The 72,089-nt window shown below is 41.3% G+C and overlaps 1 protein-coding gene and 1 non-coding gene across 7 annotated transcripts; both read right to left on the bottom strand.

Moving 5' to 3' along the window:
* Window positions 1-18,499: 18,499 nt before the first annotated feature.
* LOC121307881 (probable endonuclease 4) lies at window positions 18,500-35,440 on the bottom strand. Of its 6 annotated transcripts, none has more exons than XM_041240194.1 (10): window positions 35,257-35,433; window positions 27,582-27,751; window positions 27,242-27,412; window positions 26,337-26,519; window positions 25,994-26,203; window positions 21,400-21,582; window positions 21,167-21,298; window positions 20,835-20,939; window positions 19,983-20,112; window positions 18,500-19,513 (listed from the first exon to the last, which is right to left on the bottom strand). In XM_041240194.1, the coding sequence occupies exons 2-10, from the start codon at window positions 27,736-27,738 to the stop codon at window positions 19,459-19,461; spliced, it is 1,326 nt and encodes a 441-aa protein (XP_041096128.1). In that variant the 5' UTR covers window positions 27,739-27,751; window positions 35,257-35,433; the 3' UTR covers window positions 18,500-19,458. The 6 variants fall into 6 exon arrangements, with proteins under 6 accessions (XP_041096128.1, XP_041096127.1, XP_041096130.1 ...); XM_041240193.1 differs by lacking the exon at window positions 35,257-35,433 and adding an exon at window positions 33,717-33,797 and having other exon boundaries at window positions 27,575-27,751; XM_041240196.1 differs by lacking the exon at window positions 35,257-35,433 and adding an exon at window positions 33,717-33,789.
* A 31,159-nt stretch (window positions 35,441-66,599) lies between these two features.
* trnal-caa lies at window positions 66,600-66,710 on the bottom strand. Its single transcript has 2 exons — window positions 66,673-66,710; window positions 66,600-66,645 (listed from the first exon to the last, which is right to left on the bottom strand). It is a non-coding gene; the product is annotated as a tRNA-Leu (tRNA).
* Between the last annotated feature and the right edge of the window lie 5,379 nt (window positions 66,711-72,089).

Here is a 72,089-nt window from a genome sequence, read left to right on the forward strand (position 1 = left end):
TATATTTGATATACCTTATCAGTAGGATCATAGATGTTGTTGGATAAATAGGGAAAAAGTCGAGGTGGGATCAGTATATTCGATATATTTATTTGAAAGTAGATGTAGGGAAAGTAAGATTGGATATATTTAATCACGCAAGTGCGAATTTATATCGGGAGAAGTATTCATCCACACCCTTATCATGGGCATATAGAACCTATATTATAAATACCCTACACCCTTATCATTCATCAACCTATATAAATACCCTCTTTCATCTACACCCTTATCATTCATTCATCACCTATATAAATACCCTCTTTCATCTACACCCTTATCATTCATCAACCTATATAAATACCCTCTTTCATCTACACCCTTATCATTCATCAACCTATATAAATACCCTCTTTCATCTACACCCTTATCACAACCTATATAAATACCCTCTTTCATCAACATATATAAATACCCTCTTTCATCTACACCTACACCCTTATCATTCATCCACCTATATAAATACCCTCTTTCATCTACCCCCTTATCATTCAAATCAAGCTAAATACCCTATTTCATCTACACCCTTATCATTCACCAACATATATAAATACCCTCTTCAATCTACACATTTATCATTCATCAACCTATATTTGGTTCTCACCATAAAATACCCCTTCATAGAAAGTAAACCATTAAATAGATACACCACATTGTCATTCATCAACCTATATACGTTGTGGTCATTCATCAACCTATATAAATACCCTCTTTCATCTACACCCTTATCATTCACCAACCTATATAAATACCCTCTTTCATCTACACCCTTATCATTCACCAACCTATATAAATACCCTCTTTCATCTACACCCTTATCATTCATCAACCTATATAAATACCCTCTTTCATCTACACCCTTATCATTCATCAACCTATATAAATACCCTCTTTCATCTACACACTTATCATTCATCAACCTATATAAATACCCTCTTTCATCTACACCCTTATCATTCATCAACCTATATAAATACCCTCATCTACACCCTTATCATTCTATATAAATACCCTCTTTCATCTACACCCTTATCATTCATCAACCTATATAAATACCCTCTTTCATCTACACCCTTATCATTCATCAACCTATATAAATACCCTCTTTCATCTACACCCTTATCATTCATCAACCTATATAAATACCCTCTTTCATCTACACCCTTATCATTCATCAACCTATATAAATACCCTCTTTCATCTACACCCTTATCATTCATCAACCTATATAAATACCCTCTTTCATCAAGCTATATAAATACCCTCTTTCATCTACACCCTTATCATTCACCAACCTATATAAATACCCTCTTTCATCTACACCCTTATCATTCATCAACCTATATAAATACCCTCTTTCATCTACACCCTTATCATTCATCAACCTATATAAATACCCTCTTTCATCTACACCCTTATCATTCATCAACCTATATAAATACCCTTTCATTACACTCTTATCATTCAAGCTATATAAATACCCTCTTTCATCTACACCCTTATCATTCATCAACCTATATAAATACCCTCTTTCATCTACACCCTTATCATTCATCAAGCTATATAAATACCCTCTTTCATCTACACCCTTATCATTCACCAACCTATATAAATACCCTCTTTCATCTACACCCTTATCATTCAAAGCTATATAAATACCCTCTTTCATCTACACCCTTATCATTCATCAACCTATATAAATACCCTCTTTCATCTACACCCTTATCATTCATCAACCTATATAAATACCCTCTTTCATCTACACCCTTATCATTCATTAAGCTATATCAATACCCTTTTTCATCTACACCCTTATCATTCATCAACCCTCATTCATCAAGATTTATAAATACCCTCTTTCATCTACACCCTTATCATTCATCAACCTATATAAATACCCTCTTTCATCTACACCCTTATCATTCATCAACCTATATAAATACCCTCTTTCATCTACACCCTTATCATTCATCAAACTATATAAATACCCTCTTTCATCTACACCCTTATCATTCATCAACCTATATAAATACCCTCTTTCATCTACACCCTTATCATTCATCAACCTATATAAATACCCTCTTTCATCAAGCTATATAAATACCCTCTTTCATCTACACCCTTATCATTCATCAACCTATATAAATACCCTCTTTCATCTACACCCTTATCATTCATCAACCTATATAAATACCCTCTTTCATCTACACCCTTATCATTCATCAACCTATATACATACACCCTCATTTCATTCATCAAGCTATATAAATACCCTCTTTCATCTACACCCTTATCATTCATCAACCTATATAAATACCCTCTTTCATCTACACCCTTATCATTCATCAACCTATATAAATACCCTCTTTCATCTACACCCTTATCATTCATCAACCTATATAAATACCCTCTTTCATCTACACCCTTATCATTCACCAACATATATAACTCAGTAGTTGGCTATTAGTTCTGGGCCCAATACGCTCTTGCACTATACACCCTATTTCAAAGTCTATACCCGTATATTCCATCAAGCTGTTTAGGATAACAGTACCCTCTTTCATTAGATACTCCCAGGTATCAATCAGCAACATATATAGTATATATTCGATCTGGGAGAAAGTAGGATGTTAGTAGTCTTCATATTTATGGGGAAAGTAGCTGAGAATCGTAAGTAGTTGATATAGTTTATAAATACAATAATTTATGGGCTCGATGTTGGGGATAGTAAGTGGTTTGATATATTCTGGGAGAAAGTCGAAGTTCGTAGTGGGAAACTTATTAAAATTACTCTGTTGGGGCTCGTAAGGGATTCCTATTGGGAGAAAGTCATGTGGGCCATATAGTATGTTTCATTAGTTTTACTCTAACTCATATATTTAATTTATTATAGTTTTACCAGTGCAGCGGTGGCTAACGAGCTCCAATGGGCAAGGACATGAGCCAAATTCAAATAAGAGCTTAATACTTTCCAGGCATGTTTGGCAATTCAATAAATATTAATTTCATTCCATTGGTGGCTGTCTCCTTTCTGAAATATATTACACATGAAACTGACTGACACTGACATCAATAACACCAAGAAATATGACTGCATGTGTACCTGTGTTCAACGACAGAGCTGCTCTAAGAAGAGAATAATGCTGAACACTTTCAGCAGTGCTGCTCTTTGTACTGTAAATTGAACCAGCATTGCTAAACACACCCCACTTTATAGTGTAATAGAGCTATAAACACTGAAACAAACATACAAGATGTACTCTGACTGTATAGTCAGTTTGTGACAATATCAAACACAAAGTCACACTTCTGAACTGCGTCTTAAACATGGACTGCCTCATATGGGTTTAAATATACATCACAGCAGCTTTGCAGGAGAAAAACATCATGAGAATAAAAACACAAAGGTATTTCATGAAATAAAAAGGATCTCATTTACACTTCACCACAATCCCACAACCAGTTTCACCTGTGCATCAGCAGCCTGTTTGTGTAATACAGTTAGAACTAGTGATGTGATTCTCAGCACTGTCTGTGTATCACAGTTAGAACTAGTCATGTGATTATCAGCAGCCTGTCTGTGTATCACAGTTAGAACTAGTGATGTGATTATCAGCAGCCTGTCTGTGTATTCTCAAAGACCTGCATCAAACACAGAGGTCTATTCTCAAAGATCTGCTCCAAGGGAAGTATTGTCCTTTTGATTCTGCAACGGTTCAGCTTGACAGTCTCATTCCTTTTCTCATAACTATATCCCACTATTTGCCGTCTCATATCTGGCTGTGGGCAGGGCTTAATAGTTGGTTTATCATAAATAATTGCATTTATTTTTTGGTGTTGAGTTGTTAGCAAAAAGCAAACAGCCAGGGCCAATCTTCCTTGAAGGCAACGTCCCACTCCCCAAAATGCTGTCCTTAAAAATCTAGTGCTGTTATAACAGCAGTGATGGTGGTATAGTGGGAACGTCAGCACTTTGTAAACCCATAGTCTTGGGTTTGAACCAAACCATTATCTTTGTTATTCATGGATTTAACAGGTTTAACACAGGCAATGTGTGCTTTATGAACTAAAAATGATCAATCTGAAATAACGATTTGGATAATGAAAGCATTGACTCTCTATAAAGACTGTTTCTGTATTTGAGTGTGCATTACACCACTGTACCAGGACTACCTACCCCTGCAACCTGCAGGATTGTGACTCTCCAGGACCGGGGTTACCTACCCCTGCAACCTGCAGGATTGTGACTCTCCAGGACCGGGGTTACCTACCCCTGCAACCTGCAGGATTGTGGCTCTCCAGGACCGGGGTTACCTACCCCTGCAACCTGCAGGATTGTGGCTCTCCAGGACCGGGGTTACCTACCCCTGCAACCTGCAGGATTGTGACTCTCCAGGACCGGGGTTACCTACCCCTGCAACCTGCAGGAATGTGACTCTCCAGGACCAGGGTTACCTACCCCTGCATCCTGCAGGATTGTGGCTTTCCAGGACCAGGGTTACCTACCCCTGCATCCTGCAGGATTGTTACTCTCCAGGACCGGGGTTACCTACCCCTGCATCCTGCAGGATTGTGGCTTTCCAGGACCAGGGTTACCTACCCCTGCATCCTGCAGGATTGTTACTCTCCAGGACCGCGGTTACCTACCCCTGCAACCTGCAGGATTGTGACTCTCCAGGACCGGGGTTACCTACCCCTGCAACCTGCAGGATTGTGGCTCTCCAGGACCGGGGTTACCTACCCCTGCATCCTGCAGGATTGTGGCTCTCCAGGACCAGGGTTACCTACCCCTGCATCCTGCAGGATTGTGGCTCTCCAGGACCAGGGTTACCTACCCCTGCAACCTGCAGGACTGTGGCTCTCCAGGACCGGGGTTACCTACCCCTGCAACCTGCAGGACTGTGGCTCTCCAGGACCGGGGTTACCTACCCCTGCAACCTGCAGGTTACCTACCCCTGCTGTAGAACATCTCAGTGCGGTCTGATTGGGTTTAATCCAAACAAACTGCATGTTGTTAACCTTATCCAGCAGCAAAACTGACAATGATCATTTTAATATAACAGATTCTATGAACAACTGAAATGATCCATTTCTAAAGACACAGAAGAGTTTCATTTTGATCAGCTAAGCAGGTTGATTTGTTAAATAAGAAATCTGAAAAAAAAAAAAAAAACTAGCTGAATATCATTCAACCCTCAAGGACCAGAGAGAATTCCCCTGCATAACCCACCCTGCCCCCCTGTGTCTGCTGCTCTGCTCTCAATTACAATTCAACTTAATTGAACTAATAATTTGCTTAATTAAGCTTTTTAAAATTGAGCTTATAAAAAGTTGGGAGATTTCAAGTTTATATTATTTCTTGGTAGATGCCCTTATCACATTATTTTTTACATACAAATACTCATTTATACTGTAAGGTTAAAATTGTCCATTATAAAAGCTAATGAGTTTACTAACTTATTTTGTACTTACTTTGGTGTTTGGCATTTCTTAACATACAGTGCCTTGCAAAAGTATTCAGAGCCCTGACCAATTCTCTCATATTACTGAATTACAAACTACTACAGACAGGAGTACTGTCTCATTATATTATAAGAAAATAATGAGAGCTTAGTTATAAAAATAGTCTCATATATATGTGACAAGCTGGGGGGGTGCAGCTGCACTATATGCAGTTCTGTCCAGGGTTTTCTATTCAGTGTTATAGATCTACACTGTGCTGGGGGCAGCTGCACTATATGCAGTTCTGTCCAGGGTTTTCTATTCAGTGTTATAGATCTACACTGTGCTGGGGGCAGCTGCACTATATGCAGTTCTGTCCAGGGTTTTCTATTCAGTGTTATAGATCTACACTGTGCTGGGGGTAGCTGCACTATATGCAGTTCTGTCCAGGGTTTTCTATTCAGTGTTATAGATCTACACTGTGCTGGGTGCAGCTGCACTATATGCAGTTCTGTCCAGGGTTTTCTATTCAGTGTTATAGATCTACACTGTGCTGGGGGCAGCTGCACTATATGCAGTTCTGTCCAGGGTTTTCTATTCAGTGTTATAGATCTACACTGTGCTGGGGGCAGCTGCACTATATGCAGTTCTGTCCAGGGTTTTCTATTCAGTGTTATAGATCTACACTGTGCTGGGTGCAGCTGCACTATATGCAGTTCTGTCCAGGGTTTTCTATTCAGTGTTATAGATCTACACTGTGCTGGGGGCAGCTGCACTATATGCAGTTCTGTCCAGGGTTTTCTATTCAGTGTTATAGATCTACACTGTGCTGGGGGCAGCTGCACTATATGCAGTTCTGTCCAGGGTTTTCTATTCAGTGTTATAGATCTACACTGTGCTGGGTGCAGCTGCACTATATGCAGTTCTGTCCAGGGTTTTCTATTCAGTGTTATAGATCTACACTGTGCTGGGGGCAGCTGCACTATATGCAGTTCTGTCCAGGGTTTTCTATTCAGTGTTATAGATCTACACTGTGCTGGGTGCAGCTGCACTATATGCAGTTCTGTCCAGGGTTTTCTATTCAGTGTTATAGATCTACACAGTGCTGGGTTGGTAGCTGCACTATATGCAGTTCTGTCCAGGGGGAGTCTCCCTGCCTCAGCCACTCCCTCACCAGACAGACTCCTCCCAGCTCATCGCCGTGGGTAACGCCGGTCACAACCACTCTGCTGAGAGGCCGGGAGGGATAGGCAGTGGAACTTCCATCTAGGAGAAGAGGGGTGTGCGAAAATGAAAAAAAAACACATCAGGTAAATTTAATCAAACAAAAAGTCAACAACTATTATATGTAACAAAAATAAAAATACAGACACCAGATCTGAGGTCAATTCATACACGCACTCATACAATACCCATAACTGATCAATGCACCATGCAGCAGTTCCATACATACTGTAGCACCACCATGGGAATCAATACATGCATACATTCCCCACAGCTGCTTTCACGTTTTTTTGGACTGTGGGAGGAAACTGCACCAGTGCAAAAAGGGGGAGTCTCCCTGCCTCAGCCACTCCCTCACCAGACAGACTCCTCCCAGCTCATCGCCGTGGGTAACGCCGGTCACAACCACTCTGCTGTGAGCAGCTCCTCAGCTGGAACAAAACCCAGCAGAGGTACAGACAGACAAACAGACAGGAGGGTCCCCAGGACCAGGACGGGGAAACACTGTGCCAGATATACAGAAAGATGTCAGTGTGACAGGCTGACCGAACTTTGTCCTAGTGACCTCTGACCCCCAAAATAAAGTTTTGAGCTTAAAAGCTAACTCGTTATACCAGCAGAGAGATTGTTATCATTTCCCATTTGTGCCGAATATTGTATTAAAAATGCACTGCACAGTTTACAGTCATACTAAAGCACAGGGAAGCATTGTGAAGCACAGAGAGAGGGACAGTGGTAAAGCACAGGGAAGCATTGTGAAGCACAGAGAGAGGGACAGTGGTAAAGTAAAGCACAGGGAAGCATTGTGAAGCACAGAGAGAGGGACAGTAGTAAAGCAAAGCACAGGGAAGCATTGTGAAGCACAGAGAGAGGCAGTGGTAAAGTAAAGCACAGGGAAGCATTGTGAAGCACAGAGAGAGGGGCAGTGGTAAAGTAAAGCACAGGGAAGCATTGTGAAGCACAGAGAGAGGGACAGTAGTAAAGCAAAGCACAGGGAAGCATTGTGAAGAAAAGAGTGGTAAAGCACAGGGAAGCATGGTGCATTGTGAAGCACAGAGAAGAGGGTGAAGCACAGGTAAAGCAAAGCAGGGAAGCATTGTGAAGCACAGAGAGAGGGACAGTGGTAAAGCAAAGCACAGGGAAGCATTGTGAAGCACAGAGAGAGGGGCAGTGGTAAAGTAAAGCACAGGGAAGCATTGTGAAGCACAGAGAGAGGGAGCAGTGGTAAAGTAAAGCACAGGGAAGCATTGTGAAGCACAGAGAGAGGGGCAGTGGTAAAGTAAAGCACAGGGAAGCATTGTGAAGCACAGAGAGAGGGGCAGTGGTAAAGTAAAGCACAGGGAAGCATTGTGAAGCACAGAGAGAGGGACAGTGGTAAAGCACAGGGAAGCATTGTGAAGCACAGAGAGAGGGACAGTGGTAGTAGCACAGGAAGCAAAGCACAGGGAAGCATTGTGAAGCACAGAGAGAGGGGCAGTGGTAAAGTAAAGCACAGGGAAGCATTGTGAAGCACAGAGAGGGGCAGTGGTAAAGTAAAGCACAGGGAAGCATTGTGAAGCACAGAGAGAGGGACAGTGGTAAAGCACAGGGAAGCATTGTGAAGCACAGAGAGAGGGGCAGTGGTAAAGTAAAGCACAGGGAAGCATTGTGAAGCACAGAGAGAGGGGCAGTGGTAAAGTAAAGCACAGGGAAGCATTGTGAAGCACAGAGAGAGGGGCAGTGGTAAAGCACAGGGAAGCATTGTGAAGCACAGAGAGAGGGGCAGTGGTAAAGTAAAGCACAGGGAAGCATTGTGAAGCACAGAGAGAGGGACAGTGGTAAAGTAAAGCACAGGGAAGCATTGTGAAGCACAGAGAGAGGGGCAGTGGTAAAGTAAAGCACAGGGAAGCATTGTGAAGCACAGAGAGAGGGGCAGTGGTAAAGTAAAGCACAGGGAAGCATTGTGAAGCACAGAGAGAGGGGCACAGGGAAGCATTGTGAAGCACAGAGAGAGGGACAGTGGTAAAGTAAAGCACAGGGAAGCATTGTGAAGCACAGAGGAAGTGGTAAAGCACAGGGAAGCTTTGTGAAGCACAGAGAGAGGGACAGTGGTGTAAAGCATAATTAAAATCAGGATAAGCCTTATAAACAGCAAAGTGTAATGAAACACAATGAAAGTTTGATAAATCGTTGGAATGCATTGTTAAGCACAGATATGGTGCGAAAAATATTCATTCGTTATTTTATAAGTTCTGCAATTTCTTTCCTACCAGTTTTCTCGCTGTTATTTCCTTCAGAATTAACTGCCTGCCCGGAACTCTAAAGACACCGGTTTTCGCTGCAACACGGAAACAACGCCGCATTGGCAGACAGGAAATAGGGCAATACCTGGCTTCACTCATATACTTAACATTGGAGTAGCAGCCATTTGGTTGAATATAAAATAAACCGCGTCTCAGAAAAAATATCCGCAAGATGGCACCAAAGGACAGATAACACCGTGTAACAAATTTCTTTTTTTTTTTTTTTTGTTCCTGGGTAGTAAGTGTTATTTCCTAATTGCTTATGCCTCAAAAGTATAGAAAATGGCTATTATTCCCCACAAACTTTGCTTTTGTGACCAGGACAGTGATATTTTGAAATATCACTATTTCCAATGAAAAAACGGGAGCTTTTGTGTCTTTTCGTTCACATAAAGTCAGAAAAAAACAACATATGAATCAAATTAACATGTATTTATACTAAAGTAATACAAAAATGACTACAAAAGATTTAGAAGTGAGTAGTTTTTCGAGATTTACGATTATACTGTAAATACAGTATAATCGTAAATCTCGAAAAACTACTCACTTCTAAATCTTCTAAATTGTATTTTTGTAAATACAATCGCTACAGAATTCGGGACAAAAAAAAAAGTAATTGTTACAATAGTGAACTGGGTGCAAGCCCGCTGAGGTGAGGCACACACTGGACTAGCTCCCCTGAAAACAATATTTGTTAAGATCTCAAAAACCATAATAGTAACACAACTAAACAAAAAAATAGTTTTTTGGTGGTTTTGTGTGGTGAAGTTAATTTGGACGACACGAAACCAGCACAAGCGTAGCGCAAAGTACCGAGCCAGGTGTGGGTTAGTGCCGTTACGGTAAGGGGTGGGGGGTCTTTGTGGCGTCACTCGTGTTACTTGTAGCGCTGGGTTTTGGAGATACGGAGGTGGAAGTTCAGGACCTGGAAGGCCGAGATGCTTCTGGTTTTCATTCCAGCTCAGCTCTGATGACCTAATTGGCGTGATTGGAAGCCCTTAACCTTTCTTTCCTGGGACCGATACAAATTGTTAAATTGGTCCAATCAAGACCCCTGACCTATACCATCCTATACCATCAATGTGTATCACATCAACGCATCAATATGTTAAATTACAGGGCAATAAAAACAACTGGCCTATACCTGAGGTCAGGAGGAGCAGCAAATAAAGTTTTATTTTATTATAGTGCTCATGTAGAGAAGCCATGCTATATGAATGGGTCATTAATTATTTCATCTCTACATTCCAACGTTTCACTTTGAAACTTGAAAAATACATTTGAACTCCCAGCTTTTAAACAGTCAGAAATATAGTCTCAAATAACAAAGAAAAAGTCTTCATTCTAACCAGGAAGCACACTGCTCCCTTATTGCTGGTGATCGCTTCAGAACAGGGGTCGGCACCGGCAAGTTGCGCGACGGACACTTAACAAAATTACCGGACTCAGGGACGGACATGGGGGGTGTACAGCAAACAGCAGAGCACAGTCCGATTTAAAGCACATTCTCCCATATATATAGAGGAGCTAAGCACACGAATATCAATGAAGAGCAGCACAACTGCATATAGCTACAGTAGTTATCTAGGAATAATAATAATAATAATAATAATAATAATAATAATAATAATAATAATAATAATTTCAGCTCGCTCAGTGTTTTGAATGCACTTTGCCGCATCGAAGTCCTTTGTGATGTTGTTGCAGTTGCAATACGTAGACCTGCATCAACACGACAGTTCTCAAGGCGATTCCTTGTGGATGTTTTAATTGAGTTCATGTGGCTGAAGCCTCGTTTCGCAGCAACAGGTGTCAGGGCTCAGTGTCAGTAAAAGAAGTGACAGCCTTGCTAGTTCACTGTATTCATCCTCACTACTTAAACAAAATACACCATAATTTGGTAACGTCACTGCCACAGCAGGCTGAGTTGAAAAGTGTCTTCATAGCCTTATCCTCGCAGTACAATGTATATTGCATGGAGTTAATGTGGTTTATAAATCTTGCAGCACGTTTTTGAATTTCTGAGACTGATGGCTTTTGGTTGCAGGGGCCCAAATAAAGCATGCATTTCACCAGCTCTTTTTCAGGAAACCTGGACTTGAATGCCTGTTCAAGTTTTTTTGCATGTTTAATGCTCGTTGCTTTTACCTTAGCAATCTCCGTTTCTGGCAAGTATTGCTGCTCCTCACACCCCCTCAGTATCTCTGTGACCTTGGCACTAGGGATAGACAGGTTGCTTGGAGTTATGAAAGATTCCCGGCTTCAAAATTACCTTGCAGTATTTCTCCAGAGAACAGTATGCATTGTATAGATTTGAGTTCTCCTTCTGCAGCGCTAGATTCATTGATGCAAGAAGTGGCAAAACCAAATTCAAGAAACTCAGATATAGAATGAATTTAGGAGATTGTAGCATGTCATGGATATTCTGGCAACTTATTCTGTAACTCGGTGACCCATTCCCAAATGCCTCTCTCTCAAAGTATTGCACTAGAGAATCCCGCAGTAACTCAAACCTCTCAACGCAGGCAGACAAACTTAACCAGTGGATTTGTTTGTAGTTAACCAGGTTTGAGTATTCCTCTTCGTTCAGCTCACAGATCTGTCTAAACTCCTTTTTTCTTGCAGCCCCACTGAAATGTCTCAGTAATGGCGATGAGTCATACAGTGCTGGACAAATAAATCGCCATAGTGATCTTTCAATCGCCTTGAAACACTTTCACGTTGGGCTAGCATTACAGATGCCCCGTCCGATGTAAATCCCACAATTTTCTCTACAGGGTACTTGTTTCGGTCATTTTCCAAACACCCAACGATGGCTTCACTCAGATTTTGTACATTACAACGCTCGGTTATTTCAATTAAGCGTCAGCATTCAATTAAGCAAAACGGTGAGAAATTATTATTTGACTCTTGTCACTGTGGTCAGTGCTCTCGTCGCACATTAAGTTTACAAACGGTGCATCTACTGCTGCTTGAACAGTTTGTAAAGATAGCCACCTAAATCCTTGATGTTTAATGACCCAGTTTTTGCACTGCAATGCAGTCTTTGAAAAGGAGCAGAGTTTGGGTCAAATTTCTTTGAAAACGACGCCTGCTGTAAATGGCAGTTTGGCTTTTGCTAAACTGTAGGCAAGGCAAAGATCATTCTGTGCATCTTTGAGATTGCGGCTCACAAAGTCGGTCATTGCCTTTACCTGGCTTCCTCTGTTGGCTTTGGCCTCCTTGATGAATCTATCCTTCTCTACACTCGACATGTTTGAAGTCTTAGATATTTTTTCGTTACTAACAAGGCTAACAATGTATCACAAGGCTTCAGTGCACCATCGTTTTAACAGCATGGTCAGCGAGCTAACTGTTGACTTGAGTTGTTTCATTAACCGGATTGTATCACAAGGCTTCAGCGCACAACGTGATCGTAACTAACGCTTAACCGGATTGTATCACAAGGCTTCAGTGTGATCGTAACTAACGCTTAACCGGATTGTATCACAAGGCTTCAGTGCACAACGTGATCGTAACTAACGCTTAACCGGATTGTATCACAAGGCTTCAGTGCACAACGTGATCGTAACTAACGCTTAACCGGATTGTATCACAAGGCTTTATTTAACGCTTAACCGGATTGTATCGGCTTCAGCGCACAACGTGATCGTAACTAACGCTTAACCGGATTGTATCACAAGGCTTCAGTGCACAACGTGATCGTAACTAACGCTTAACCGGATTGTATCACAAGGCTTCAGTGCACAACGTGATCGTAACTAACGCTTAACCGGATTGTATCACAAGGCTTCAGTGCACAACGTGATCGTAACTAACGCTTAACCGGATTGTATCACAAGGCTTCAGCGCACAACGTGATCGTAACTAACGCTTAACCGGATTGTATCACAAGGCTTCAGCGCACAACGTGATCGTAACTAACGCTTAACCGGATTGTATCACAAGGCTTCAGCGCACAACGTGATCGTAACTAACGCTTAACCGGATTGTATCACAAGGCTTCAGCGCACAACGTGATCGTAACTAACGCTTAACCGGATTGTATCACAAGGCTTCAGCGCACAACGTGATCGTAACTAACGCTTAACCGGATTGTATCACAAGGCTTCAGCGCACAACGTGATCGTAACTAACGCTTAACCGGATTGTATCACAAGGCTTCAGTGCACAACGTGATCGTAACTAACGCTTAACCGGATTGTATCACAAGGCTTCAGCGCACAACGTGATCGTAACTAACGCTTAACCGGATTGTATCACAAGGCTTCAGTGCACAACGTGATCGTAACTAACGCTTAACCGGATTGTATCACAAGGCTTCAGTGCACAACGTGATCGTAACTAACGCTTAACCGGATTGTATCACAAGGCTTCAGCGCACAACGTGATCGTAACTAACGCTTAACCGGATTGTATCACAAGGCTTCAGCGCACAACGTGATCGTAACTAACGCTTAACCGGATTGTATCACAAGGCTTCAGTGCACAACGTGATCGTAACTAACGCTTAACCGGATTGTATCACAAGGCTTCAGTGCACAACGTGATCGTAACTAACGCTTAACCGGATTGTATCACAAGGCTTCAGTGCACAACGTGATCGTAACTAACGCTTAACCGGATTGTATCACAAGGCTTCAGTGCACAACGTGATCGTAACTAACGCTTAACCGGATTGTATCACAAGGCTTCAGTGCACAACGTGATCGTAACTAACGCTTAACCGGATTGTATCACAAGGCTTCAGCGCACAACGTGATCGTAACTAACGCTTAACCGGATTGTATCACAAGGCTTCAGTGCACAACGTGATCGTAACTAACGCTTAACCGGATTGTATCACAAGGCTTCAGCGCACAACGTGATCGTAACTAACGCTTAACCGGATTGTATCACAAGGCTTCAGCGCACAACGTGATCGTAACTAACGCTTAACCGGATTGTATCACAAGGCTTCAGCGCACAACGTGACACTATACAATGTACAGTGTACAATATACTAAAAGGGGGCGATGTAGTCCAGTGTATCCATTGGGTGGCGCTACACGTCAGTATCAATACAAAGATGCTGTCTCCATGCCAAGGGCAATATGTTGACGAGCACTGACTCTTTGCTACCACACTAGGCACTATTAGAAATGATTTTGAAATGATAGTATTCATCTACCTTTGGCTCATTCTCATTTGATTAATTGTCAGAATGCTTTCTTTACAGTAACCACACATTTCTAAGTAGTTATTTGTAACTGAAGGAAAAACCTTGGCTCTCAAATATCCACGCACAAGGACATTTTGTTTCGTACCATATTGCCTCATTAATAACATGAGTCCATGCACCCTGTCTTTAGGACATTATATTCACGCCCTTTCACATACCTGCTGTCCTTACACTGGTAAGCTACTCTTTCTGGCATGATTTCTTTCCATTTTTCTGGTGATAAGGAAACATTAAATGTTTCAGACTTTTTTCTAGTTGCCCACTCTGCACTGAACTACAGCTTGGGGCTCTCTCATCGCTTTCATATTCTGTCTCTTTCAATTTGGGTAACTGCTGGCTCTCCACACACTCCAACCCCAGTTCCTGCCACACATTGTCTGTTTGACGAAAGCCTTGTAAGATATTTTACAATCAAGCTCCTCACTCAGTTCTTTCCAAATCCTGCCTGAAGGAACAGCGATCGTCCCATCCCTCACTACATCTAATCTTCGTTCTGTGACTCTCACAATGTCTTCTTTGGGAACATTTGGCAATTTAGGCATCTGGGTTTAAAAAAAAGCAAACGTGGCTATCATAGCCCTTAAACAACAAAAGAGTAACACTTTAAAACAAGTGTCTGTAATTCCCGTGTAACTAATGCATTTCCTACTGATTTCAAGTGAAATTCCTATTGAACCCAAGTCACAGGCATGACTTCATAACATTTCACTTAATGCACTTGAAAATGCTGAACAGACACTTGTTTTAAAGTGTTCTCTACCACGGAATAACAACTTGTTAGGTTGCCTTTTTTTCTCTGTTGCTTTACAGCAGTGATGCAAGTAGGACTGTCACCTTGAAACTCCTGCTTGAATCACTGCTTTATGCAACAGCGTGTTGTAGTTTTTTTTTAAAGTAATAAAATATATTTAAGTCTTTTTCTATTATGTGCATGTCTTTTTTTATTTTTTTGAATAGGTGATGGTTTGCATTAGTTGTGTAAAACAGTTGTTTAAGGGAACACAGGAGTTATGCATGATGTTATCTATCATCTCTCTATTATTACCTTGTTAGTCTTATAGCACTTGCATCATTTATGCTTTGATCTGAGTGCCTGGCAGCAGATCACAAATGTTAGTGTTATCCAGGGCCTACCCTCTTAACCATGCTTGTAGAGCAGCGGGCCCTGCATGAATCATGTGGAGTGAGGGTACATAACTTATCCAAGAAGTGTCAATAAATACTGAAAGAAAGCAGCATCAATGATAATTCAGCAGTTGTTGCCTTTCTGTGCTAAACGTGGAAAGATTTAGGGACCCGATTGACTCGTTCCCCATTCGAGGGAGGCATAAATAAATGTACTGCTCTGTGGCACACATTATGTGAAATAACAGCACACAAATATTGTAGAAATATTAAGCAGAATACAAGGGGTCAATTGCAGTGTCCCACATTTAGTTCACTTGATGTGTCTAACTAGTGGATTAAGCAGGTTTAGTCCACCTATCCCATTTGCAGTGTACCACAAATTAATCATCACAGGTACATCATCTGCTAAACAAGATCCCGATTACAGCAGCGTGCCAAATCAGGTTTGTGATGATCCTGTTCAAGTGGATTAGCACTGAAGGATAAGACTAACGCAGTACGCTTGCTCGTCCTCAGCATTTACTCCTTACAATGTTTTGCAGAGACAGCTGCATTTTTCTTCTAAAATGACATACATCTGAAAACGTTATTCTGTACATTTTTTTTTTTTTTATGTCTGTCACGTTTGGGCAGTTAGATCAGTGAGAATAAAGGCTCTTTTGAACTAATATATAATGAATGATCCGACAGTTTGAAATGTGCACACATACGTGCCATTTATTTTTACTTAAGTATGTTTTGTGTAATACAAATGTGTCTTTGTACAGGGATTCCTTTATATATTTATCTGACACTGAATTCCACATATCCAGATTCATACCTGTCAACACTGAGTTTTCAAAATACAGGCGCTTTTGTGAACTGAAATCTCACACCTGTATATTGAATGAGGCTTCCTCGCAGCTGAAAGAGGATATTCAGATCAAGTTTACACCTAAATTTTATTCAAATAAATAACAGCTTCCCAAAGTGGAGCTTATACTTCAACAATTTTACCACCCACTTGAACACTAAAATAGAGTTCGAAGATACTAACGTAGTGTGAGGAAACACATGTCGGTCTCAGCAACCCGACCACGTGTTACAGACTTATCTACAATGACTTCCCTATTGTTGTTTACACCCCCTGTCCCAGCATGCACTGCCCAAAGGGATACCCTGGAAACACTGCACCAGCGAGCCTACAGTAGCACTAACGAATGGTTCAATTACATTTACAGGGAGTTTTCAAATAACTGTGTCATTTTGTATTTACACACTAAAAGAAAAGTAAACACAGTGCAGTAAATGTGTTGATTTATATATTTTATTTATTAACAGCATACAAAACAATAAATCATCTTATAACAGCAGTGTTCCAGTGTCTATAAATGCGTGTGTGTGTGTAAACAAATAAAATTGTAGAAATGAACAAATATTTTAGTTTTTCAGCACAAATTGATTTACATATTTTCAATGAGCTGTTATATAGGGATGGTAATCAATCATTCAGTTATTGCAAGGGGCTAAGTGACCCACCAAAAAATATTGTTAATATCTCAGAAACCATAATAGCAAACGTTCATTTGAATGAAACAAACTGGCGCAAACGAATGGCATATAATCCAACGCTGCGGGGGGGGGGGGGGGGGGGGGGGGGGGGGGGGGGGGGTTTCACGAAGCTCTTAAATCTATATGAGCAGAAAACAGTCTCACCAGAAAGAATCCGCGTGCCAGCGTGAATATAAGAAACGATCTGATTCGCTGATGCATTTTGGTTTGTTAATACCTCGTTGCAGGTCCTTCATTAAGATTTTCACGAGCAATCAGTGTTTACATGTGCGAGTGGGCGTTGATTTCACAAGCACTTCCTGGAATCTCACAAGAAATAGAGACTTTCACACTCTCTGGGACGTTTTCATGGGTTTTCCCTGCCAAGTTTCACACGCATTGGACATCCACAGGAGACAAACCCACATGTAAACTGGCCTAATGAGCAGTCCGAGATCAGTGCTAATTGGGATCTGTGAATCCAGCGTGTCAGTATTACTGAGGATGGAATGAAGCTTCTTCTATTGTTCTGGTAAATCAATGTGTGTCCAGAGGACAATTAAAATCGTGTATTATTGAAATTACCAGACACCAGCCTGACCAGTTTTAACAGGAAATATATATGAAAATGTATGATTTGTATTGAGGACAAACACATGTGCATTTATTCATTTATTTACTACAGTATCATACATTCATATTTACACAGTATGACAGGAAATATTTACCTTTTCATTTTCTATTTCTAGTATTACTATTTTATCAATTGTAGTTTCACAAATCTTCCTGTTATTAACCCTAAATGCTGCAGAGAACTGCAAGAGCCGCGTTAGAGCCGCGTCACAGCCACGTTAGAGCCACTCGCGGCTCAAAAGCCTCAGTCTCAGCATCACTCTGAGGATCACATTTCTTTACACAACTTCTGAGGGATTAACAATCTATTCAGCTTGATTTGAAAAAATAATAACACACAAAGTTCTCTGAAATGAAGAGCCTGTGAGATGTCCGATTCTTCCCTGTTATAAGTGGGTTGTGTAACACACATTGCCTTCGCAAATGGTGTCTCTGCTTCTGGGAAGTCTGAAAAGCCTGTAATGATTTGAATAAATGTGTCCACCTGCTGTCTAGGAGCTTCATTCACCCTCAAACAGTTTACAAAGGCATTACTCTCAGCGTGTGCCATTCAAACCATTATCTCCAGATCACAAGACACAATATAAATCATGCCTCGTGTTTTTCTTGTAATATGTTTTCCATAATTAAATTTTGCTTTTAATAGTAATAAGTCGTCAATAATAATAATACGAATTATTATTATTATCATCACAATGAAAGTTGTTTTAAACAATTTATAATATTTATTGGGGAAAAAACAATACCTTTATTTTTTTTATACAAAATATACATACACATCAAATACAGGAAATACTTATTTCATCTTCTCGTGTTTATTATAGAAACATATATTCACTATTTAAGCATCTTTAGTGTTTTTTTTTCTCTTATAAACCCTACTATCCATTCTATATCAATGCAGAACGCTGTATCACTCTGGAGCTGAAGTGTATATTTTTTTAAATTTTTTAATGAACAAGTAGCGTGGTTCCAAAAAATCTAGCGTTACCCCCCCCCCCCCCCCCCCCAGTGTTGCTACAACTGTTTAAATAACGGACCTGGCATTTCATTAACATCCTTGCAACTTTGTACACTTTTAACTAAAGTCTGTTTCAAAACTCTTTTCAAAATGGCCTCTCTAGTGCTCTGATAGTGTCAGGATTACTGCTCACACTGCCAAACAGGTAACACAGCGAGAACGATCCATGATGCGGTACGGGACAGACAAGCCAGAGCACTCGTGTGTGTGTGTGTGTGTGTTTAAGTGGCTCTTCCTGCAGTGATTTGGAGCAGTGCTGCTCAAACCTGGTCCTCAGGGACCCTGCTATCTACTCACTATCATTCCAACTGAGCTCTCCCTTACTGAACTCCACCCTTCATTGAACTCATCATGTGCTTAATTAGACCTTTTTAATTGTTCTCGGCTCCTAAGAAGTTGCAGATTTCATGCTACTTATAACAACATTTTATAGTTTAGTTGAAATCTCCAGCTGCTTAAGAGCTGAAAACAATTAAATACGTAATTGAGCTAACTATTAGTTTGTTAATTAAGGGTTTAATTAAATCATTGAGAGCTCAGTTGGAAGAAGACACAGGGGTCCCTGAGGACCGGGGTTGAGTAGCACTGATTTGGAAGACAGATCTCAAATTCCAGTGCACTACAGCGGACATTTTCAAAAGAGCATTAAAAGTTTTAAAGCTTTTAAAGTTATATGTAAAAAGTTGTCAGGATGTTAATGAAATGAAAAATGCCAGGTCTGTTATTTAAACAGTTATAGCAACACAGGGGACGGGGACGGGACATGGGACGCTATATTTTCCGCTACCTGCTACTTTCTCGTTAATCTCATCTATCCAAATGATTTACAAATTGAGGACTTGAGTCCCCTGTAGTGTAAGTTTGCTATTCACTCCAGAGCAGCTTGGGTGGATCAGCAGTATAATGGAAGCTGAGGCTGAAGGAAAGTAAAGTCACCTCTACTGGCACAGAGAGTAGAGCAACTGGATCTCCTGTGAGCCGTCCATGTCAGGCCTGATGAGAAACCAAAAGAAACATCGCCCCTTAGTGTAAAACAGAACCACTGCAGTGCCGCTGTCTGTCTGCCTGCCATTGAAGATTGTTGAGGGTATAGTTAGCACACTGTGGTCCCATTCTACCAGCCTCACCCCAGTGCAGCTGCCCTATACTTGTGCTACTATTGCCCCCTCAGTGTAATACAGACCAACTGCAGTGCCACTATCTGTCTGTCTGCCATTGAAGATCAGTGAGGGTATAGTTAGCACACTGTGATCCCATGTGTAATTGATTAATGGTGTGAAATTCAGACCAGAACAATTGCTTTGAGATAATTTGACATACAAATAAGATATTTATCATCAATTTCTTATAATTTAACTTCTTACAACCGAGTTTTAGATTTAATTTCTCACCACTAACCTGAGAACACAGCAGACAGATAAGCCAATCACAACCCTGAACTGGGCAGCCCCTCCCCCTGTACCTGACGGGCGTCTCGAGGATCATGGGCATGTTGTCCAGGCGAGGCTCGTTCATGATTTGTCGAAATCCCTCCAATCCGATCTCCCCCTCACCAATGTTCTCATGACGATCCAGATGGCAACCCAGCTTCCCTGAAAAACACATGAGAGGTTAACAGAGCGGCTCGGTGCTCCTGTGGTTACAGAATGGGGCTCGTTACCAGGAGATTCCTGGTTCAATCCCAGCTCAGTCACTGCCTCACTGTGTGTGTGTGTGACCCTGAGCAAGTCACTCAACCCCCTTGTGCTCTGTCCTTCAGATGAGACATAAAACAAACAAGGTCGTGATGGAAGGGACTCTGCAGGATAAAAACATCTGCTAATTGTCTAAAGAAGAAGAAGAAGCAGCAGCAGCAGCAGGAATGGTAGCACAAGTTCAGGGCAGCTACAATGGGGTGAGGCTGGTAGACTGGGACCACAGCGTGTAACTAAACCCTAAACAATCTTCGATGACAGATAGAGCCACTGCAGTGGTCATAAAATACAACAGCGATGGATTAGTGTAGAAATTCAATACAGTCTGGATGAGAGCTACAACACCAAAGATCTTTTTGTGTATCTTTGCCTCCCCCAGTGGATACAGGCGATATTGTACTCTATTCTGGTTATGAACTAACATTACTGTACTGGAGATCTGAGACACAGTGAATTCAATACAGGTCAAATTATTCATGTATTTTCTTTGTCATTCTTAATTTCAGGCAGGTTAAATAAAAAAGGTATTTTAAAATAAAAGACTGCAACTTTTCATCCTAGGTTGTCAATACATTATCTCAAGTGCTGAGTGGCTAGATATTCTAAACAGCGCCCCCCACCTTTGGAGTCATTGAGATGCACTGCCTTGAGATACTGCAGTCCAACCGTCCAATCAAATTCATCCAGCATCTTCTTAACTCCGCCCACTGCAGAGAGGTCGTGACCTGGGGAAGAGATTATTACTGGGGTCATGCAAGGGCCACACACCACAGGACAGTTGCCCCTCCCCCTTTCCCTGTCTCTTGTGGTACAAGACCTCTGTCTTTCTCACTAATTGAAATGTCCAGTCAAGCCCTTTGCCCTATCTCTCATGGTGATCAGATTCAATGAGTGTTTTGAAGGACGCTATACAGATGAAACTGGTCAGGTATTAAAATCAAGGTTCTCTTACCGGCTGCGAAGGCATGGCAGGTATCCAGACAGACTCCAACTCTGGATTTATCTTTCACTCGATCAATAATCCCTCTCAGTTCTGAGAACTTGCCCCCAACAGTGTTACCCTGGCAGCTCATATTCTCTATAACTGTGAGGGGGGGGAGGGGGGGGGGACAAACATTAAACAGAAATGTTAAATATGACCACCTCCCTCTGGCAGCAGGAGGAACTGCAGGCTGTTGATTTTACCTGTGGTGACTCCAGTGGTGTGTTGGTGGGCGTGGTTTATGGAATCTGCTATCCTATCCAGACACTCCTCTACTGTGATGTCATGGAGGGTGGAGCCGGGGTGGAAGTTGAACATGGTCAGGCCCAGCTGCTCACACCTCTTCAGTTCATCAATGAGCATGGCTCTGCTCTTCTCATAGACATCTGGGGAGATAACAATCACATTACATTTTCTTATATTTTATTTATTTATACAGTACCAGTGAAAATTTTGAGTACACCGGCTTGAAACCAGCTTTTTCACACGATTATCTATGCTTTTAGCTGTATAGACTTGTCTATAAACACTTAATATTTCATTATATGATATGTGTACTTATATAAGCTGATAATCATAAGTGAATTGCATTCAAAAATTTTATTTTTAAATGAAAATGTAAATCTTGTCAATTTCAATGAAATGGTCACCCAAAGCAAGGGGATTTCAGTCTGAATCCCAAGTCAGTTAAAAGTCTGAAATGTGTATAACACGGTGTTAGAACACTGGCCTAAGTATAAAAGTGTATTTGTTAGATGTCCTGAGTTAACTAGCATGTTACCTAATTAACCTTTGTCACCAATTACTGTTAACAGGTGAGGAGCCATGATTACTATAAATATAGGTAGCATAGGTACAAGTTTGTCATTCCTGAATGTAAGGGAGCAGAAAATGGCAAAATACGCTCAGACAAAGAAAAAAGACAGTAATTACATTAAGAAATGAAGGTTAACCTTTAAGACAAATCGGAAGAACTTTGCAAGTGTCTGTAACTGCCGTGGCCAAGACCATCAAACGATTTGAAGAAACTGGCACTCATGAGGACCTAACAAGGTCTGGCAGGCCAAGGGTGACCTCAGAATCAGAGAACAAGTTCACTCGAGTCACAAGTCTGTGAAACTGGCGATTAACTGCCCCAAAAACACAGAAACTGGACATTTGAGGAGTGGAAGTAGGTCTTATGGACCGATGAGTCAAAATTTGAAATATTTGGGTCCAACCGCTGAGTATTTGTAAGATGCAGAGAGGGTGAGCGCATGAGTTCTGCATGTGTGGTTCCCACTGTCAAGCATGGAGGAGGCAGTGTCATGGTCTGGGGCTGCTTTGCTGGTGACAGAGTTGGTGATCTTCAGTCCATGGCAAGCTCAACCAGCGTGGCTATCATAGCATACTTCAGAGGCATGCCATTCCATCTGGATTACGGCTTGTTGGGCAGTCCTTCATTCTTCAGCAAGATAATGACCCGAAACACACTTCAAAGTTGTGCAAGAACTATCTGGCGAAGAAGGAAAGTGGACAAATCAATCTGGCCTGGCCTGCCCAGACTCCAGACCTCAATCCCATAGAACTTGTATGGGACAAACTGGACAGAAAAGTCAAAGCAAAGCTACCCACAAGTGCCCTACATCTCTGGGAATTGCTGCAGAAGAGCTGGGAAGACATGTCTGGTGATTTCCTGCTGAAACATGTTAACCGAATGTCTCGTATTTAAGGCAAAGGGTGGCTATTTTGAGGAATCCAAGATTTAGAGACAATTTTCAATTTTTTTGAACATTGCTTTGATATTCCGTATGTTCTGTTTTGTATATTATAACGTGTTTTCATTTTCAAGAATTTACAGAAACGTATACGATGTAAAACATTGTCAACTCTGAGAAAAAAAAAAAACTAGTTTCCAGCAAGTGTACTCAAACTTTTGACTGGTACTGTATATATACACTACCGGTCAAAACTTTTAGAACACCCCCATTTTTCCAGTTTTTATTTAAATGTAAGCAGTTCAAGTCCAGTGAATAACCTGAAATGGTACAAAAGTAAGTTGTAAACTGCCAGAGGTTAAAATAAAAGTTTAGGTCACCAAAAACTAAAAAATAATGTACATTTCAGAGTTATACAAGAAAGCCTTTTTCAGGGAACGAGTAATGGGTTAACAACTTACAGCTGTTCTGCAGCAATGGAAGTAAATTAAGCCTTGAAAGTTGATGCTAACAATTCCTACAGGTGTCCCAACTTTTGTTGATTACTTACAGATTACTTACTCTATCTGTATAAAAGCAGTGTTGGAACAGACTGTGTTACTACACCCTCTTAAGCATTATTTGGACAGTGTTGTACTGCAGGAAGTAGTATATTGCTATCATAATGGCGAGAAAAAGGCAATTAACATAGGAAGACAGACAGACCATTATAACCCCTAAAAGTGTAGGTCTTTCTTTAGAGAAATTGCAAAGAAAGCCAAGGTGTCAGTGAGTACAGTTTCCTACACCATCAAAAGGCAGTTAAACTGGAGGAAAGACAGGAAGAGGTCTGGCAGACCCAAAGCCTCAACAGAATCAGAAGACAAGTTTCTGAGAGTCAACAGCTTGCGTGATAGGCGGCTCACAGGACAACAGCTTCAAACACAGCTTAACACTGGTCGAAGTAAGGAAGTCTCAGTTTCAACTGTGAAGAGAAGACTTCGATCTGTAGGTTTGACAGGTCGAGTGGCAGTAAGAAAGCCATTGCTAAGATGGCAAAATAAGAAAAAGAAGCTTGCCTGGGCCATAAAGCACCGCCAGTGGACTACTGAAGACTGGAAGAAGGTCTTATGGACCGATGAATCAAAATCTGAAATCTTCAGTTCATCACGCAGGGCTTTTGAACACAGTCGAGTAGGCGAAAGGATGGTTTCTCGGTGTGTGACACCAAATGTCAAACATGGAGGAGGAAGCGTGATGGTCTGGGGCTCTTTTGCTGGATCCAGAGTCGGCGACTTGCACAGAGTGAGTGGCACCCTGAACCAAAACGATTACCACAGCATTTTGCAGAGCCATGCAATACCCTCTGGTATATGTCTAGTTAGTCAGGGGTTCATCCTACAGCAAGATAATGACCCAAAACATACCTCCAGGCTATGTCAGAACTACCTTAGAAGAAAAGACCTCATCTTGAATATTGTGTTCAGTTCTGGTCACCTCGCTATAAAAAAGATATTGCTGCTCTAGAAAGAGTGCAAAGAAGAGCAAAGAAGAGCGACCAGAAGTATTCCGGGCTTAAAAGGCATGTCATATGCAGACAGGCTAAAAGAATTGAATATGTTCAGTCTTGAACAAAGAAGACTACGTGGCGACCTAATTCAAGCATTCAAAATTCTAAAAGGTATTGACAGTGTCGACCCAAGGGACTTTTTCAGCCTGAAAAAAGAAACAAGGACCAGGGGTCACAAATGGAGTTTAGAAAAAGGGGCATTCAGAAGAGAAAATAGGAGACACTTTTTTACACAGAGAATTGTGAGGGTCTGGAATCAACTCCCCAGTAATGTTGTTGAAGCTGACACCATGGGATCCTTCAAGAAGCTGCTTGATGAGATTTTGGGATCAATAAGCTACTAACAACCAAACGAGCAAGATGGGCCGAATGGCCTCCTCTCGTTTGTAAACTTTCTTATGTTCTTATGTTCTTATGTTCTTAAAAGAACAAGACGTAGGCTTCAAATCATGGAATGGTAAATTTCACGTAAAATTTCCACGTAAATTTCAATAAAAACTGGAAAAATGGAGGTGTTCTAAAACTTTTGATCGGTAGTGTGTGTGTATATATATATATATATATATATATATATATATATATATATATATGTATATATATTATATGTATGTGTGTGTGTGTCCTTATCGTCTATGGTGTTTGAAATAATGCAAGTGACTTCTTGCAAATACTCAGTGTTTTGTAATTATCTTTCCACACATCTTTGAATCCCCCAGTGGAGACAGGCGGTACTGCACTGGTCATTTCTTTTTTTTTTTTTTTTTTTTACTGAAATAGTGTTTTCTGTGTTAAGCTGCTCTTATGCTCCAGTTTCCTGCCAGAGATATATGTATTCTGTCTTGTAAACACAGAGACATATGAACACCATCTAGTGAACACTTTTGTTTTGATGGCTGTGATCTCAGGACCTTTCCTGTATCTTTGCCTCCCCCGGCAGTATTGCAGGATAGTCCAGTTCAGAACTAACTGCACTGTACCGGGGATCTGAGAGCCAGCAAATTCCCTGCAGTCTGAATGGAAAACAACGGTACTGGACAGTTTTTCCTGTATCTTTGTCTCCCCCAAGTGGATACAGGCAGTACAGCAAGCCAGTCCAGTTCGGTAACTGTACTGTACTGGGGATCTCAGAACCGGCAAATTCACTACAGTCTAGATCAGTACATTATTTTACATATCTGCCTCCCCCTGGTGGAGACCAGGCAGTAGTCCGTCATCACGTTTGACGTCGTCATGACATGGGAATTATAGCTCGAGGTAACTGACGTTGTGTCAGATCTATTGTAACGTATCTTTATAGACCCCCTTTGTGGAGAAAGGCAGTACTGCTATGGTAATTTCATGTATCTTTGCTCCCCCTGGTGAAAACAGGCAGCACTGCTCTGGTAATCTCCTGTATCTTTATCTCCCTCTAGGGGAGAGTTGTTACTGCAAGGTGGTCCAGATATGTACTAACAGATCTTTCCTGTATCTGTCTCCGGCAGGTGGAGCCAGATGGAACTGCTGTACAATTTCATGCCTGTCTCCCCCCTGGTGGAGAGGTCTGCTACTCACCAGGTTTAGGAGACCCACAGTTGAGCAGATATGACCCATGCGGCAGTATGCGGTCTGGGGTGAAGCCGTGCTGGGAGCAGGCCTGGCGGAACTGGGCCACTGCCTTCTCATCCAGGGGCCGACTCTTCCAGGAGCGCTGGGAGCCCAGGAACATGCCGAACACACAGCCCCCGATCGTAACGGAGTCCCGCACAGCGTTCCAGAGCCCACCTGCAGAGACACAGCCAGACCTGTGAGTGCTGAAAATCTTTAAAATCCATTCTCTCACCCCCTTATTAACTTTATTAACAGTATCACGGGCCCCTTTTATCATGCTGATAAACTCTGACTCTCCCTCTCCTACCTGCTATGGACATGTGGGCTCCTATGAGCTTCCTTCTTCCTCCCTCCATTTTCACACTCCCTCTCTCCATCTCTCTCTCAGCTGATGAGCTGGACTGTACAGGCAGTGGCACTTCTTCCTCCTTTTTTATTCCCTCGCTCTTTAGTTTTTTTGTTCTCTTCATGACAGACCTGGTCCCGCTGTCTGGTAACCAAAGCAGTCAGGTGTCAAGACAATTATTTTTTCTTTCGTCTTATGTCACATCCTCCCTGTCGCAGTTAGCAAAACAAACATGATCCAATGTGGCCGCCACTAGAAGGCACTGGCTCTTCTATAAAGACACTGTGGCTGATCCAGCCTGTGTTACTCATGTCTGTGGCTGGTAATTAAAACTGAAGAGCAGCTCTTCAATCCATCGTCACCTCAAAGTAATTGTAGCCGACAAAATAATTCCATTCACCCCCCCCCCCCCCACCCCCCACCTCCCCCAATTGACAGCCCTTCATTATATAGGTACAATAGCCAACAGAAGTGCAGGACAGGTGAGATTAATGGAATTATTTTATTATTATTAATGAGTCATTTAGCAGAGGCTTTTCTCCAAAGCTACTTCCAGAGACTAGGGGGGTGAACGCTGCATCAAACAACTGCTGCTGCTGCAGAGTCACTTCCAAGAGGACCTCGTTTGGGTTACACCTCATCCGAAGGACGGAGCACAAGGCAGTTAAGTGACTCGCTCACGGTCGCACACACACAGCGAGTCAGCGGCTGAGCTGGGATTTGAACCTGCTGGTATCAAGACCACTTTCTCTAACCCGCTGGAACCAGCGAGCTTCAGATTTATTAGCTACATACAATCTCTAAGCATTGTCAGGTCATCTCCTGCTAATTCAACAGAACTGAAAGACGTTTTCATCTTCTCGTACCCAGCCCATCCACGCTCTCCCGTTTCACGCCACGTTTCACTGATTTCCTCCTCTGTCTGCTTGCTTTCTCCTTCCCTCTATTCCCCTCTCCCTCCTTCAGAGTCACTTGTCCCTTCTTTCGTTTGGGAGTGAGGACAGGTCTGACCGAATGAGCCGAGCCCTCGAGCTCCCCTGTATTGAAGACGAAAAAGTGACTTGAGTTAATTTTACACTGAAGACCAAGAAAGATTTCTAGTGGAAACGTTTGCTATTGAATTGACACTGAAGCTACAGAGAGACTTCTAGTGGAAACATTTGCCATTGAATTTACACTGAAGATAATGAGAGACTTACAACTGACCTGCAGTAGAGCGCTGCTGGCCCCTAACTCCACTCCTCCGCCTCGTCTCTCTCCCCTTCCCTCGCTCCGCGCTCTCAGAGTTGCGCAGTGAACTGCGGGTCCTGGAGAAGGGACCACTCCCCCTGCGCTCGGACTTAACCCTGTCCTTGCCAGACATCCCGAAAAACAGCCTGTGAAACACACACATGCACACACAGAAAAAAGAAACAGTGACACTTTATTAGGAATCCTAGTCTCTGGAAGCTGTAAGTCCTGGAGCTGTTAGCTATTAGTTAGCGAGCACAAAATGGGAAGGACATGCCTCACACATTGAGTGGAGTTTATTGGAGAGTTGGGTATTGTATTTCAGTAGTGCTACTGCACTTACTGTAAACGACTCTCAGAGGTGAAAGCAAGCTGGTGCGGACTGGACCACTCTATATTCAGGCTGCATCATCTGCTCTTTGTATTTGAAGTCCTTTCCCGAATCCCAGGTTCTTCCTGGCTGTCTGGTTACTATTGATGTTTAAGCAAAATAAGTCAGAGTCACTCGAGTTCCGCTCACGTGACTTAGGATGACAGAGGGCTGATCGCCATGGTAACCGTCACTCTTACAGCAACAGTGACTGCAAAGGGGGTTCAGCAGACCCAGCAAAATCGAGATTACAAAAAAAAGAGAACTTTTGTAAACTGAAAACTTAGTGGCCTGAATTGAGGTGAACATCTTCCAAGACAAAATCGTACAACTATTCCACTGGAATTTGGTAGAATGATAGACGCTGCTCTTTTAATTGATTTTAAAAAGGAAAAAAATATCAAAAAGAAAAACGAGCATGAAGTGCTTCCCAATCAATACAAGGGAGCTCCACCCGCAAGGAAACATTTCCCAATCAATACAAGGGAGCTCCACCCGCAAGGAAACATTTCCCAATCAATACAAGGGAGCTCCACCCGCAAGGAAACATTTCCCAATCAATACAAGGGAGCTCCACCCGCAAGGAAACATTTCCCAATCAATACAAGGGAACTCCACTCGCAAGGAAACATTTCGATTGTAGTTTAGCTCATATTCTGAAAAACAAGCAGAGCAAAAACAGCCTTCATTTTTTGTCCTAGTCAGAACTAGAAAGTACAAAACTGCATGATTTGCTCAGCAAGATAACAGCAGTGTAGGCCTGATGTATTAGGCTGTGTGTCAGCGCCATTCAAAAAGAACATCGACACTCTTCTGCATTATTAAAATATTCTGACTCTGTGTTCATCATGTTTAAATGGTAATGCTAACAGCTGATCTCTCTGTTAAATCCGACTTTTTGTACATTTAACATGTTATTATATATATATAATGAGTTGTTATCATCAGCAATAAATACACCAGATGTTTAATTTTTAACTATTATTGTGTTACTATATACAATACTGTCGGATGAAACAAATAAGGTCCTATTGGAAGTGACTCTGCATCTCTGGAAGTCTTTGGATAAAAGCCTCTTCTAAACGACCAAGGCATTCATTTAACATTAACATCTTCGGAGTTTGCGAGGCGTGGGTGACTTCAAGAAAAAGACCATCGCAGTTTTTCACTCTGCAAATCGGATAACCCTAACAACATGAACAGTGCAGGAAACTAAAGCACTGGAAACCCTAACGACACGAACAGTGCAGGAAACTAAAGCACTGGAAACCCTAACGACACGAACAGTGCAGGAAACTAAAGCACTGGAAACCCCAACGACACGAACAGTGCAGGAAACTAAAGCACTGGAAACCCTAACGACACGAACAGTGCAGGAAACTAAAGCACTGGAAACCCTAACAACATGAACAGTGCAGGAAACTAAAGCACTGGAAACCCTAACGACACGAACAGTGCAGGAAACCCTAACGACACGAACAGTGCAGGAAACCCTAACGACACGAACAGTGCAGGAAACTAAAGCACTGGAAACCCTAACGACACAAACAGTGCAAGAAACTAAAGCACTGGAAACCCTAACGACACGAACAGTGCAGGAAACCCTAACGACACGAACAGTGCAGGAAACTAAAGACACGAACAGTGCAGAAACCCTAACGACACGAACAGTGCAGGAAACACGAACAGCACTGGAAACCCTAACGACACGAACAGTGCAGGAAACTAAAGCACTGGAAACCCTAACGACACGAACAGTGCAGGAAACCCTAACAACACGAACAGTGCAGGAAACTAAAGCACTGGAAACCCTAACGACACAAACAGTGCAGGAAACCCTAACAACACGAACAGTGCAGGAAACTAAAGCACTGGAAACCCTAACGACACGAACAGGAAACTGCACTGGAAACCCTAACGACACGAACAGTGCAGGAAACCCTAACGACACGAACAGTGCAGGAAACCCTAACGACACGAACAGTGCAGGAAACTAAAGCACTGGAAACCCTAACGACACAAACAGTGCAGGAAACTAAAGCACTGGAAACCCTAACGACACGAACAGTGCAGGAAACCCTAACGACACGAACAGTGCAGGAAACTAAAGCACTGGAAACCCTAACGACACGAACAGTGCAGGAAACTAAAGCACTGGAAACCCTAACGACACGAACAGTGCAGGAAACCCTAACGACACGAACAGTGCAGGAAACTAAAGCACTGGAAACCCTAACAACACGAACAGTGCAGGAAACTAAAGCACTGGAAACCCTACGACACAAACAGTGCAGGAAACCACTAACCCTAACACACGAAACAGTGCAGGAAACCCTAACGACACGAACAGTGCAGGAAACTAAAGCACTGGAAACCCTAACGACACGAACAGTGCAGGAAACCCTAACGACACGAACAGTGCAGGAAACCCTAACGACACAGGAAACAACGACACGAACAGTGCAGGAAACTAAAGCACTGGAAACACAAACAGTGCAGGAAACCCTAACCCTAACGACACGAACAGTGCAGGAAACCCTAACGACACGAACAGTGCAGGAAACCCTAAAAGCACTGGAAACCCTAACGACACGAACAGTGCAGGAAACTAAAGCACTGGAAACCCTAACGACACGAACAGTGCAGAAACTGCAGGAAACCCTAACGACACGAACAGTGCAGGAAACTAAAGCACTGGAAACCCTAACGACACGAACAGTGCAGGAAACCCTAACGACACGCAGTGCAGGAAACCCTAACGACACAAACAGTGCAGGAAACAAAAGCACTGGAAACCCTAACGACACGAACAGTGCAAGAAACTAAAGCACTGGAAACCCTAACGACACGAACAGTGCAGGAAACCCTAACGACACGAACAGTGCAGGAAACCCTAACGACACGAACAGTGCAGGAAACCCTAACGACACGAACAGTGCAGGAAACTAAAGCACTGGAAACCCTAACGACACAAACAGTGCAGAAACTAAAGCAAACCCTAACGACACGAACAGTGCAGGAAACCCTAAGCACTGGAAACCCTAACGACACGAACAGTGCAGGAAACTAAAGCACTGGAAACCCTAACGACACAAACAGTGCAAGAAACTAAAGCACTGGAAACCCTAACGACACAAACAGTGCAGGAAACCCTAACGACACGAACAGTGCAGGAAACCCTAACGACACGAACAGTGCAGGAAACCCTAACGACACGAACAGTGCAGGAAACCCTAACGACACGAACAGTGCAGGAAACTAAAGCACTGGAAACCCTAACGACACGAACAGTGCAGGAAACTAAAGCACTGGAAACCCTAACGACACGAACAGTGCAGGAAACTAAAGCACTGGAAACCCTAACGACACGAACAGTGCAGGAAACAGAACAGTGCAGGAAACCCTAACGACACGAACAGTGCAGGAAACACACTGGAAACCCTAACGACACGAACAGTGCAGGAAACTAAAGCACTGGAAACCCTAACGACACGAACAGTGCAGGAAACTAAAGCACTGGAAACCCTAACGACACAAACAGTGCAGGAAACTAAAGCACTGGAAACCCTAACGACACGAACAGTGCAGGAAACTAAAGCACTGGAAACCCTAACAACACGAACAGTGCAGGAAACTAAAGCACTGGAAACCCTAACGACACGAACAGTGCAGGAAACTAAAGCACTGGAAACCCTAACGACACGAACAGTGCAGGAAACCCTAACGACACGAACAGTGCAGGAAACCCAAACGACACGAACAGTGCAGGAAACTAAAGCACTGGAAACCCTAACGACACGAACAGTGCAGGAAACTAAAGCACTGGAAACCCTAACGACACGAACAGTGCAGGAAACCCTAAAGCACGAACAGTGCAAACCCCTAACGACACGAACAGTGCAGGAAACTAAAGCACTGGAAACCCTAACGACACGAACAGTGCAGGAAACTAAAGCACTGGAAACCCTAACGACACGAACAGTGCAGGAAACTAAAGCACTGGAAACCCTAACGACACGAACAGTGCAGGAAACTAAAGCACTGGAAACCCTAACGACACGAACAGTGCAGGAAACTAAAGCACTGGAAACCCTAACGACACGAACAGTGCAGGAAACTAAAGCACTAAACCCTAACGACACGAACAGTGCAGGAAACCCTAAAGCACTGGAAACCCTAACAACACGAACAGTGCAGGAAACTAAAGCACTGGAAACCCTAACAACACGAACAGTGCAGGAAACTAAAGCACTGGAAACCCTAACGACACGAACAGTGCAGGAAACAAAAGCACTGGAAACCCTAACGACACGAACAGTGCAGGAAACTAAAGCACTGGAAACCCTAACGACACGAACAGTGCAGGAAACTAAAGCACTGGAAACCCTAACGACACGAACAGTGCAGGAAACTAAAGCACTGCACACGAACAGTGCAGGAAACTAAAGCACTGGAAACCCTAACGACACGAACAGTGCAGGAAACTAAAGCACTGGAAACCCTAACAACACGAACAGTGCAGGAAACTAAAGCACTGGAAACCCTAACGACACGAACAGTGCAGGAAACTAAAGCACTGGAAACCCTAACGACACGAACAGTGCAGGAAACCCTAACGACACGAACAGTGCAGGAAACCCTAACGACACGAACAGTGCAGGAAACTAAAGCACTGGAAACCCTAACGACACGAACAGTGCAGGAAACTAAAGCACTGGAAACCCTAACGACACGAACAGTGCAGGAAACTAAAGCCCTACTGCAGGAAACCCTAACTGGAAACCCTAACGAACAGTGCAGGAAACTAAAGCACTGGAAACCCTAACGACACGAACAGTGCAGGAAACCCTAACGACACGAACAGTGCAGGAAACCCTAACGACACGAACAGTGCAGGAAACTAAAGCACTGGAAACCCTAACAACACGAACAGTGCAGGAAACTAAAGCACTGGAAACCCTAACGACACGAACAGTGCAGGAAACCCTAACGACACGAACAGTGCAGGAAACCCTAACGACACGAACAGTGCAGGAAACTAAAGCACTGGAAACCCTAACGACACGAACAGTGCAGGAAACTAAAGCACTGGAAACCCTAACAACACGAACAGTGCAGGAAACTAAAGCACTGGAAACCCTAACGACACGAACAGTGCAGGAAACCCTAACGACACGAACAGTGCAGGAAACCCTAACGACACGAACAGTGCAGGAAACTAAAGCACTGGAAACCCTAACGACACGAACAGTGCAGGAAACTAAAGCACTGGAAACCCTAACGACACGAACAGTGCAGGAAACTAAAGCACTGGAAACCCCAACGACACCAAATCCAACAGAACAACTGGCAAAACTCACAACAATAGTCAAATATAAACCAAATAGTTTTTTTTTTCAAGTAAGTGTTGTTGCAACTGTACATTTAAGGTTCAAATGTAATAATTCAAAATGAAACACAACCTTAATTTTTATTATTATTTATATATTTTGAAACCATAATTTAAATAAAGCGCCCTTCCCCCTCCTTTTAGCCCTGCAGCTACTAAACAAACATACCGGTACAGTACCGGTGAGAAATTAAAGGTTACTTTCACCTCTGACTGCACTCTGTTTAAATATGAATCCTGCTCTGTATCCAGGGCTGCCAGATTTCTGCTGAGTTTATAGCCCAAAGCCCAACTGTTGGTTTTAACTGAAAGCAAGCTTATTGTTAACATGCAGGCCTGTGCAATAAGATACCTGGTATAAATTTGATAAAAAATCCGTACGGAACCTCTGAAGGGACATTCATACCAGGCCGGCAAACAGCCCGATCCCTTTATTGAAATACTAATGCTGGCACTGTATCCCAAACAATATTACAAACATGAAAACAGTTTCAATCTTTTAAAGTTATACCACCAATCTATTGCATTATCAACCCGCGGCTCCTTAATATTTCCCGTGGCTGTGTTTTTAAAGCAGCCCAATACCGCTGGAAAACTGCATACACGGCAACACTGACTGTAACCCAGTCTGTACTGCCCTGTTACACCATGTAAGTCTTCTGGGATGAAGGCATCTCCCAAATAAATAATAATAATAATAATGAAGATAAATAATAATAATAATAATAATAATAATAATAATAATAATAAAGAAGAAGAAGAAGAATGCCAAGACTAGTCAGCGATGAGGATATTGCAAAAAAGAAAAAAAACGAAAGCCTTTCAGAGATGTGTTGAAGAGCTGGATCTGTGTTTTTCGCGGTTGTGCTCCTCGCTTGTGGAAGCAGGATGATTTAGGCAGCTTGAAACATTGGATGCTTTGAAGTCTAAGCTGAAAGCATACTTTCTGAATGTGCTTTTATATCATTGGTTGTAGATGGAGGGTGTTGTACACATGAGCACTCTGTCTTAACTTTATAGTGCTCTGGGATGCCCTGGCGTGAAGAGAGGGCGATATATAAACACATAAAAATAAACGTGTAGTGTAGTGTAGTGTATTGTGGTGTATTAAGGTGTAGTGTAGTGTAGTGTATTGTAGTGTATTGTGGTGTAGTGTATTGTGGTGTATTTTGGTGTAATGTAGTGTATTGCAGTGTAGTGTATTGTGGTGTAGTGTAGTGTACTGTGGTGTAGTGTACTGTACTGTGGTGTAGTGTATTGTGGTGTGGTGTAGTGTAGAGCATTGTATTGTAGTGTACTGTGGTGTAGTGTATTGTATTGTGGTGTAGTGTATTGTAATGTAGTATAGTGTATTGTGGTGTGGTGTAGTGTAGTGTGGTGTAGTGTAGTATAGTGTATTGTGGTGTAGCGTATTGTGGTGTAGCGTAGTGTTGTGTTGTGTTGTGTTGTGTTGTGGTGTATTGTAGTGTAGTGTGGTGTGCAAGTCGTCCAGGTGCAAGTACACGTTTCAGTTCGCAGTCTTAACAGTATAACATCGTTTCAGGCGCATCTAATCCCATCGTTGCTACGGACGGTAATGCACAAAGTGAAATGTGTCCAGAACACCATTACAGTGTAAAAAGCAGGCTTGTAAATATACCAGTGATAATATTAAAATGTATAAGAGATGCACGGATCACCAATGCAAGTGTAACACTACAGTTACCATACATACAGTAAAACACGGTGCAGCATTGCACACTGAGCTGTGTGCAAGACATCACACGCAGGTACATTACACGCTGTCCACGGGGTTATTCATTTACTAGTCGAACTGAAGCCTGCACACCGAATCAAGGTCTGCAATAAACTGCAAGTCACAATTTTTCTGAAAAATAGCACCCAGCTCTTACCTTGCTTTTATTGCAGATCAATGCACGGCGCCGCACTGAGTTTTCAAGTTTGTTTCCGCGTTTACCAAGTACTGTAATGGCTGTTCTTCCCTAAACAATGGGTTTATACTGCCATCTGCGGCTGAAAATAAAAACCGGGCTTTACTGTGCTGATGTGATGCTGAATTCAAAATGTGCTTCTCTTCAGAAGCGCCAAAATTACGTCAACAACTGGCCTCCTCCTTTCTCATGAATATTAATCCAGGGAATGAAATGGGCGTATATTAAAATGCACGTGTTTATTTATAATATGTATCTTCGGTTAACTTTGAAGAATTTGAATGGGTGTATTAGTAATCAAATTGATGTCACCATATTCTGTTATATTATTGCAATCACTTAATATTTGCTAGAAGCTGTGAATAAAACGCATTATAAAGTAATAGGTGCAGCAGCTGGAGTGAATCTTGTGGAGACCCTGAGATGGCGTAGCGGTGCACCCACACCACAGAAAAAGAAAAAGACATGACATCGTGTGTTTCGATTTATAAAAAAAATTAATAATGCAATCTCTGCTCTGGGGCCGCTGGGAGTACACATGCTCCAGAAGGGTGAGTGGGCGATGTCTGTATAAAACAAAAGCGCCATTCCCTTAAGCTACTGCCCCGCTGCGGGACCACCTCGCTTCTCTATTGGATTTCATTGTCGTATATCAAAGAGTAAGCATGCCCTTGGATAGCCAGGCTTTGCAGACTGTGCTGTGTCACACCTTGCTGTGCTCTCACTACAGGGCGCTTGTATTTGGGTTAGTTTACCACGGTTCGGGGGGGGCGCAACCCTGACAGCTGTCCCGGGCCAGAGCTTTGTTTACTGTTTTAACTAAATTGCCAAAACACATTTCTTCATGTCCTGGAAATATTTTCAAATAATGTTTGCATTGAAATCATACAATACGCTTTAAATGCCCCCTTCCCCCCTTTCCCCCCTAAGGGGGGACCCTCTTTTACTTGGCTGAGAAATGGTTTGCTCGTGAGCGCGCGACAGACCTGACACATACCGTCATCAGCAGGGATCCTCGCTCTCCAGAATAAAAATAAATACAAATTCTCAGATAAAAACAAACAAAACAACAATCTATAAAAAACAGATAAAAACAAACAAAACAACAATCTATAAAAAACAGCGTTACTTACTCCGCAATTAAAATAAAAAGATAACGTCACATAACTTAAACAAACAGTACTACTGAATAACAGTTAACACAGGAAGCATTTACTGGCACTCTTAAATGCTGAGGAAGTAACCAGCTCACAGGTGCCATCAATCACTGAGATAAACAAACTTACCATTTTACTTTAAACATTAAAAATACTTTTGAATAATAATAATAATAAAAATAATAATAATAATAATAATAATAATAAAATAATAATAATAAATACCAGTTTATCTCCGAGTTAGTCCTTGTTAACGGGATGGTATTGCTAAACTCCTTGACCCTACATTAGGTGTGTTTTTTTTATCGTTTTCTGCATGTTTAAGCAGCTCATGAAGTCAGAACAGCGCACTGGATACTGAAGTAAACTGCAGCTACGTTCGTTTCAACATGAATGTGACAGTGCTCCTCGTTCAATCTTGACTTCAATTGACCTCACACCAGAAGCAGTTTTACTGAACAAGTAGTTTACGCAAGTTTAAATCAAAATTGCATCTATTAATGGTTATATAAGATACGTGTATTGATTTGATTATCAAACAAACAAACAAAAAGCCTTGCATATGTTTAAGAACATAAGAACATAAGAACATAAGAAAGTTTACAAATGAGAGTAGGCCATTCGGCCCATCTTGCTCGTTTGGTTGTTAGTAGCTTGTTGATCCCAGAATCTCATCAAGCAGCTTCTTGAAGGATCCCAGGGTGTCAGCTTCAACAACATTACTGGGGAGTTGATTCCAGACCCTCACAATGCTCTATTACAGCATGCTCCTATTATTATGACCTTTGAATTTTTGTCCGTTATTCTGACCCATATTGATTTGGCTTTATTTTCTTTGTCCAGGTTTAACCCCTGGGCTTCAGGACTGTTTCTAATGTATAGCGCTACCCCTCCTCCTCTTTTGTCCTGTCTGTCTTTCCTATACAGTGTATACCCACAAATTTTATATTCGTCCCCATCACTCTCAGACAACCAAGTTTCTGTAACACCTATCACATCATAGTTACTTGTTAGTGCCTCTTACCTGAGTTGTTGTCCTTGTTTTGATGCAGTCTCCCTTCTGTTTTTTGTTGATTTCTCCCCCTTTCTAGTTTAAATGCTTCTGAACCTGCTCGAGGATCTTTTCTCAGAGTAGATTAGTTTCCTTTTTATTTAAGTGCAGTCTGTCATTACGTATGCAGTCCGTATTCTCCTTTGCAAGGTGCTGGCAGTATCCCAGAAAATACCACAGTTTTGGTCTTGTCTTTTAATTTCCTTCTTAGCTCTCTGAATTTGTTTTGCAACTTCCTAGTATTAATCCAAAATAATAAAGAAACAAAACAGAGGCAGGCTTCCAGGTAATTTCCTGTCCCATAGACCCAATTGCCAGCAACAATAACCTGCACAAGGGCCCATCTGTCTTTTCCTCCACAACTGATTGGTGATGACTCATGATTGATGTCATTTAGCGCCCCCTACTTGCCAGTAGGCCACATTTCACCCTTGAGCAACCTTGACCCTGCTACAGTAACCACTAAATCATCAATTTCAAAACACATGGAACAATTAAGAAGGTGATGTGTTATATAATCTGGAACTAAAACCGTCACACCTCAAGTAATAGAGTTCCTTTTACTTAATTCATCCATAACTTCCATGTGTTCCCAGTCTTTAGATTTTGGTGATTCAGGGTGACCTACAAAACTTGCTGGATAGATGGGAGGGGGTGGGGCGCTCTCCAGGACCCACTGGGTTAAAGGAATGCAAGCACTTACTGTTCCTCCATTGGTTCCCAGTTGTGAACTATGTTGATGTCGAGCCCTATTCCCCAGTGGGAGCTGCCTGTGAGCCTGAAAAGGAGTCCGACGGCCCAGCCCGGATCCTGAGAACTTGCAAGTGGAAGCTGATTGATGTGCAGTGCATAGACCCCAGCCCCGCTCTGCAAGGGGCTCACTCCCGAAGCCTGCTCTCCTGGTGGACCTACCTGACAATCAAACACATCAGTGACCCCTGTGAGCAGACAGAGGACCTGCTGGACAGCATCATCGGCAAAGGCAATGAAGCAGCCCAGGAGTTCATAAAGCTGCTCAAGACTCTACAGAGAGATTTTCCAGGCTTGCCAGCTCAACTGATAGGTAGCCTGCATAGTTTTTTGTGGATCAACAAATGTGTAGTTCGTTTGTACATTTCCTGGCCTAGTGTGTGCTAGCCCATTTGTGCCACTCTGCAATCTATTTTACTTTGGAGAGAAATTTACTTTTTAAAGAGACATAGTCCAGGTTATGATTTCACCAGTAGTATATGATAAGATTCCATGTAAGTAGCTGTGCTACACATTAAACAGTACTGCAAGGAAAACTCCCATCTCAATGTCCTAGTAAGTGCATCAAACTAAAAATGAAATCATGAATATCGATGTGCATTGTCAGTCAAAAATAACAAAAAAAAACTGCTAATGGCCCTGTTCACCTGAGGAGACAAACTGAAGAATAAAACAATTGAAGAATACATTGAGGAGGCTGGTGAAGGGCTGCAGCAGCTTCTGGAGAGGTGTGGAAACAGGTATTACATCTTCAACAATGAAGAAATGGAGAATCGCACTCAGGTCACTGAGCTCCTGGATTAAATACAGAGGATGGTGGAACTGAACGGAGGCAGCAGCTACACTGATACAATGTACGAGGAAGTGGAAAAAACTATTGGGGAATGGAAGGAGGTTTATGAAGAGTACCTGAAAGATAAGGTAGATAAGCTGAATGAAAGATATGAGAAGGAAATCAGAAATTTAAAAGAAATGGAGTGGGAAATAGACCAGCTTGAGGAAGATACAAGAAGAAGACAGGAGAAGTTTCAAGAGCTAGAGGAGAAGATTCAAATGCTGGCAGAGAAGCGCGACCAGGACCTGGAGGAATTAAATCAGTTTTATAAGGACAAAGAAAGCAGTGTCAGAGCACATGTGGAAAACTTAGATTTTCCAGGGCACCCTTGAACAATATTATGAAGTTTACTGTAGCTTTTTACCCTCTATTCTCAACATGATTTTCCAAATGTAATAATTAACTTGGAGGATGCTGTATCATTAGGCTGGTTCACATGTGTGGTTTGTCTCACATGAATTACCAATATTCAAGTTCAAGTAAGAGAACATACATAATCCATCTGGAATCTCTTTATAATACACAGCCATCTGGAATCTCTTTATAATACACACATAGCCATCTGGAATCTCTTTATAATACACAGCCATCTGGAATCTCTTTATAATACACACACAGCCAATACTGAAATCTCTTTAATACATACACCATCTGGAATCTCTTTATAATACACAGCATCAATCTCTTTAGCCATCTGGAATCTCTTTATAATACAAAGCCATCTGGAATCTCTTTATAATACACAAGCCATCTGGAATCTCTTTATAATACAAAGCCATCTGGAATCTCTTTATAATACACACAGCCATCTGGAATCTCTTTATAATACAAAGCCATCTGGAATCTCTTTATAATACACACACAGCCATCTGGAATCTCTTTATAATACAAAGCCATCTGGAATCTCTTTATAATACAAAGCCATCTGGAATCTCTTTATAATACACAATAGCCATCTGGAATCTCTTTATAATACACAGCTCTTTATAATACACAACCATCTGAAACTGCTGCACTGGGATACAAAGCCATCTGGAATCTCTTTATAATACACATCTCCATCTGGAATCTCTTTATAATACACCACAGCCATCTGGAATCTCTTTATAATACACACATAGCCATCTGGAATCTCTTTATAATACACACATAGCCATCTGGAATCTCTTTATAATACACACATAGCCATCTGGAATCTCTTTATAATACACACATAGCCATCTGGAATCTCTTTATAATACACACATAGCCATCTGGAATCTCTTTATAATACACACCATCTGGAATCTCTTTATAATACACAGGGAGTCAGCCATCTGGAATCTCTTTATAATACACACACAGCCATCTGGAATCTCTTTATAATACACACACAGCCATCTGGAATCTCTTTATAATACAAAGCCATCTGGAATCTCTTTATAATACACACACAGCCATCTGGAATCTCTTTATAATACAAAGCCATCTGGAATCTCTTTATAATACACACAGCCATCTGGAATCTCTTTATAATACACACACAGCCATCTGGAATCTCTTTATAATACACACACAGCCATCTGGAATCTCTTTATAATACAAAGCCATCTGGAATCTCTTTATAATACAGCCATCTGGAATCTCTTTATAATACACCACAATCTCTTTAGCCATCTGGAATCTCTTTATAATACAAACAGCCATCTGGAATCTCTTTATAATACACACCATCTGGAATCTCTTTATAATACAAAGCCATCTGGAATCTCTTTATAATACACAGCCATCTGGAGCCATCTGGAATCTCTTTATAATACACACACAGCCATCTGGAATCTCTTTATAATACACAGCCATCTGGAATCTCTTTATAATACAAAGCCATCTGGAATCTCTTTATAATACAAAGCCATCTGGAATCTCTTTATAATACACAAGCCATCTGGAATCTCTTTATAATACAAAGCCATCTGGAATCTCTTTATAATACACAAGCCATCTGGAATCTCTTTATAATACACAGCCATCTGGAATCTCTTTATAATACAAAGCCATCTGGAATCTCTTTATAATACAAAGCCATCTGGAATCTCTTTATAATACAAAGCCATCTGGAATCTCTTTATAATACAAAGCCATCTGGAATCTCTTTATAATACACAAGCCATCTGGAATCTCTTTATAATACACACACCATCTGGAATCTCTTTATAATACACAGCCATGGAATCTCTTTATAATACACAGCCATCTGGAATCTCTTTATAATACACACATAGCCATCTGGAATCTCTTTATAATACACACAGCCATCTGGAATCTCTTTATAATACACAGCCATCTGGAGCCATCTGGAATCTCTTTATAATACAAACATAGCCATCTGGAATCTCTTTATAATACACACACAGCTATCTGAAATCTTTTTATAAAAACAGCAGATTTGTATATTGTGGAAGTGATCTCACTGGTTTCAAAGCAAAGATGACCTGGAGTTGTATAACTGAACATGCTGCATTTTCTTGTAATCTGCGGGGGGTCGAGGAAGAGGAACTTGACATTTTTCTCAAGAAAAAGTAGAACAGGAAACTAAAAAACTTAAAAATAAAACAGTGCTGTTTTTAACACTTGAGACGTCTTCTGGTGAAGTTCTTTTCTATGTTTAAACTTCTACTGTTTTGGAAGCAAAGCATGATGTACTGCAGATTGACGAGGAGAGGCCACAGAACTGTGCTGCTTCTTTTTCCTCTCTGGATTACTGATATTTTTTATATGCCTGAAAAACAAAACTGACTTAAAAATACACTGTCTTAGCTTCTCTGGAAATGCCCAAAAAACTATGCCTGCCAACACGATGCCTGGACTGTGAAGACTGTGTCTTCTTACACTGTGCCTGGTGAATCAGTGCCTATTGAAACCATAACTGGTGAAACTTGACATTTTTCCTGCCAACACGATGCCTGGACTGTGAAGACTGTTCTATGTTTAAACTTCTACTGTTTTGGAAGCAAAGTGCATGATGTATCTGCAGATTGACGAGGAGAGGCTGGTGAAACTGTGCCTGCTTCAACACGATGCCTGGACTGTGATAGACTGTGTCTGCCTGACAAACAAAACTGCCTTAAAAATACACTGTCTTAGCTTCTCTGGAAATGCCCAAAAAACTATGCCTGCCAACACGATGCCTGGACTGTGAAGACTGTGTCTTCTTACACTGTGCCTGGTGAATCAGTGCCTATTGAAACCATAACTGGTGAAACTATGCCTGCCAACACGATGCCTGGACTGTGAAGACTGTGTCTTCTTACACTGTGCCTGGTGAATCAGTGCCTATTGAAACCATAACTGGTGAAACTATGCCTGCCAACACGATGCCTGGACTGTGAAGACTGTGTCTTCTTACACTGTGCCTGGTGAATCAGTGCCTATTGAAACCATAACTGGTGAAACTATGCCTGCCAACACAATGCCTGGTGAGACTATGCCTGGTGAAGCACTGCCTTCTGACTTCTGCCTGTCAGCACAAGGTGTAAAATCAAAAGTGTTTCAGTGGGAGACAGGTAAGTTAACGTATATTAATAATATTTGTCACCAGGTGTTTTTTCTCAATTGCAAATATTTATAATTATTAATACATTAATGCATTTATTTTAAATAATTTCTTCTTCAATTTTGTTGACTTAGCACTCAGAATGCCAAGGTCGCAGTGACGATTTGCAACTGTTTTATTAAACACACACTCTGTTTTGTTTTTTTTGAAAAAAACAAGAAATCACAATAAGCAGCACGATGTCTGCTTTTTGATTGCTCCATTATTTAATATTTGTTTTTTTTAACTAAATCAGTGACAACCAAGATACAAGAGTATTGTACTGCTGTATTTGTGGTTTGAAATGGTGTAAACCTCCAGTGTGACTTTGTCTGGCTATTCTTTTCTCCACAGCGCAAGAAAATATGTTTAATAAAATTGTTCCAAAAATGCAAAAAACAAAGTTTTTAAATCTTTGACCCCTGCTTAAGACACAGTCTTTGAAATGATGTATTAATCAGCACTGTTTATGGAGATGCACAAAATACATGTGGCATTCGACTTTGCAAAATGAGAGTGGGGGCTCCCTCCCGAGTGGCATTGCATCCAGCTAGGCTCTTCACCGGAAGTGTAGGGTGCTGTAGCCCCATAGCCTGGAGATCGTTGGTTCCAATCCGGGCTGTGCCATCGCCAACTGTGGCCGGGAGCTCCAAGGGCGCACCAGCGACTCCTATTGGTGGCTGGGCGCCTGCAAGTTGGCTGAGTTGTCGGTGGAACTGCGTTTCCTCTGATGCGACAGATCTGGTTGGCTTCACTGTCGGCTTGCAGTGTGTAAAGAGGAGGCGGCTGACATGTTTTTCGGACAATGCACATGCTCGTCTTCGTCTCTCCCGAGTCCATACGTGAGTTGCAGCACTGAGACAAGGTCTTAAAAACAACTGGATATTCCAATTTGGGAGAAAAATGGGGTAACAATAATTGGCGATTTCAAATTTATTAAAAAAAATAAAATAAATGAGAGTGAAATCTCATGGAATTCAATTCTATTTCCTCTCGTTCCAATTCAAAATCCAATCCTGTAAACTGAAGATTTTTTTTCCCAATTCCAACAAATTCTAATTCCATTGGGAATTGACCCCCCAACCCTGCTGCAGAAGCACACACAGCACAAAATGTTTGGACTAACGGAATGATGTGCCTGATTGTTTACAAGATTGTGGGGAAACGCTGCCTTACGCTCAGATACGTAAAAAACATCTTCTATACAAAATTCAAACTGTTTGTGTGAGTATCTCCCCAATATGGAAAGAAAGAAAGAAAGAAAGAAAGAAAGAAAGAAAGAAAGAAAGAAAGAAAGAAAAAAGAAAAGGCGAGGAAGGGGGAAAGAAAGGGAAAGTGAGAAAGGGAAAGAAAGGAGAAGAGGAAAGAAAAAATGACAAGAAAGAAACAAAGGAACGAAAGAAAGAAAATCTTTCTTCTCTTCTTTCTTAGTGTTTCGTCTTGTCTTTCTTTCTTCGGTCTTTCTTTTGGCGACCCGACGCACACCTTCCACCTCGCCAAACTCATTGGTCACCATATTGAGTAACAATCGCGACTCTACGGAAGGCAGTGGGGTTTGAGTAGCTTAGTGATTAGAGAAAGAAAGAAAGAAAGAAAGAAAGAAAGAAAGAAAGAAAGAAAGAAAGAAAAAAAAGAGAAAAAAGAAAGAAAGACAAGCAAGAATCACCGAAAGCACATTACTCAGAAACACGACACAGCAAGAGACAACACCGGGGGTCAGAAAAGGAAAAAAGAAAAAGAAGGGAAAGAAGTGGTATACAGCTGTGCTGACCCAGGAAAGAAAGAAAAAGAAAGAAGAAAGAAAGAAAGAAAGAAAGAAAGTGGCTTAGTGGTATAAGTCTGTGCTGTGTTGTGGCCCCCAGGTTTGAAGTATAGCTTCCCTTGAGTTCCATGTCACAGCTGGGCAGGACGAATACTACAGGCTGAGACAGTTGACCTACCTAGACACGGTAGGGCACTTTACAAACTACAGCTCCCAAAAGACACTGCAACATAGATACAGCATCCACAATACTCCATATTGAGAAACACAGCAAGTTCAATTCGCAGTTTGGACCCCCTTACTACAACAGTGTGCTGCCTTCCGGGAGCCTCGGTCAAGCACATCACTGAGAACGTGGACAGGCTCCTAGAACGAACAGGAGACGACCCGGTAGTAGTCGTCCACATCGGTACAAACAACATTGGAAGAGACAGACCAAAATCCCTGCAAAACAAATTCAGAGAGCTAGGAAGGAAATTAAAAGAGAAAACCAAAACTGTGGTATTTTCTGGTATACTACCGGCACCTTGCAAAGGACCATATGGACAGCTGGAAATAATTAATCAAAATGCATGGCTGAAGACGTGGTGCACACGGGAAGGCTTCACCTGTCTTGATCATTGGACCACATTCTACAACGAGGACTATCTGTATATAGACGGGATGGACTGCACTTAAATAACAAGGGAACCAGTCTACTCGGAGAAAAGATCCTCAAGCAGGTTCAGAAGCATTTAAACTAGAAAGGAAGGGGGGAGAAATCAACAAAAAAACAGAAGGGAGAATGCATCAAAACAAGAACAACAACCAGTTAAGACAACCATTAAATGTATTTATCTAAATACTAGAAGTATCAGAAACAAAATTCTAGAACTTGAAGCTACTGCACTAACAGGTAACTATGATGTGATAGGTGTTACAGAAACTTGGTTGTCTGAGAGTGATGGGGACGAATATAATATTTGTGGGTATACACTGTATAGGAAAGACAGGCAGGACAGAAGAGGAGGAGGGGTAGCGCTATACATAAGAAACAGTCTTGAAGCCCAGGTGTTAAACCTGGACAAAGAAAATAAAACCAGAATCAATATGGGTCAGAATAACGGACAAAAATTCAAAGGGCATAATAATAGGAGCATGCTATAGACCGCCAGATTCAGACGGTGAGCACAATAATCTGTTATACAATGACATTAGAAATGTGTGTAGCAAAGGAGAAGCCATACTAATGGGGGATTTCAACTTCCCCCAAATAAAATGGGAAAACCCGGTGGGTAGCACGAAGGATGAAATTGAAATGGTGGAAATGACAAATGACTGCTTCCTAACACAATTTGTCAAGGCACCCACTAGAGGGAAGGCATGCCTTGATTTAGTCTTTTCAAATAACGAAGATAGAATAACTAAAACAGAGGTCAGAGAACCACTAGCAAACTCAGACCACAACATGGTCTCATTTGAAGTGTTTTTTAAAACCCCAAAAGTAAAGACTAAAGCTAAGGTTTACAATTTTAGAAAAGCAAACTATGAAGGTATGAAACAGAGACTAACAGAAGTAGATTGGAGTAAAATAGAGAACACCCACAGAAGAAGGATGGTTGTTCTTCAAAAATGTAGTACTAGAGGCGCAAAACAATTACATCCCTAAAGTAGACAAATCTAAATGTAAAACTAAATTGCCAAAATGGTTTAATAGATCAATTTAAAAAAATATTCAGCGAAAAAAGGCACTTTACAGGGCATTGAAAAAGGACCAAAGAGAAAGTACGCAGAAAGAGTACACAGAACTGCAAAACGCAAGTCAAAAAGGAAGTTAGAAAGGCCAAGAGAGAAATAGAAATGAACATTGCTAAGGGGGCTAAAACCAATTCCAAAATGTTTTTCCATTATTACAACAGCAAACGAACATTCAAAGAGGAGATTAAATGTTTAAGAGATACAAATGGCAAAATCGTAGATGAAGAAAAAAAAATAGCAAATATATTAAATGATTACTTTTCACAAGTTTTTACAAAGGAAGATACTGACAACATGCCCCACATGTCATCCAGTTCCTATCCAGTTTTAAGTAACTTTAGCATAACTGAGGCAGAAGTGTTAAAGGGACTAGGAGCTCTTAAAATTAACAAATCCCTTGGGCTAAAAGAGAGTCTCTCTTCTCTCAAACAGAGCCCTCAAACAATTCATTTTAGCCACAGCTGTGATTATGTAGCTTTGTCACACAGTATAAATAATTATTAATTGTAAAATATTAAAATGAGAACTGCAGGTTAACATATCCATCATAAACTTTGTGAAATCAAATCCATTCAAGAAGCAAACATTTTGATTTTGCACTTTGCTAATGCTGAGTGAAAAGTTTCCAGTTTTTTCCTGTGGACCCCCTGGACTGTCTCTGAGGACCCAGGTTAAGAACCACTGCTCTCTATTAAAGAGCATCATTTTATTACTCTCTCTCCCTCTTGTGGTCATAGAGTGTAGTGCAGTCTGTGCTGTTTGGTGTTTTCTAATTTTAAGGTTGAAGAGAGATATTCTCGGCTGACTCTACTTATTGTGAATATTTTCAAAGAGTAAAGATCATAACAATGCCCCTAAAAGATGTATGATGAATTCAGCCTTTTCAGTGGCTGGGTGACACTAATGATTTATATAGTCCTCTAAAAAATATCATAGGAAAGCAGAGGTTAGGACTCTGAATCCGGGGATCTGAGTTCAAATCTCACTGAAACCTGCTGCTTTCATGTCTAACAAAACACTTTATACACTGGTTTGGTTTAAATAACTAATGCTTGAAAATCCTACAGTTAAAACTGACTCTGACTGGGACTGACTAGAAGTGCAATGCCCTACGGGTAGGTATTGTGGGGGTGGGGGGGGGGTGGGGGGGGGGGTTGTGTTATATATACAGCCCTGCTTCTGACCCAGATGTGCGATGCTGAGAAACAGAGCCCAGCACCAACCTCTACACCCCCATGAGATCAGCTGACTATAACAGCAACAGCAACCACACCAGCATCGGGCAGGGTCACCGCTCACATTTCCATGATGCCCCCAAGCCAGGCTTGCAACTTACAATGGGAAAGAAGTCTCTTTGTTACTTCCCTTTGAACAACAAGCATGCACATATGGATGGAACGGTGCTGAGAGGGTGGATAGACAGCATGAATGACTCTGTGGTCCTGCTATTCTATTTCAGAACATATTAGGGAAGATTAGCCACTTTCAAAGGAACAACTGTCACAGCGTTTTGGACAGAAAGACCCACCGAAGCTAGGAGAACTGCGACAGACCAAGGAGGCCTCCGCTGAGTTTGCTGAAGAGTTGTGCTGCCTGGTTACCCCTGCCTGTCCTGGAGTAGAGTTACAACTACAGGACCAGCTCGCAACTGACACCTTTCTCAAAGGACTGAAAAAACAGAAAGTGGCTCATGAGGTTATGAACTGTGACCCAGGGTCACTGGCTGAGGCACAGAAACTTGCGTAGGCCCACGAACATGATCAGAAGGCCAGTCTTGGGCTTGATTCTGATGTGAAAGGCAGAGCTCAACACATATCATGGGCTGATACTGATAGTGACACAACTGATGAGCCACCACCAGCATCTCGCAGAGTACAGGGGCCCATCTGTGTCACTCAAGATCAGTTCCTCCTTCTGCTGGGTAAAGATGACAAGCTGTAATTAAAGTTAGATCACCTGAACCATGTAGTTGGACCTGAACCCACTGGACAAGCTCCAGTCCAGTATGAAGGACTCCACCATGTGGACAGGGGAAAAAGACAGACACACCAGCCACCACAACATGGAACCAGAACCAAGACTCAGTCTCTGAGCCCAAACAGAAATGCTAAAGGGGATGCTTTCAGTGTGGAGGGGAGGGACACTTACTAGGAATTGACGCATGTGCTTATACTTGAGGATGTGCTATTTCCTGTGCAGATGCAGTTACTCTTTGTTTTCATATAGAAGCTTCTGTACCTGCCTTTGAATGTAATGCAGGTGTGGAGGCTAAGATGCCTTTCTCTTTGAATTCCAAATGTTCTAGTGTTTTTAGCTAATAATAATAATAATAATAATAATAATAATAATAATAATAATAATAATAATAATAATAATAATAATAATATAATATAGCGCCTTTCATAGTGGACCACCTTCACAAAGTGCTTTACAGAGGCAGTCTGTGAACTGTGCATTATATGCAGAGTCACTTACAATAAAGCATTTAAAGATTAACGTCCGAAGGACAGAGCACAAGGAGGTGAAGTGACCTGCTCAGGGTCACACACAGTGAGTCATTGGCTGGGATTGAGAAAAGTTATGAACAAGATCAGGGAATTTAGAACATCAATACTTTTCTAGTAGCTGACTGATCCCTGACTTTCATCTAGTTGGCTTTTAAAGACATCCTGATGACTCTGCAGCAACACTGTTCTAGTGACCCATTTCAAACATTCCCAACTCTGTGAGAAGTGTCTCCTCTAAGCCTTCTTTGTTCCAGTTGAATAGATTCAGTTCCCTTGTCTGTTAACTCCACTGCAAGGGATGTTGCCCAGTTGGAGGAGCACTTCAACCCGAGCTCTTTTTGACTCTGGGTGTAATAATCAATGTGTCAGTTAGCAGATGCTTTTATCCAAAGCAACTACAGAGACTAGGGAATGATGATCTGTACATCAACAGTTGCTGCTGCAGAGTCACGTCCAATAGGACCTCCGTTTTACATCTCATCCGAAGGACGGAGCACAAGGAGGTTGAGTAAGTTGCTGTGAGAAGATGTGTCTCCTACCCTCTGTCCTAAGCCTGTCTCCACTCAGTTTATAACTGTGTACTCTAGCCCTGGGGCCTGTTGCACAAAAGTGCTTTAAAGAGTTATCCTGAAAACTTCCCAGTTTAATTGTGAAAGTCAGGCTTAGTCTATTGCACAAAACGTGATAATAATAACTCAGGCTTAAATCCATGGTAACTTATTGAGATTAAACTAACCTGCTTCAGAGCAGGTTAACAAAGATTAATCCTGACTTAAAACAGAAAAAGTCACCTTTTATAGTGAGAGTGGTAAATGCTGGTGCTATAATTATAAGAAGGGCTTTTCATCGGGAGAGGGAGTTCAGTGATCGCTAGGACCGATTAATAATCCAGATTCCACCCTGTACGAGCGATACCGCTTCTCTAGGGATGGGATCCTGTATCTGGAGGATCTCTAAGCAACCAACCCGATGGAGCAGAGCCCTTATCCATATACAGGTACTCTGCATAGCTCTAAGATTTACGGCCTGTGGAACATTTTTGTATACAGTGGGCGATGCTGAAAATCTTAATAATGCAGTCTTGGTGAAATTTCCCAGACATGGTCCAGTGAAGCGGAACAAGGAGGTGTTCTGTGCTACTGCAGCTATTATTATAATATGTATTTAATGTTTCTGTCAAGCTAAATAAGGCAAAAACATCTATATACTACACATTTTTTATTTTTCATTATTATTATCATTTTCATGTTTCATTATTATTAATACATTTTTGACTTCTGTAGGGTTTCCCAATATGATTAGTGTGGTGGATTGAAATAAAAATAGTGCTGTCTATATATTCGTTAAGATATTATGCCTATAAGTTATGAGCATACATCATTTTCTATTATATATAAATATAAATGATACATAATATAATATAAATACTATTCAGGGGATTTGTGCTTGTGTACTCAGGATATGACTGAATGTGTTAACAGCGTCAGCTGCAGTGTGCCGGGCTGCCACCCTGGCTTTATTGGCAATAGCGGTGGTTTTTGTTTAAAAAATACTTTAACATTGTCATGAATTGAAACTAAAATTTGTTGCTCAGAAGCAGTAAAAAAAAAAAATCGCCCTTTTGTTATTCTCCATTTTTTCTGATGAATATTAATAAAGATTACCATGACAACCCACTCAAACAGTTGATTCCACGTGCACAGATAGACTCATTATCCCAGTTTGAGTTATCTAGAATAATTTAAACTCAGTCTGCATTCTTGCAACAGAGTTAGGCTGCTAAGTTATATTCTTTTAACTCAAACCAGATAACTAAACTGAACCTGGCTTTTTTGGGGATGGTTCAGTGACAAGAAAAGCAGCTGACTCTGGAGAGGTTAACAATCAATGCCAGCACACTGGAGATCCAGAATTCAGAACACAGAACAAGGGAGGACATTCGGCCCATCAGTGCAGCAGCTGATTCTGAAAACTGTTAAGTCGGGTCTTAAAGGATCCCAGCCCTGAAAACATGACTTGGTAACCCATTCCATCCCCTCGGCACACTCTGTGAGAAGGTGTCTCTACCCTCTGTCCTGTGTCTTTCCACAATTCATTTCCAGCAGTGTCCTCTGGCCCTGGGGTCAGTGCTGTGCTTGAGGTATTAGTTTGGATTAACTTTGTCAAACCTTTCAAGTTTTTAAACACTTCAGTCTAGTCCCCCTAATTCTCATTTGTTCAAGCTAAACAGATTCAACAGCCTCTTCATAGCTCATTCCTGAAGCCCCGGGAATAGTCTTCACCTTTATGATTGCTTCCCAGTTGCTGGTAGAAATGAGTCTCTCACAACACCAAGGTCTTTCTTTAACAACCCATTGTGTATTTCAATCCTATTTTTTTCCTACTAAAAAGAGACTTAGTAATACAACTGTGAAATGTTTCAATAAGAAATATGCACTCCACACCGTACAACATCTGACTGATCTGCTAATGAAAGAAGCAGCTCAACCACAACACCTGCTATAATGAACATGTTTGTGAGCCGAGTACTGTACTGTAGATATGAAATTCCAGAGAGTGCTTCATTTTGCATGACTGATAACGAATCATTCTATTGCCTTTAATACTGTGTATGGGGCCACCTGTGTGATCCTGCACTGTTTTAAGAACAATGGAGATCACTGACATTGTTTCAATAGATTAGGACCATAGGGTATAGAGGAAATAGTTTTCAAGTGAAGTATGGAAGTTTGGAAGAGGAGGGCATCACACAATATCACAGTGTAGAGAAAGAAAGGGTCCTTGTTGAGGGTTCAGTGGGGAAGGAATGCATTTGCCTGGGAGCGGGTATAAAACAGAGCAGGGTGGAGGGAACAGAGCAGCTGAAGAGTGGGAAAGCAGCATCAGCACCTTGTCAAGATGAAACCCTGGACTACAAGCATGGCTTCTGTCAAGAGCTGGTAACACTGCCTTTTTCCTGAGTAACATGGGGAGGGAGGCGTTGCATTGAGCCTTCATCCTAAAATAAATGGGGGAAGAGATGGCATTGACTGACTTTCATCAGAATAACAGAAGGGTAGGGAGATAGCAGACAGTTTTCCATGGGATAACATAGTGGAGAAGGCAGGCTTTTCATAAATTCTGCACTATTGAATATTCAACTTACCAGAAGAATATCCTTCTTTTTTCTTAATTTGTACATTGCCATTTAAAAGAATGATTATTCCCCCCTCCATTTCCTCTGTGTGCAGATGCAATGAGCCTCCTTGAGGACTCTGAAGAGCTGAGAGATGATGATTACCAGGCCAACAAGAGAGAACTGGGTAAGATCCATTCTTCCAGAACTCAATCCTATATTGTCAACACAGAGGTTTTGTCTTGGGGTTTGATTTGATGAGCCTGGAAAGTTTACAAACGAGAGGAGGCCATTCGGCCCATCTTGCTCGTTTGGTTGTTAGTAGCTTATTGATCCCAGAATCTCATCAAGCAGCTTCTTGAAGGATCCCAGGGTGTCAGTTTCAGTTTTGAATTCTTTTAGCCTGTCTGCATATGACATGCCTTTTAAGCCTGGAATAATTCTGGTCGCTCTTCTTTGCACTCTTTCTAGAGCAGCAATATCTTTTTTATAGCGAGGTGACCAGAACTGAACACAATATTCAAGATGAGGTCTTACTAGTGCATTGTACAGTTTTAACATTACTTCCCTTGATTTAAATTCAACACTTTTCACAATGTATCCGAGCATCTTGTTAGCCTTTTTTATAGCTTCCCCACATTGTCTAGATGAAGACATTTCTGAGTCAACAAAAACTCCTAGGTCTTTTTCATAGATTCCTTCTCCAATTTCAATATCTCCCATATGATATTTATAATGTACATTTTTATTTCCTGCGTGCAGTACCTTACACTTTTCTCTATTAAATGTCATTTGCCATGTGTCTGCCCAGTTCTGAATCTTGTCTAGATCATTTTGAATGACCTTTGCTGCTGCAACAGTGTTTGCCACTCCTCCTACTTTTGTGTCGTCTGCAAATTTAACAAGTTTGCTTACTATACCAGAATCTAAATCATTAATGTAGATTAGGAATAGCAGAGGACCTAATACTGATCCCTGTGGTACACCACTGGTTACCACACTCCATTCTGAGGTTTTTCCTCTAATCAGTACTTTCTGTTTTCTACATGTTAACCACTCCCTAATCCATGTACATGTGTTTCCTTGAATCCCAACTGCGTTCAGTTTGAGAATTAATCTTTTGTGCGGGACTTTGTCAAAAGCTTTCTGGAAATCTAAATAAACCATGTCATATGCTTTGCAATTATCCATTATCGATGTTGCATCCTCAAAAAAATCAAGCAAGTTAGTTAGACACGATCTCCCTTTCCTAAAACCATGTTGACTGTCTCCCAGGACCCTGTTACCATATAGGTAATTTTCCATTTTGGATCTTATTATAGTTTCCATAAGTTTGCTTATAATAGAAGTCAGGCTTACTGGTCTGTAGTTACCTGGTTCAGTTTTGTTTCCCTTTTTGTGGATCGGTATTACGTTTGCAATTTTCCAGTCTGTCGGTACCACCCCTGTGTCAAGAGACTGCTGCATGATCTTGGTTAGCGGTTTGTAAATTACTTCTTTCATTTCTTTGAGTACTACTGGGAGGATCTCATCCGGCCCAGGGGATTTGTTTATTTTAAGAGCTCCTAGTCCCTTTAACACTTCTGCCTCAGTTATGCTAAAGTTATTTAAAACTGGATAGGAACTGGATGACATGTGGGGCATGTTGTCAGTATCTTCCTTTGTAAAAACTTGTGAAAAGTAATCATTTAACATATTTGCTATTTTTTTTTCTTCATCTACGATTTTGCCATTTGTATCTCTTAAACATTTAATCTCCTCTTTGAATGTTCTCTTGCTGTTGTAATATTGGAAAAACATTTTGGAATTGGTTTTAGCTCCCTTAGCAATGTTCATTTCTATTTCTCTCTTGGCCTTTCTAACTTCCTTTTTGACTTGCGTTTGCAGTTCTGTGTACTCTTTCTGCGTACTTTCTTTTTGGTCCTTTTTTAATGCTCTGTAAAGTGCCTTTTTTCGCTGAATATTTTTTTTAATTGATCTATTAAACCATTTTGGCAATTTAGTTTTACATTTAGATTTGTCTACTTTAGGGATATAATTGTTTTGTGCCTCTAGTACTACATTTTTGAAGAACAACCATCCTTCTTCTGTGGGTGTTTTCTCTATTTTACTCCAATCTACTTCTGTTAGTCTCTGTTTCATACCTTCATAGTTTGCTTTTCTAAAATTGTAAACCTTAGCTTTAGTCATTTCTTTTGGGGATTTAAAAAACACTTCAAATGAGACCATGTTGTGGTCTGAGTTTGCCAGTGGTTCTCTGACCTCTGTTTTAGTTATTCTATCTTCGTTATTTGAAAAGACTAAATCAAGGCATGCCTCCCCTCTAGTCGGTGCCTTGACAAATTGTGTTAGGAAGCAGTCATTTGTCATTTCCACCATTTCTATTTCATCCTTCGCGCTACCCACCGGGTTTTCCCATTTTATTTGGGGGAAGTTGAAATCCCCCATTAGTATGGCTTCTCCTTTGCTACACACATTTCTAATGTCATTGTATAACAGATTATTTTGCTCACCGTCTGAATCTGGCGGTCTATAGCATGCTCCTATTATTATGCCTTTTGAATTTTTGTCCGTTATTCTGACCCATATTGATTCGGTTTTATTTTCTTTGTCCAGGTTTAACACCTGGGCTTCAAGACTGTTTCTTATGTATAGCGCTACCCCTCCTCCTCTTCTGTCCTGCCTGTCTTTCCTATACAGTGTATACCCACAAATATTATATTCGTCCCCATCACTCTCAGACAACCATGTTTCTGTAACACCTATCACATCATAGTTACCTGTTAGTGCAGTAGCTTCAAGTTCTAGAATTTTGTTTCTGATACTTCTAGCATTTAGATAAATACATTTAATGGTTGTCTTACCTGAGTTGTTGTTCTTGTTTTGATGCGGTCTCCCTTCTGTTTTTTTGTTGATTTCTCCCCCCTTCCTTTCTAGTTTAAATGCTTCCGAACCTGCTCGAGGATCTTTTCTCCGAGTAGACTAGTTCCCTTGTTATTTAAATGCAGTCCATCCCGTCTATACAGATAGTCCTCGTTGTAGAATGTGGTCCAATGATCAAGATAGGTGAAGCCTTCCCGTGTGCACCACGTCTTCAGCCATGCGTTTTGATTAATTATTTCCAGCTGTCCATATGGTCCTTTGCAAGGTGCGGGTAGTATACCAGAAAATACCACAGTTTTGGTTTTCTCTTTTAATTTCCTTCCTAGCTCTCTGAATTTGTTTTGCAGGGATTTTGGTCTGTCTCTTCCAATGTTGTTTGTACCAATGTGGACGACTACTACCGGGTCGTCTCCTGTTCGTTCTAGGAGCCTGTCCACGTTCTCAGTGATGTGCTTGACCGAGGCTCCCGGAAGGCAGCACACTGTTGTAGTAAGGGGGTCCAAACTGCGAATTGAACTTGCTGTGTTTCTCAATATGGAGTCCCCAACAATCATGACCTCCCTTCTTTTTGCTGTCTGGTCACCACTGTCAATAGGGTCCTGGATGTTGTTCCTTTCATTCTCTTGTTGTTGGTTCTGCTCATCACAATTCTGAAGTGACTCAAATCTGTTGGTTGTTTTGATTTCTGGTGGTGTTTGACGAAGTTTCTTTTTTTCCCTGCTTCTGCCTACCTGAACCCAGCTGTTCTGACCTTCTATCTCCCTGGTGGCTTTCAGTCTGTTAGGGGTGATGCAGACTTCCATGAATTGTGGGTGTGCCAGTTCCTCAAGATCCTGTTGCTGTCTCACTTCTTCCAGCTCCATTTCTAGCATACTTACTAGTTTATGCAAATCCTGGATCGCGTGGCACTTTACGCACACTTGGTTTAGCTCCACTGGGTTTTCTCGGATTTCCCACATCAAGCAGGTGTCACAGATTACTGGCTTGAAAACCATGTTGAGGTTTTTTTTTTTTTTTTTTAAGTTTAGTTTCTTCTGCAGCCGTCAACCTGCTTTCAAACTGCTTCTAAACTGCTCTGTACTTTTCCACGCCTGTACTTCTCCCACTCGCTGTCGCTTCCACTCGCTGTCGCTGGGAAGACTGCCTCGTTTAACTACGTTGTTCTGCTGTGCTGTTGGCTCCTCCCCTCGCCCGTGTCTCAAAACGGCGCTGAATTTGAATCAGCTGCTCCGAGTTTCAGCTTGTTTGTTATCAGAAAAACACACGCGGCTGTTTGACTTTGAGCTGCTTTTGAAACTTGAAACTCAGTAGATTAAATGTCAGTAAGAAGGAAAGCCCAACTGAGATATAATAACTTGACTAAAATGCTATCCTGTTCCCTTACCTTTTTATCAATCAGTATTTATTTTATATAGTGCCTTTCATAGTGGACCACCATCACAAAGCACTTTACAAAATAATGGGGGGTAGTGTTCCGTGAAATGTTCTTGTTACGTTTATGTAATTTATGTCAATTTATGTCCCGTATCGTGTGATTTCAAGTTTATGTCCTCGTATCCGTGTAAGTCATGTCACTTTTTTGTCCGTATTATCGTGTAAGTCATGGCACTTTATGTCCGTATCGTGTAAGTCATAGAACACATGTCAACTTATGTCCCTACATGTGAATAGGGCATAGCACATTAAGCACAGTGAAATACAGGGCATAGTACATTAAATACAGTTAAATACAGGGCATAGCACATTCAGTACAGTGAAATACAGGGCATAGCACATTAAATACAGTGAAATACAGGGCATAGCACATTCAATACAGTGAAATACAGGGCATAGCACATTCAGTACAGTGAAATACAGGGCATAGCACATTCCAGTAACTTTAGGTCCCGTATTCAGTCGTGTATAGTCATAGCACTTTAGTACAGTGAAATCAGGGCATAGCATGCACATTATGTACACAGTAAATCGTGTAAGTACATGTCAGCACATTTCATGTACAGGGCATAGCATTATACGTGTAAACAGTTAGCACATTCCGTAAAGTACATTAACTAATAGCACATTAAATACATTACAATGCAAATACATTAGGCAGGCACATTACATTAAATACAAGGCTAGGATGTGAATTCTAATCATTGTGGATGTGCGTGTCATACAGAATCATACGAATAGAATGGAGTAAAAAAACTGAAATAGCAATTTAGACAGCAGCTAGTAACAGATATCAGGCTTGAAGAGCATTGAAAAACAAAAGAGAACAGGCAGGTCTTGAGAGTTGATTTGAAGCGAGCGACTGTGGGAGCTGCACACATTAGAGCTGGGAGAGAGTTCCAGAGAGTCGGGGCCATGAAGCTAAAAGAGCTGCTCTCCCAGTGTGGGGCGATTTTGCTTGGGTATAACAAGCAGGCCAGAGTCAGAGGAGCTCAGCTTGCATGCAGGGACACAGCGGGTCAGCAGATTGGAGAGATACTCTGGGCCTGTGTGATGAAGGGTCTTGTAGGCAAGCAGGAGAATTCTGAAAGTAATCCTGAACTTTACAGGTAGCCAGTGCAGCTGGGCAAGACAGGGGGTCATGTGATCATGCTTTTAACATCTGGTAAGGATCCTAGCAGCAGCATTTTGAACCAGCTGCGGTCGATTTATGGCAAGTGATGAAATAGCACCGAAGAGAGAGTTGCAGTAGTCGAGTCGAGAGGAGATTTTTATGATGTATTGCAATCATTCTGAGCAGTGTTGTTTGTGCATAAGTCTGTGTGCTTCTTTTCATATGTAATGTAGGCTGAAATGTGTTTCTGTTAGTAAGTGCCATTACCATCTAGTGCATAGCAGTGAATTGCAAACAGAAGGATGCGTCATCCAGTCACTGGCTCTTCTATAAGACACTTGTACTGATCCAGCCTGCATTATGTACATATATCTAAGCCAGGCAACTAGAACTGAAGAGCAGCCCCTGAACTCAGGTGAAAACATTGGAACACACACTCTAACAAAATGAAATCTGAAGCTCCTTACTGTTCAGCAATCTTGTTTCATGTACACTGAAATCCTTAGTCAAATGTGGAGAGTTCCTCAACATGGTCGGTGTTTAAATAGAAGGGATGCAAAGTACTGTTTGTTTAATGATCTTCACGTGCTTTCTGTCTTCTGAAGTGGTCCTGAAACAGTCCATGTAGTGAAGAAGGATGCCCTGTCCAAAAGATACTACAGAAGTAAGTGTCTGTCTCTCTGGAGCGGTTCCCGGTTTGGGTGAACTGCAGGGATTGTAGGCTGCAGGTCAATTGATTGAAGACATTGAGAAACACTTTAATATTGCAACATATTCTACCAGGAAGTGTTTTCATAGTTCTGGACAGACTGGAGAAAACCTTTTGAAATGTGCCCCTTGGTGTCTTCATTAAGCCTGTAACAGCTATCCAAATCAAGTGAGATTCTCAGAGGAACAGAAACCATTACAGTAAATATGACACAAACATGAATATAAAGTGAACGATTAAATCTAATAAACCCATTTTCTGTTTTTCTTTTTCTTTGGAACAGTTTACTGTTGTAAGTATTTTATTTAATGATGGTACATTAACATGTAGAAATGAATTGTCTATGTCTTTTAAATTGTATTTAATGGGGTGTGTTTATTTCATTTACAGATTATAGCATCTGCGCTCGTGGTAAGTGTGAGGCTGATATTTTAATAAAGAGGATATGGGTTTAGAATGCAGAGCTACAGTGGGGGTCTGTGCCACCCAGACCAAAAGCCTCAAATGTGTGCAACACAAGGAAGGAGTGTGTGTGCTAGAATGTGACTGTGCACTACAATACAAAACACATGTACTGTGCGCTTCAAAAGAAATGAATACATGTTAACAATGGGGCCTCCTGCAGATGATGCTGACAATATGGAACGGGGTATTATTGTATAACAGTATGAATGAGCTGCTCTTAATAAGAAATGCAATCTTTATTTAACAAATACTCCTCTAGGATATAAAGAAGGAGCACTGTCTCTGGATTTTGCCAATAATAGAAATGTACAAATAGAGATACACGCCTTTGAAATCTATATCCATTCTTGTATAAAGCAGCCACTGCAGTGACTTCAAATGAACTGAGCTCAATATATAACTTTTATCTTTCACAGTAAGGTACAGATGCTACTATGGTAAGTAAATGGATTCTACTTTATTTTATCCAGCTGGGATTTATTTATTATTTTCAATCAGGGCACAAATTGTTTATCAGTGTAACTTTGCTGAGAGGCTTCAATGGCACAGTGGTTAGAGTGCTGGGCTGCAGTGTGGAAGGCAGTGGGTTTGAGTAGCTCAGTGGATAGAGTGCTGGGCTGCAGTGTGGAAGGCAGTGGGTTTGAGTAGCTCAGTGGTTAGAGTGCTGGGCTGCAGTGTGGAAGGCAGTGGGTTTGAGTAGCTCAGTGGTTAGAGTGCTGGGCTGCAGTGTGGAAGGCAGTGGGTTTGAGTAGCTCAGTGGGTAGTGCTGGGCTGCAGTGTGGTGTAGTGGTTTTGACTAGCTCAGTGGTTAGTGCTGGGCTGCAGTGTGGTGTAGTGGTTTTGACTAGCTCAGTGGTTAGTGCTGGGCTGCAGTGTGGTGTAGTGGTTTTGACTAGCTCAGTGGGTAGTGCTGGGCTGCAGTGTGGTGTAGTGGTTTTGACTAGCTCAGTGGTTAGTGCTGGGCTGCAGTGTGGTGTAGTGGTTTTGACTAGCTCAGTGGGTAGTGCTGGGCTGCAGTGTGGTGTAGTGGGTTTGACTAGCTCAGTGGTTAGAGAAAGTGATGCCCTGCAGAGTGGAAGGCAATGTGCATGCATGTGGATCTGAGCATTACTTTTTTATTCATTAGTCTTTTAGCAGTCAAGACTAGGGGGTGTACTGTGCATCAACAACTGCTGCTGCAGTCTCTTACAATAGGAGCCCAGGTTTACGTTTTGACTTGCTCAGGCTAAACTGGGATGTGAACCTCCTGGAAAAGCCCTTCTTTAACCAAAGCGCCAGTTTCCCTGAGTAGCTCAGGGGTTTCAGTTCTGGGCTACAGTGTGGAGGGCAGTGGGTTTAAGAAGCTTTGTGTTAAACATAGACTCTTCCTAATTCTCTTTTCTTTTTTTGTGTAGCACATCATTATCACTACTACCGTCATGGGTACCACTGCCATCGCTGTGAGTATGCCTTATCATTACTGCACACATTGGCTGTGGGATATAGTAGAACAATCTGAAATAGAAAACCAAGTGTCAGTCCATATCAGTTTAGAACATGTGCTTGAGCAGGTCCAATATGGATGGAGCTCCAAGAGAGACACAGAATTGTTGGAATAAGTTTTATAACAGATGCCATCCATCATAATCCTTCAACTGGAAATGTCATGACAGTTTATAATTCATCTTTCATCTGCATTGAATCAAGGTCATTCGTAACTTACTGGAAAGAGGAAAGTCAACCTGTCGATCAGGAAATGTATACTTAAACATTACAATGTGTGTGATCTTATGCTGGAGTAACTAACTCCACTCATAATCACAGCCAATCTGATGACTAGGGTTGTATGGTGTGTGGACAGTAGGTCTCTGTGGGAGCTCATTTTGTCAGGGATGGCGTTCAGTTGAGAAGAAGAGTCCACTCACCTCAATCTCCTCTGGAACTTTTGTCATTTTAGTGAAACAAAATCTAAAAGCAGGGGCCAAACAGAGGAGCTTTGATCCAGGATAGCTCTGAATAAAACCTCAGAAACATGTTTGGCATTTGCACTAGTATAGAGGGTTTGCATGTCTTTTATTGATAGGATCGTATTGCGAGGTTGTGGTGGCTCCACAGTCTAGCAGTTGTACCCTTTGGGATTGTGAAATTGCATGCATGAATTACACAAAGCTTTTCTCAAATTGCTCATTCAAATGAGTGCAATACATAGAGTGTGGAGAATGCTATCTACACATGGGAGGGAGTTCAACTCTGCAGCTCAGTGTGACACTGATTATCTATATTATTAGACAGTGCTGACCATTACCACCCCACAATCTCATTCCCTAGCTGTGCAATGCTCTGTAGTGTATGGATCACAACAATAGCTTTTCTGCCCAGGTTGCTGATCATGTCTTCAATTGGTTTCAGACTGGCGTACCTACCGCTGCAGGCGATGCCAGCACTACTGAGAAACAGCAGTGCAGGGATCACAGTGCTGGAGTTTACCTGACAGCAGACCTGCAAGCAAAGCTTAAACACACCAGAAACCTGCTTTTGTAGCATCGCTGCACCCTTTCTGTTCTGGTTCCTCTCCCCACACAAAGCTACAGTACCTGTACTGATTTCTATTCACAGTTTGTTTCAAACAGCTGCTCCCTGTTGTGCATTTGGTCAATCTCTTCAAGGATATATAATAGAGACAACATTATTTTTCTATTGGCTGATACCCTACCTCTTATGAAGTTTATATTGTATGGAAAGTTGTCCTTGTTTAACATGTAGTCTCAGATTCTAAGTGAGATCACCTGCTCTCACATATTTGAATAGAAACACAGCTGCACATGGGAACATATAGAAACCGTTCCTCAGAGAGCGTGCTTGATTGATCTGCCCCAGCTCATAATCACTCCACCCAGTCAGGTTTGACCAGTACACTCCCTTCTTCTCCCAGTTCCACCCTGTGATGTCACAAGTGTCCAGTGACAGGCCTTGTTCACACTGACAAAAACATTGTGTTTATATAGAGATTTTCTTCATCTCTCAATTATTTTAAAATCTCTTTATTTGCATTCATGACAACAAATGCTCAAACTGCTGACCAGTATAAAGGGTGTCCTGCCAAAACAACAACACTGTCTGCTGTTACATGAAACTGGGAAAAATGCTCTCTCTCTCTGCAAAGCTTTTTCAGCAATAAAGCTAAGAGCATCAATGTCTTGTTTGGACGGGTGTGCTTTTCATAGCCTCTATATTGTGTCAACATGTATATTCTTTGTCAGCATTTTCATACTTTTTTTAAAAAGCAATTTCAAGTATTAACACATTTGTAGTAGAGAGTCTGCAATAGAAAGAAAGCACTGTTGGTGGTCTGGTCCTGGTCAAAAAAAAGAAAGAAAGGTTTAAATAATAAGCATGTAAATATAAAGTGTACAGTATATACGGAGATCAGTGTAGCTTTGTCAGTGAGTTCATCCTTGCAGTTGTGAACCACTATTATTGTTACTTTTTCACAACTGCACTGATCTCCGTATATGCAGATTGCATTCCAAGTGGGAGCCACACCTACCTGCATCCTCAATGGGCTGAAGGGAGATGACATGCAGCTCCCGTCTCCACCAGCAGAGGAAGAATGCCTGATGGTTTCGCCTCGAGAGCCAGAGGGATAGGAGCCGTCTCCAGCACCAAAGGGAGAGGAGCCGTTGCTGCTGTCTCCAGAGCAGGAGGGAGAGCCACACCAGTCCCCTGCAAGTGAAGGAGAGCCGCACCAGTCCCCTGCAAGTGAGGGAGAGCTGCACCAGTCCCCTGTAATAAGGGTAGACTACATGCTGCTCCCACCTCTGCTGCCAGGAGACTACACGCCTGCTGGGTCCCTGTCCACCAGCAGAGGGTGAATGCCTGCTGGGTCCCTTTCCACCAGCAGAGGATGAATGCCTGCTGGTATCACTTCCCCCACCAGCAGAGGATGAATGATGCTGGTATCACTTCCCCCACCAGCAGAGTATGAATGCCTGCTGGTATCACTTTCCCCACCAGCAGAGGATGAATGTCTGCTGGTATCACTTCCCCCACCATCATGAGGAGAAGAGCTGGAGCTGCATCTGTCTCCATCAGCATCAGGGGAAGAGGAGCAGGAGTTGCCTCTCCCTGCACCAGAAGGACCAGGAATAGATGCTGGAGGTCCCTAGCAGCCCTTGCATAGGCTTTTGTGGGAAGAACGGGGAAGAACTGCCATGCCGCAGTGGCCGAGAAGAGGACCAACACCCGCACCCCAGCTTGTCCTGACCCCCTGCCTCGCTTCACCCAAGGATGCCTGCCTCCCTTTGTCCAAGGATGCCTGTCTTGCTTCGTCAAGGATGCCTGCCTGGCATCGCCTGGGGTTGTCAGCCATTCCGCATCGCCTGGGGTTGCCTGTTGCTCCGCATTGCCTGGGGTCGCTGGAACTGCTTAGCCAGGGGTTGCAGTCAGCTCTACTTGACCGCAGGGGTCAGTGTGGCCAGAGCCCCACCAGAGGGAGCTGCCCAGCTATAAAGGAGGGAGAGGCCAGGAGACCACCTTCCCCCGCAGCAATTTTGGTGCTGCCCCCAGAGGGAGCTGCCGAGCTATAAAGGAGGGAGAGGCCAGGAGACCACCTTCCCCTGCAGCAGTTTCACTGCCAGAGATCTTGGGGGAGGTCTGGAGACCACCAACCCCAGCAGCTTTTCCGCTGCTGGACTTGCCCTGGCTGAAGGAGTCTGGGAGCTGTCAGCATATCTGCTGACAGCCACACCATTGGCAGCATTCCACTGCCAGTGGTACCGCGGGAGAAGAGATTCGCCCCACTGTCAGCATGTCAGCTGACAGCATGCCCAGTAGCAGCCTAGCTACTGGCAACATTGTCGCCCATCAACCCCATAAAGTCCCTGTTCTTGGCATAGGACTTTGAGCGAGACTTGAGGATTTTAAGGGGGGAGGCAGACATTGAGGCCATGCATGCCTTGCACAAGGGGGGGTATATGTGGCAAAGTTCCGCCCCTGTGTGTATTTTGTGTTATATGTGGTGTGTTAATGTTGGTGTATAGTCATTGGTACACAGGATATAAATGGGTCTGTTTAACACGAGTGTTTAAAATGTATATTTGTATTTAGACACGAGGATTGCACAGCACTTCACGTGCAAATAAAATGTAATATGTGAGCACGTGGAATTGCACTTTATTAATTCACGTGCAGTTGTACAGCAACTCCAATTGAATGATTGACTAGCAGTCGAGTCTCTGTACAGCTGTATAAAAGCAGCATGTTTTCACTCACTCGGGGTTGTGTGTTCGGTGAGTGGAGAACAAGATTGGAGACGGAGGTAATACTAATAAAATAATAATGTAAAGTAAAATATCAGCTCACCGTGTTGTTTAGTGTTAGTCTGCTTAGTTCATCTCTTTGTATTGGCGAATGTGCCGTGTCCTGTGTGTTTTTTGTTTGTCTTGCATCCTTTTATTTTCTGACTGTTCATTTATTAAATGCTGAGCGAGGCCATTAGCTCAGCTCCACCCAACTCCACCTCTCTGTTTATTTCCTGTTTCCTGTTTCTGGTCTGACGTCCCCCACTCCAGCCGTCTTTGTGACACCAGGCTATACAAACACAGAGAGGGATTCAGTCAAACACTAAGTTCCCAATTTAATAGAAGAGTGGATTAGTTCTGTTTGTATGTGTGTTCTAAGCACTGTACTTCTGTTTCAATAAGTGTCACAGAGAGTTCTATGAGCTGTGAACACAGATGGCACTTGATAGGGTTGGGTGACTCACAGTACAGTTAGATTATCCTTCCTATAGTTTGATGTTTAGCCTCTCAGTGCTTTCCTGCTCTCTAAGAGGGGCATTAGAAATCTGTCTTTTCACAATGAACTGGCCCATAAGTGTTGAGACAAGGCACGGCAATGAAGAATAAATTGCCTTCAATAACACTGATGTGCAGCTCCTTAATAAAACATAAGAATTCACTCAGGAATTTATTAATTCTTAATTTAAAAAACATGTTTTATATTGAGATAACTTTATCTTTATTATTATAAGTTATAACTGAGTTAGATAAAGACAACTCACACACTCAATCTTCCATCTATTTGAGGTGCAGACCATGTTAATATATACAATTGAATTGAAAGAATGGTTGCACAATCAGAAGTACTTTCCTTTCATTTTATTTCAAGCACGATAAAAAGTCAGTTCTCTCAGTCCAGTGTGTTTGAAGCGTGTTTCCCAGCGGTTGAGGCAGGCAGGCAGGCAGGTGAGAGGCAGAGAGGGAGGCACAGAGACACAGGCACTCAGGATTTATTCACACACACACTCACGTGACGCTACCAGCTTTGGGATCTCATGGAGGACATCCAGCCCAGTGTACAAAAAAGCAAAGCAAAACATCCAGAAACTACAAATAAAAGTTCCAGTGAAGGCGGCGTGCGCTACTCCTCTAAACGGAGGCCCCGCTCACACAAGTCCTGTGGCTTTGCACAGTCAAAAATATAAAGGCAGACTCCACACAGACACAAACAGCCTGATTTTAAAAGAGGCAAAATAAGAACTAGCTCACGCAGTGATTTTCAAAAGCTGATGAGGGTCACTGAGTTTATGGCTTTCAATGTGTTTCTATTAAACGAGTCGTGTAAACACTGAGTGAACCTTCAACACATCTAAATAAAGAGATTTGGAAACATTGAAATCACTTTGCAATTTAATTATTAGTTTGCCCCTTTTTGTAAATCATGCTGAAAGTGTATATAATACACATCTCTGCAATATTGTGCTTCAGGCTTTACTGTTCTTGTTTAATATGTTGTCTAGTGGATCATAAATAAATAGAAATAAATCTCAATATACATACAGTTACAGTTTTTTAGTCCGCACTCCACTTGAACATTTTTTTTTTTAAACTTTTATTTATTTTATTTTTTTGGTTTTATATAATATAGCAAGCTAATATTCCGATTGAAGTAGGCTACAATATTTTTTTAATTGTCCATTCTATTCTCATAGGTTATATCACAGCTTGATAGGAGTGATCAATTGTCCTACAGAGTGATTTTATTGAAAATATAGTCTGCCTTTGCAAATTTAAAAAATGAATGGATTCTAAATAGCAAATGATTCAGCTAGAGGTATGTTTTGAATTTCTTCAAAAAGCAGTATCAGCTCGTTGATTCAGTCGCTTTTAAAATTCCCCCCTGTGTTCTGTGGGTCGAGCTTGCTTGATGAGGCAGGCAATCTGCATGCCTAAACTTACTTTTCTATCACACGAGAAACTGGAAAAAGGGTACACATTCTGAGTGCGTATCTCAATTGGCCTACAAGTGTTCCGTTGTTTGTTTAAATCAGTAAACAAATTTCAAATTGATCATTGGTACAGTTAAAACAATTTAGGAACACTTTAATTAGGGCTTGACTAATATAAGCATATAGTCTCGTGATATGCACTCCGCTGGTCTAGACTGAGCTTAAATAAAGTCATTACATCTGAAAAGAACTTGTGCTTATTCCCACTTATAAGGAGAGTCAAACTTTGTATTCGTCCTCATAACATGTTAGGAAAAGTAAACAGCAGTTGGAGTCGATCCTGCTATAGCATGTTAAATGAGGGCACTTTACTGTTCTCAATGGTCCGCACTCCAGCCTGAGACCACCATCCAGTGGCTGACAGAGAGGTTTTTCAGAGTAATATGTTATTTGGAATATTAAAACAATCTTAACAAGTTAAAGAACACATGTTTGGATTCAAAATATTTTTAGTGACTTCAACAAGTAGTCTGTTTATGTAAACAATAAGGCACTCTGTGTTAAGAAAGATATTTTGGTCCTATTTAAAATGCAAATTAGATGGTAAACTTGCATGCGTGACGAGATTTTGTGATCAATTGATACATCTCTTGATATGAATTAGCACATTGCTGCTAGTTTCCTTTAAAGAACGTCTGCTTTAAATAAGCATTTCAAATCCCTTTCTCACCTTATTAACTAGGAATATGTCCTAATCCTCTGTAGCGCATTTCTTTCTTTTTATTGTCTGCCGGTCCATTAAAGATGAGGCCCTGCTTCATGCTGGCTGAGCTAGTAGTCTGCGCACACAAGGGGACAAAACCGCCTTTCTCATCGCTCTGCATTTACTGGTTGCTGCTAACTTAAAGGGCAATTGGTAGGAACAAATGGACTGCACAATTTTTGATTTCCTTGAAACAATCTTTTTATGGACACACTTATTCCTATTAAAGTAAGTATAATGAAACTGTCAGAAGTGGGATTTGAACCCACGCCTCCATTTGGAGACCAGAACACCCAATTTTTTGGAAAGACAGAGTCGTTGAGTCTGGCGCCTTAGACCACTCGGCCATTCTGACAAGCCATGGTTGCTCTATTAGAAAACCGTATGATTTATTTCAACACAGACTAGGGTTGTGTATTGTATCAAGGCCCGATTGATTTATTACGCACGCACCAACTTTTGCTCAATGAATGATGTAATGACAACTGTAAAACTATAAATGAAAGCTGATTAATTTCAACAAACCAACTTTTTAATTAAAAAAATATTTTAGCCTACTTCAATCTGAATATTAGTGCTATATTAAAAACAAAAAAAAAATAAATAAATCTCTCTTGAGTTTTTTTCAATGAATATAAAATTAATAGAGAATAAAAATCATACTTAGATAACACCTAGCCAAAGTTTAATTAATCGGTTTTGTATTCTACCAGCGGCTTCTGTTGACTATCTGTATAGACGGGATGGACTGCATTTAAATAACAAGGGAACTAGTCTACTCAGAGAAAAGATCCTCGAGCAGGTTCGGAAGCATTTAAACTAGAAAGGAAGGGGGGAGAAATCAACAAAAAAACAGAAGGGAGACCGCATCAAAACAAGAACAACAACTCAGGTAAGACAAGCATTAAATGTATTTATCTAAATGCTAGAAGTATCAGAAACAAAATTCTAGAACTTGAAGCTACTGCACTAACAGGTAACTATGATGTGATAGGTGTTACAGAAACGTGGTTATCTGAGAGTGATGGGGACGAATTTAATATTTGTGGGTATACACTGTATAAGAAAGACAGGCAGGACAGAAGAGGAGGAGGGGTAGCGCTATACATAAGAAACAGTCTTGAAGCCCAGGTGTTAAACCTGGACAAAGAAAATAAAACCGAATCAATATGGGTCAGAATAACAGACAAAAATTCAAAAGGCATAATAATAGGAGCATGCTATAGACCGCCAGATTCAGACGGTGAGCAAAATAATCTGTTATACAATGACATTAGAAATGTGTGTAGCAAAGGAGAAGCCATACTAATGGGGGATTTCAACTTCCCCCAAATAAAATGGGAAAACCTGGTGGGTAGCGCGAAGGATGAAATAGAAATGGTGGAAATGACAAATGACTGCTTCCTAACACAATTTGTGAAGGCACCGACTAGAGGGGAGGCATGCCTTGATTTAGTCTTTTCAAATAACGAAGATAGAATAACTAAAACAGAGGTCAGAGAACCACTGGCAAACTCAGACCACAACATGGTCTCATTTGAAGTGTTTTTTAAATCCCCAAAAGTAAAGACTAAAGCTAAGGTTTACAATTTTAGAAAAGCAAACTATGAAGGTATGAAACAGAGACTAACAGAAGTAGATTGGAGTAAAATAGAGAAAACACCCACAGAAGAAGGATGGTTGTTCTTCAAAAATGTAGTACTAGAGGCGCAAAACAATTATATCCCTAAAGTAGACAAATCTAAATGTAAAACTAAATTGCCAAAATGGTTTAATAGATCAATTAAAAAAAAATATTCAGCGAAAAAAGGCACTTTACAGAGCATTAAAAAAGGACCAAAAAGAAAGTACGCAGAAAGAGTACACAGAACTGCAAACGCAAGTCAAAAAGGAAGTTAGAAAGGCCAAGAGAGAAATAGAAATGAACATTGCTAAGGGAGCTAAAACCAATTCCAAAATGTTTTTCCAATATTACAACAGCAAGAGAACATTCAAAGAGGAGATTAAATGTTTAAGAGATACAAATGGCAAAATCGTAGATGAAGAAAAAAAAATAGCAAATATGTTAAATGATTACTTTTCACAAGTTTTTACAAAGGAAGATACTGACAACATGCCCCACATGTCATCCAGTTCCTGTCCAGTTTTAAATAACTTTAGCATAACTGAGGCAGAAGTGTTAAAGGGACTAGGAGCTCTTAAAATAAACAAATCCCCTGGGCCGGATGAGATCCTCCCAGTAGTACTCAAAGAAATGAAAGAAGTAATTTACAAACCGCTAACCAAGATCATGCAGCAGTCTCTTGACACAGGGGTGGTACCGACAGACTGGAAAATTGCAAACGTAATACCGATCCACAAAAAGGGAAACAAAACTGAACCAGGTAACTACAGACCAGTAAGCCTGACTTCTATTATATGCAAACTTATGGAAACTATAATAAGATCCAAAATGGAAAATTACCTATATGGTAACAGGGTACTGGGAGACAGTCAACATGGTTTTAGGAAAGGGAGATCGTGCCTAACTAACTTGCTTGATTTTTTTGAGGATGCAACATCGATAATGGATAATTGCAAAGCATATGACATGGTTTATTTAGATTTCCAGAAAGCTTTTGACAAAGTCCCGCACAAAAGATTAATTCTCAAACTGAACGCAGTTGGGATTCAAGGAAACACATGTACATGGATTAGGGAGTGGTTAACATGTAGAAAACAGAAAGTACTGATTAGAGGAAAAACCTCAGAATGGAGTGTGGTAACCAGCGGTGTACCACAGGGATCAGTATTAGGTCCTCTGCTATTCCTAATCTACATTAATGATTTAGATTCTGGTATAGTAAGCAAACTTGTTAAATTTGCAGACGACACAAAAAACTAGGAGGAGTGGCAAACACTGTTGCAGCAGCAAAGGTCATTCAAAATGATCTAGACAAGATTCAGAACTGGGCAGACACATGGCAAATGACATTTAATAGAGAAAAGTGTAAGGTACTGCACGCAGGAAATAAAAATGTACATTATAAATATCATATGGGAGATATTGAAATTGGAGAAGGAATCTATGAAAAAGACCTAGGAGTTTTTGTTGACTCAGAAATGTCTTCATCTAGACAATGTGGGGAAGCTATAAAAAAGGCTAACAAGATGCTTGGATACATTGTGAAAAGTGTTGAATTTAAATCAAGGGAAGTAATGTTAAAACTGTACAATGCACTTGTAAGACCTCATCTTGAATATTGTGTTCAGTTCTGGTCACCTCGCTATAAAAAAGATATTGCTGCTCTAGAAAGAGTGCAAAGAAGAGCGACCAGAATTATTCCGAGCTTAAAAGGCATGTCATATGCAGCCAGGCTAAAAGAATTGAATCTGTTCAGTCTTGAACAAAGAAGACTACGTGGCGACCTAATTCAAGCATTCAAAATTCTAAAAGGTATTGACAGTGTCGACCCAAGGGACTTTTTCAGCCTGAAAAAAGAAACAAGGACCAGGGGTTACAAATTGAGATTAGACAAAGGGGCATTCAGAACAGAAAATAGGAGACACTTTTTTATACAGAGAATTGTGAGGGTCTGGAATCAACTCCCCAGTAATGTTGTTGAAGCTGACACCCTGGGATCCTTCAAGAAGCTGCTTGATGAGATTTTGGGATCAATAAGCTACTAACAACCAAACGAGCAAGATGGGCCGAATGGCCTCCTCTCGTTTGTAAACTTTCTTATGTTCTTATATCAAAACATCGCTGAGGGCAGACCGCGAGTCAAACCAAGTCCTATGAATGCCTTTTAATTTGTTTGTTTTTTAAACCATTTACAAAACCATAACAAAGCATGTATACAGGCGCTTAAAAAATGTATTACTTCTCCTGCGGTTGCCTTTAATTATTTTTTTTCTGCATGTGCTACTATTCTGTATACTGTACATAATAACTGTATTAACGAAACTGCTTGGAGCCGTGGCACTTCTTTTAAAATAAGCCCTGCTGAATGGAACTTCTTCCCTGAGTAAGATTTCTGTTTAAAGCTTACACAGTTTACCGCTAGCCATCTCCCACCACAACAGAAATGTCAAAATACAGAACACTTTATTACCTTTTCAAGAAAGAAGAGCTGCATCTGCCATAATAACCCACTATTTTCTTTAATGACCTTTCAACCTGTGTCACCTGACCTGAGAGCTATGAGGAAAAATGACCTTGACGAGTGACCTGAATCTCCCTGCAAAATAAAACCCACGTTGATTTAAATACACTGTGTGTGTGTGTGTGTGTGTGTGTGTGTGTGTGTGAGTGTGTGTGTGTGTGTGTGTGTGTGTGTGTGTGTATAACACATATCAAACAGGCTACGAAATAGTACAAAAAAGTGAATGAAACACAAAAGTTCCCAGATAGTTCAACTTGTATTAGCAAATTACAATAATAACATAAAATATAATTTACTAAAGCATATTGTCTGGTCAGACGCGCTACCGTTGCGTCTCGAGGTCCTGGCATAGTAAATGCTTTTAATGCAATGCTAGACTGCACAGCAAGCATGCCAAACAAATGGTAACGCCGGAGCTGATAAGAACACACCATCATCAGGTCAAGGGAAACAGCCAAGTTAATGCGTGTTCATAGCCAGCAAGCCTATGAAGTTGTCGGAAATGTGTTTGATTCTCTGCTTTAAAAGTAAATAAAAGAAAACTATGTTGATTTGCTTTTATAATGTTCATTATTTGAAACGTGGGCATAAAAGCAATTGCAGGGTGAAAACTGATAGTATTGAGTGACACAGAAGACGGATTCTCTCAGTGCTTCTCTGCTGAATGCGCAATGGCACAAAGGGGATTTGCTCATCTAATGACGTGGCAGAATGCAATAGTGTTAATGGTTAATAGTGGGGTTAATGTACCAACAAAAATAAACACAAAAAACACGTATTTCTTTATTTGTGAATAAACTATCCTGCATAGGCAATGGGACCGAGCACCTTAGATTGTTAATCTAACTATTGGTCAACCCCAGAGAGATTTTGTCTTGACCACTGATTAATATAATATCCCACTGGGGGTCGAACGGAAGGCTTTCTGTGTGTAAAGCAGACGTGATAACCACTATACTATGGAACCTAGACAAAACTGTAGCGATGCTCCTACATTATTGTCTACATGCAACATCTCAGATAATTACAATGTCATGAGTCAGACCCTTCAACATTGTCTTTTTAAGAACTAAACCTGCCAGCCCAAACACAGGCTAACACTGATTATTACTCTTTTATAGAGGATTACTGAAAATACTCCTAGTATTAATAAAGTGAGAAAATTGATTTCAAATAGGAGACATTGCATAAAGGAAACTAACTGTAAAGCGGTAATTGATGTAGGAGGTGTATTCATTAATTGCAAAGCCTTGTTAGCACTCAGTTTACCATTTAATTTGCATGCAAATCGGATGAAAATATATTTCTTAACACAGATTGCATTATTGTTTATGTAAATAGATTACTAGCTGAAGACACTGAAAAATACTTTGAATCGAAACCTCTGTTATTTATATTTATTCTCAAATAACTAAACTTCCATTCCTCAAAGAAATACCTCCCTTTGTGCTTCTCTGAAGACATGCAGTGGAGGGCGCACTGGAGTTTTTCAGTCTGGGGAATTTATTACAAATTAGCATACTGTACTTTAAAATACACATGTAGGATGGGAGTATCTGTTTACTATAAATTGTGACACTTTGTACTTA

This window comes from Polyodon spathula, chromosome 60 (assembly GCF_017654505.1).
Source record: "Polyodon spathula isolate WHYD16114869_AA chromosome 60, ASM1765450v1, whole genome shotgun sequence".
Classification (NCBI taxonomy): domain Eukaryota; kingdom Metazoa; phylum Chordata; class Actinopteri; order Acipenseriformes; family Polyodontidae; genus Polyodon; species Polyodon spathula.

What these genes read in the sequence shown, in the direction of transcription:
- LOC121307881 (XM_041240193.1), bottom strand. Translation starts at nt 33,768, where the DNA reads ATGAATGTCCCTTCAGAGGTTCCGTACGGATTTTTTATCAAATTTATA. An exon ending in TTTTATCAAATTTATACCAG is followed by an intron (nt 27,752 to 33,716) that starts GTATCTTATTGC and finishes TGTGTTTCACAG; the next exon opens with GCTGTTTTTCGGGATGTCTG. An exon ending in GGAGAGCGTGGATGGGCTGG is followed by an intron (nt 26,520 to 27,241) that starts GTACGAGAAGAT and finishes TTTGGTTACCAG; the next exon opens with ACAGCGGGACCAGGTCTGTC.